This window comes from Hemibagrus wyckioides, linkage group LG27 (assembly GCF_019097595.1).
Source record: "Hemibagrus wyckioides isolate EC202008001 linkage group LG27, SWU_Hwy_1.0, whole genome shotgun sequence".
NCBI classification, from domain to species: Eukaryota; Metazoa; Chordata; class Actinopteri; order Siluriformes; family Bagridae; genus Hemibagrus; species Hemibagrus wyckioides.
This window is the reverse complement of record NC_080736.1, coordinates 3,941,011-4,013,099: the sequence shown is the minus strand read 5'-3', so window position 1 is coordinate 4,013,099 and position 72,089 is coordinate 3,941,011. Positions and strand designations below refer to the sequence as shown.

Genomic DNA, 72,089 nt, shown 5'->3' with positions numbered 1-72,089 from the left:
CACCGGAGAGTGTGATTATAAATCATTATAAACACCGGAGAGTGTGATTATAAATCATTATAAACACTGAGAGTGTGATTATAAATCATTATAAACACCAGAGAGTGTGATTATAAATCATTATAAATACCGGAGAGTGTAATTATAAATCATTATAAACACCGGAGAGTGTGATTATAAATGATTATAAACACCAGAGAGTGTGATTATAAATCATTATAAACACTGAGAGTGTGATTATAAATCATTATAAACACTGAGAGTGTAATTATAAATCATTATAAACACCGGAGAGTGTGATTATAAATCATTATAAACACCGGAGAGTGTGATTATAAATCATTATAAACACTGAGAGTGTGATTATAAATCATTATAAACACCAGAGAGTGTGATTATAAATCATTATAAACACCGGAGAGTGTGATTATAAATCATTATAAACACCGGAGAGTGTGATTATAAATCATTATAAACACCAGAGAGTGTGATTATAAATCATTATAAACACCGGAGAGTGTGATTATAAACCATTATAAACACAGAAGAGTGTGATTATAAATGATTATAAACACCGGAGAGTGTGATTATAAATCATTATAAACACCAGAGAGTGTGATTATAAATCATTATAAACACCAGAGAGTGTGATTATAAATCATTATAAACACCAGAGAGTGTGATTATAAATGATTATAAACACCAGAGAGTGTGATTATAAATCATTATAAACACCAGAGAGTGTGATTATAAATCATTATAAACACCAGAGAGTGTGATTATAAATCATTATAAACACCAGAGAATGTGATTATAAATCATTATAAAAACCAGAGAGTGTGATTATAAATCATTATAAACACCAGAGAGTGTGATTATAAACCATTATAAACACCAGAGAGTGTGATTATAAATCATTATAAATACCGGTGAGTGTGATTATAAATCATTATAAACACCAGAGAGTGTGATTATAAATCATTATAAACACCACCAGAGAGTGTGATTATAAATCATTATAAACACCGGAGAGTGTGATTATAAATCATTATAAACACCAGAGAGTGTGATTATAAATCATTATAAACACAGAAGAGTGTGATTATAAATCATTATAAACACCGGAGAGTGTGATTATAAATCATTATAAACACCAGAGAATGTGATTATAAACCATTATAAACACCAGAGAGTGTGATTATAAATCATTATAAACACCGGAGAGTGTGATTATAAATCATTATAAACACCAGAGAGTGTGATTATAAATCATTATAAACACCGGAGAGTGTGATTATAAATCATTATAAACACTGAAGAGTGTGATTATAAATCATTATAAACACCAGAGAATGTGATTATAAACCATTATAAACACCAGAGAGTGTGATTATAAATCATTATAAACACCAGAGAGTGTGATTATAAATCATTATAAACACCAGATAGTGTGATTATAAATCATTATAAACACCAGAGAATGTGATTATAAATCATTATAAAAACCAGAGAGTGTGATTATAAATCATTATAAACACCAGAGAGTGTGATTATAAACCATTATAAACACCAGAGAGTGTGATTATAAATCATTATAAATACCGGTGAGTGTGATTATAAATCATTATAAACACCAGAGAGTGTGATTATAAATCATTATAAACACCACCAGAGAGTGTGATTATAAATCATTATAAACACCGGAGAGTGTGATTATAAATCATTATAAACACCAGAGAGTGTGATTATAAATCATTATAAACACCGGAGAGTGTGATTATAAACCATTATAAACACTGAAGAGTGTGATTATAAATCATTATAAACACCAGAGAATGTGATTATAAATCATTATAAACACCGGAGAGTGTGATTATAAATCATTATAAACACCAGAGAGTGTGATTATAAATCATTATAAACACTGGAGAGTGTGATTATAAATCATTATAAACACCAGAGAGTGTGATTATAAATCATTATAAACACCACCAGAGCGTGTGATTATAAATCATTATAAACACCGGAGAGTGTGATTATAAATCATTATAAACACCAGAGAGTGTGATTATAAATCATTATAAACACCAGAGAGTGTGATTATAAACCATTATAAACACTGAAGAGTGTGATTATAAATCATTATAAACACCAGAGAATGTGATTATAAATCATTATAAACACCGGAGAGTGTGATTATAAATCATTATAAACACCAGAGAGTGTGATTATAAATCATTATAAACACTGGAGAGTGTGATTATAAATCATTATAAACACCGGAGAGTGTGATTATAAATGATTATAAACACCAGAGAGTGTGATTATAAATCATTATAAACACCGGAGAGTGTGATTATAAATCATTATAAACACCGGAGAGTGTGATTATAAATCATTATAAACACCGGAGAGTGTGATTATAAATGATTATAAACACCAGAGAGTGTGATTATAAATCATTATAAACACAGGAGAGTGTGATTATAAACCATTATAAACACTGAAGAGTGTGATTATAAATCATTATAAACACTGGAGAGTGTGATTATAAATCATTATAAACACCGGAGAGTGTGATTATAAACCATTATAAACACAGAAGAGTGTGATTATAAATGATTATAAACACCAGAGAGTGTGATTATAAATCATTATAAACACCAGAGAGTGTGATTATAAATCATTATAAACACCGGAGAGTGTGATTATAAATCATTATAAACACCAGAGAGTGTGATTATAAATGATTATAAACACCAGAGTGTGATTATAAATCATTATAAACACCAGAGAGTGTGATTATAAATCATTATAAACACCAGAGAGTGTGATTATAAATCATTATAAACACCAGAGAATGTGATTATAAATCATTATAAAAACCAGAGAGTGTGATTATAAATCATTATAAATACCGGTGAGTGTGATTATAAATCATTATAAACACCAGAGAGTGTGATTATAAATCATTATAAACACCACCAGAGAGTGTGATTATAAATCATTATAAACACCGGAGAGTGTGATTATAAATCATTATAAACACCAGAGAGTGTGATTATAAATCATTATAAACACCGGAGAGTGTGATTATAAACCATTATAAACACTGAAGAGTGTGATTATAAATCATTATAAACACCAGAGAATGTGATTATAAATCATTATAAACACCGGAGAGTGTGATTATAAATCATTATAAACACCAGAGAGTGTGATTATAAATCATTATAAACACTGGAGAGTGTGATTATAAATCATTATAAACACCAGAGAGTGTGATTATAAATCATTATAAACACCACCAGAGCGTGTGATTATAAATCATTATAAACACCGGAGAGTGTGATTATAAATCATTATAAACACCAGAGAGTGTGATTATAAATCATTATAAACACCAGAGAGTGTGATTATAAACCATTATAAACACTGAAGAGTGTGATTATAAATCATTATAAACACCAGAGAATGTGATTATAAATCATTATAAACACCGGAGAGTGTGATTATAAATCATTATAAACACCAGAGAGTGTGATTATAAATCATTATAAACACTGGAGAGTGTGATTATAAATCATTATAAACACCGGAGAGTGTGATTATAAATCATTATAAACACCAGAGAGTGTGATTATAAATCATTATAAACACTGGAGAGTGTGATTATAAATCATTATAAACACCGGAGAGTGTGATTATAAATGATTATAAACACCAGAGAGTGTGATTATAAATCATTATAAACACCGGAGAGTGTGATTATAAATCATTATAAACACCGGAGAGTGTGATTATAAATCATTATAAACACCGGAGAGTGTGATTATAAATGATTATAAACACCAGAGAGTGTGATTATAAATCATTATAAACACAGGAGAGTGTGATTATAAACCATTATAAACACTGAAGAGTGTGATTATAAATCATTATAAACACTGGAGAGTGTGATTATAAATCATTATAAACACCGGAGAGTGTGATTATAAACCATTATAAACACAGAAGAGTGTGATTATAAATGATTATAAACACCAGAGAGTGTGATTATAAATCATTATAAACACCAGAGAGTGTGATTATAAATCATTATAAACACCGGAGAGTGTGATTATAAATCATTATAAACACCAGAGAGTGTGATTATAAATGATTATAAACACCAGAGAGTGTGATTATAAATCATTATAAACACCAGAGAGTGTGATTATAAATCATTATAAACACCAGAGAGTGTGATTATAAATCATTATAAACACCAGAGAATGTGATTATAAATCATTATAAACACCGGAGAGTGTGATTATAAATCATTATAAACACCAGAGAGTGTGATTATAAATCATTATAAACACTGGAGAGTGTGATTATAAATCATTATAAACACCAGAGAGTGTGATTATAAATCATTATAAACACCACCAGAGCGTGTGATTATAAATCATTATAAACACCGGAGAGTGTGATTATAAATCATTATAAACACCAGAGAGTGTGATTATAAATCATTATAAACACCAGAGAGTGTGATTATAAACCATTATAAACACTGAAGAGTGTGATTATAAATCATTATAAACACCAGAGAATGTGATTATAAATCATTATAAACACCGGAGAGTGTGATTATAAATCATTATAAACACCAGAGAGTGTGATTATAAATCATTATAAACACTGGAGAGTGTGATTATAAATCATTATAAACACCGGAGAGTGTGATTATAAATCATTATAAACACCAGAGAGTGTGATTATAAATCATTATAAACACTGGAGAGTGTGATTATAAATCATTATAAACACCGGAGAGTGTGATTATAAATGATTATAAACACCAGAGAGTGTGATTATAAATCATTATAAACACCGGAGAGTGTGATTATAAATCATTATAAACACCGGAGAGTGTGATTATAAATCATTATAAACACCGGAGAGTGTGATTATAAATGATTATAAACACCAGAGAGTGTGATTATAAATCATTATAAACACAGGAGAGTGTGATTATAAACCATTATAAACACTGAAGAGTGTGATTATAAATCATTATAAACACTGGAGAGTGTGATTATAAATCATTATAAACACCGGAGAGTGTGATTATAAACCATTATAAACACAGAAGAGTGTGATTATAAATGATTATAAACACCAGAGAGTGTGATTATAAATCATTATAAACACCAGAGAGTGTGATTATAAATCATTATAAACACCGGAGAGTGTGATTATAAATCATTATAAACACCAGAGAGTGTGATTATAAATGATTATAAACACCAGAGAGTGTGATTATAAATCATTATAAACACCAGAGAGTGTGATTATAAATCATTATAAACACCAGAGAGTGTGATTATAAATCATTATAAACACCAGAGAATGTGATTATAAATCATTATAAAAACCAGAGAGTGTGATTATAAATCATTATAAACACCAGAGAGTGTGATTATAAATCATTATAAACACCAGAGAGTGTGATTATAAATCATTATAAACACCGGAGAGTGTGATTATAAATCATTATAAACACCAGAGAGTGTGATTATAAATGATTATAAACACCAGAGAGTGTGATTATAAATGATTATAAACACCAGAGAGTGTGATTATAAATCATTATAAACACCAGAGAGTGTGATTATAAATCATTATAAACACCAGAGAGTGTGATTATAAATCATTATAAACACTGGAGAGTGTGATTATAAATCATTATAAACACCGGAGAGTGTGATTATAAATCATTATAAACACCAGAGAGTGTGATTATAAATCATTATAAACACTGGAGAGTGTGATTATAAATCATTATAAACACCGGAGAGTGTGATTATAAATCATTATAAACACCAGAGAGTGTGATTATAAATCATTATAAACACCACCAGAGCGTGTGATTATAAATCATTATAAACACCGGAGAGTGTGATTATAAATCATTATAAACACCAGAGAGTGTGATTATAAATCATTATAAACACCAGAGAGTGTGATTATAAACCATTATAAACACTGAAGAGTGTGATTATAAATCATTATAAACACCAGAGAATGTGATTATAAATCATTATAAACACCGGAGAGTGTGATTATAAATCATTATAAACACTGGAGAGTGTGATTATAAATCATTATAAACACCGGAGAGTGTGATTATAAATCATTATAAACACCACCAGAGCGTGTGATTATAAATCATTATAAACACCGGAGAGTGTGATTATAAATCATTATAAACACCAGAGAGTGTGATTATAAATCATTATAAACACCAGAGAGTGTGATTATAAACCATTATAAACACTGAAGAGTGTGATTATAAATCATTATAAACACCAGAGAATGTGATTATAAATCATTATAAACACCGGAGAGTGTGATTATAAATCATTATAAACACTGGAGAGTGTGATTATAAATCATTATAAACACCGGAGAGTGTGATTATAAATCATTATAAACACCAGAGAGTGTGATTATAAATCATTATAAACACTGGAGAGTGTGATTATAAATCATTATAAACACCGGAGAGTGTGATTATAAATCATTATAAACACCAGAGAGTGTGATTATAAATCATTATAAACACTGGAGAGTGTGATTATAAATCATTATAAACACCGGAGAGTGTGATTATAAATCATTATAAACACCAGAGAGTGTGATTATAAATCATTATAAACACCAGAGAGTGTGATTATAAATCATTATAAGCACCAGAGAGTGTGATTATAAATCATTATAAACACCAGAGAGTGTGATTATAAATCATTATAAACACCACCAAAGAGTGTGATTATAAATCATTATAAACACCGGAGAGTGTGATTATAAATCATTATAAACACCAGAGAGTGTGATTATAAACCATTATAAACACAGAAGAGTGTGATTATAAATCATTATAAACACCAGAGATTGTGATTATAAACCTTTATAAACACTGAAGAGTGTGATTATAAACCATTATAAACACCAGAGATTGTGATTATAAACCTTTATAAACACTGAAGAGTGTGATTATAAACCATTATAAACACTGAAGAGTGTGATTATAAATCATTATAAACACCAGAGATTGTGATTATAAACCTTTATAAACACTGAAGAGTGTGATTATAAACCATTATAAACACTGAAGAGTGTGATTATAAATCATTATAAACACCAGAGAATGTGATTAAAAACCATGTCCTTTCTACAGTCATATAGAGTCAGGTAACCAGGTAACCAGGAGGGGAACTTTACACATGTGTTCCTCTACATGGGGGTTGAAGGTGGGGTTTAGAGACGATAGCCCAGGGTTAAATGCAGTCTAAAAGGCTGTATTGGGTCACTTACTATACATGGGAATACATCCTGGATGAGACGCTGGTCCATCGTAATGCACCACACACTAATTCCTACCTGGAGGCAATTTGTCTTAAACACTCAGAGGCAGGAGGAAACCTGAACACCCGGAGAAACATGACAAGAAACTCCAGTGCTATAAACAAAAATCCGAATAAAACCTAACACAGGAGTAAATGACCCCATCAGTTTGAGCTGTCTCTTAAAACATCCTTTCTCTTCTTATACAATATTTAATCCCTGTCTTCTAAACAGTCTCGGAGACTCAGACTAATCAATGCCAGACCACAACAATTCCATTTCAGTGGGATCAAACGGGAACAAGTGCCTTGTTCTGGTGTCGTTTGATCAGCCTTCAGTCACAGTAAATTAAAAGCATATCAGCAGTTCTCCATCATTGCGGGACATTGCGAGTTTCCTATCCGCGAGATGCTCCTTTGAGACGGCCGACGGAAGATCAAAGATGCCGAGCGGTCGACGCTCTCGCCGTCTGATGTCGGCACCAATAATGGACAGAGCGGCACAATGGCTTCAAACGGGATAAAAACAGGGAAGCTGATAAGCGACGCCCTAATTGACTGGAGTCGCCGTGAAATTGGTACCCAATTAGCCAAGGGACACGAGAGTTTAAAAGGAAGAGCGGATCAAATGTCTCTCGACGAGAAAAGGCTGCAGTCAAAGGAGGTCCTGTATAGATGAGCATCCGCACGCGTGTATCGGGTTTTTAATTGACGAGAAGATTAAAGCTGGCTCCTGAGACTTTTCTTTTCAGCTTTTCGGGGTGCAGCTAAAGATAGAAAAGGATAGATAGATAGAAAGAAATAGAGAAAGAGAGAGAGGGGGAGAGGAACAGGTCTAGGGGGCAAGGTTCACTGTAAGCTCTGACTCCTGCTGGGTGCGCCGCCACTCAAGATGGCTCCTACTTGTTGGACATTCATTATCAAACCCGGTTTGCTCCTTTCATCTCCAGCTCGGCGCAGCTCGCCACGCAAAATACAGAGGCACCTTGCAGCTTGACATCCTCCCATTCACGCTGTACCTTAAACAGCATGCTGCCACATCAAAGCAGCCACGCTCCCTTTGATGTTCCCGAAAAGAAAGAGGCCCCAATGATCTACGGGAAAAACCAATGGAACTTTTTTGGAGCCTCTCTCTCTCTCTCTCTCTGTCTCTCTCTCTCTCTCGTTCTCTATCGACCGCCGTACGTGACCATTTTCTCTACCTTGTTGCACCTACTAAACCTACAGCGTCCCATTAACCGGTCAGTCAATTCTTATTAAAGAATTCAGCAGGAGCTTCAATGCATGAAATCATGCATGTCTTCACCTGCTTGTCCAGTTTGGGTCATCCTGTTCCCACTGTGGCCTCACATCCCTGGTTCTTGATATCTGAGTGGAGATTTAATTTACGGTGAAATAGGCTGAGATGCTTTTCTGCTCACCACGGGTGTATAAGGTGGTTATTTGAGTTAGCGTATTCTGGGTCAGCTCGACCCGGTCTGAACCTTCTCCTCAGGTTCTCTGGAAACCCCAGCAGATCCGTGGCATTTCTTAAAATACTAAAATCACCTCTTTCTGATATCACAGTAAATCGCAGAGATCACACTCTTCCTCCTTTCTGAGGTTCGGTGTGAAAATATTCTGAAGTTCTTGAGCTCCAGTTTCAAAAATCCTTTTTTTTAATTTTATTTTCTTTGCTTTTTTGTGTGTGATTTTGCTGTATTTTGCTGCCCCCCCCTTTTTTGCTGTATTTATTTATTTTGTTTGTTTGTTTGTTTTCTGCTTTCTGCTGTTACTTTTGGGGTGTTACTTTTCTTTTCTTTTTTTATTTCTTTTTTTATTGCTTGTTTGCTATGAGTGTGATTTTTGATTTTGCTGTTCTTTTTTTCTGCTGTATTTATTTATTTATTTATTTATTTGCTTTCTGCTGTTACTTTTGGGGTGTTACTTTTCTTTTCTTTCTTTCTTTTTTTTGCTTGTTTGCTGTGAGTGTGATGTTTGATTTTACGTTTTTTTTATTTATTTCTGCTCTATTTATTAATTTATTTGTTTTCTGCTGTTACCTTTGGGGTGTTACTTTTCTTTTTCTTTTTTTGCTTTTTTGCTGTGAGTGTGATTTTTGATTTTCTGTTGTTGTTTTTTTTCTCTTTTTTCACTACTGTATTTATTTTTTTTGTTTATTTGTTTGATTTCCGCAGTTTTTTAGGGGGCGTTACTTTTCTTTTCTTTTCTTTTTTTTCTATGAGTGTGATTTTTTTTTTTTTTGCTGCTATTTGTTTTTTTCTGCTTTTGCATTTTGGTCTCATTCTTGTTTTTTTTTTATTCATATTTTTTGCGGTGTTCTCAGTTCTTGGTTCTACTTTTTGTCTGAGCTGTTTTTGTTTTGTTTGTTTGTTTGTTTTTCTTGAGTAGGTTTTTTTGTGCTCTGATTTGCTGTTGTGTTTTAGATGTACACACAGTCATGATTTTTAATTTATTTTTTCATTGTTTTGCTGTTGTGATTTTGACTTTATTCCTTGTTGTGTGTTTTTGTTTGGCTCTGGTTTTGCTCTTTTGGATTTTTGTTGCAGTTTTTGCTCTAGCTGCCTGTTCTGTCCTTTTTGTGGTTGTGATTTTGGCTTTGCTCTCTGTTCTGTGTGCTTCTTTTGTTCGGATGGTTTGGGGCTTTTTTCTATGTTTGGCTTCTTCTTGTGCTTTTGATACTGATTTTTGTTGTGTTTTGTATTGGTTTATTGTTTCTCGTTCAGATTTTTGGTTTTGCTTTTGTTTTGCTGCCAGTTCGATTGATTGATTGATTGATTGACTGATTGATTAATATTGTATGCTGTAATGTGGTAGTTCAGTTTGAATCCCAGGTCCATCAAGCTGCCATGGCTGGGCCCCTGAGCAAGTCCCTTAACCCTCAGTTGCCCATTTATATAAAGTGATTTAAATTGTAAGTTGCACTGGATAAGGGTTTCTGAAGAATAAAAGAAGTATGCTATTGGTCTTACTGTCCTGCTGTTTTGCTCTTTTGTGTTTTTATTTATTGTGTGTTTGGTGTTTGGATGATTGTCTGCTTTTGCTGTTACTTTTGTGGTGTAATAAAAAGAAGATTTCTGGCTTCTTTATTTTTTTCTTTCTTTATTTTTTTTGCTTGCTTGCTATGAGTGTGATTTTTGATTTTGCTGTTCTTTTTTTTTGCAGCTGTATTTATTTATTTATTTGTTTGTTTGTATTCTGCTGTTGCTTTTGAGGTGAAGCTTTTTCTCTTTTTTACTTATTTTTGCTTGTTTGCTATGAATGTGATTTTTGATTTTGCTGTTCTTATTTTTTTTTTTTTGCTTATGTGTTTGTTTATTTATTTATTTGTTTGTTTGTTTGTTTGTTTTTTGCTGTTACTTTTGGGGTGTTACTTTTCTTTTTCTTTTTCTTTTTTTTTGCTATGAGTGTGATCTTTAACTTTGCTGTTCTTTTTTAAATTATTTTTATTCTTTTTGCTGCTTTATTATTTATTTATTTATTTATTTATTTATTTATTTATTTATTTATTTATTTATTTATTTATTTATTTATTTATTTGTTTGTTTGTTTGTTTGTTTGTTTGCTTGTTTGCTTGCTTGTTTTCTGCTATTACTTTTGGGGTGTTGTTTTTCTTTTCTTTTCTTGCTTGTTTGCTATTAGTATGATTTTTGATTTTACTGTTTTATTTATTTATTTATTTATTTATTTATTTATTTATTTATTTATTTATTTATTTATTTATTTATTTATTTATTTATTTATTTATTTATTTATTTATTATTACATTTATATTTTTCATGCTGTATTTATTTATTTGTTTGTTTGTTTGTTTGTTTGTTTTCTGCTGTTACTTTTGGCGTGTTACTTTTCTTTCTTTCTTTTCTTTGAGTTTATTTTGTTATGATTTTTTTACTGCTATATTTATTTATTTCTTTGTTTGTTTTCTGCTGTTGTGTATTGGTTTCATTCTCCATTTTGTTTTTTATTTCTTACATTTATTAATATAGTTTTTTTCTGGGTTCTTGGTTCTACTTTTTTTGTCCTCATTTTTGTTTTTCTTGCATTGTTTTGTTGTTTTGTTCTTTGTGCTCTGATTTGCTGTTGCGTTTCAGAGGTACACCATCATACATGACGCTCATGATGTAGAACTTGTGTAAAGGATGTAAAGGATGTTGTGTGTCTGAAGAAGCAGCTTTACAATTTTGGGCCTTGTTTTATTTAAGTGAAAACCCTGAGCTGTTTACTCCGGCATTATCAACGTTTACTCCGGCATTATCAACGTTTACTCCAGCATTATCAGCATTTACTCCAGCATTATCAACGTTTACTCCGGCATTATCAACGTTTACTCCGGCATTATCAACGTTTACTCCAGCATTATCAGCGTTTACTCCGGCATTATCAGCATTTACTCCGGCATTATCAACGTTTACTCCAGCATTATCAGCGTTTACTCCGGCATTATCAGCATTTACTCCAGCATTATCAACGTTTACTCCGGCATTATCAACGTTTACTCCGGCATTATCAACGTTTACTCCGGCATTATCAGCATTTACTCCAGCATTATCAACGTTTACTCCGGCATTATCAACGTTTACTCCGGCATTATCAACGTTTACTCCGGCATTATCAGCATTTACTCCAGCATTATCAACGTTTACTCCGGCATTATCAACGTTTACTCCGGCATTATCAGCATTTACTCCAGCATTATCAGCATTTACTCCGGCATTATCAACGTTTACTCCAGCATTATCAACGTTTACTCCAGCATTATCAACGTTTACTCCAGCATTATCAGCATTTACTCCAGCATTATCAACGTTTACTCCGGCATTATCAACGTTTACTCCAGCATTATCAACGTTTACTCCGGCATTATCAACGTTTACTCCGGCATTATCAACGTTTACTCCAGCATTATCAACGTTTACTCCGGCATTATCAACGTTTACTCCGGCATTATCAGCATTTACTCCAGCATTATCAACGTTTACTCCAGCATTATCAACGTTTACTCCGGCATTATCAACGTTTACTCCGGCATTATCAACGTTTACTCCGGCATTATCAACGTTTACTCCAGCATTATCAACATTTACTCCGGCATTATCAACGTTTACTCCGGCATTATCAACGTTTACTCCGGCATTATCAACGTTTACTCCAGCATTATCAACGTTTACTCCGGCATTATCAACGTTTACTCCGGCATTATCAGCATTTACTCCAGCATTATCAACATTTACTCCAGCATTATCAACGTTTACTCCAGCATTATCAACGTTTACTCCGGCATTATCAACGTTTACTCCGGCATTATCAACGTTTACTCCAGCATTATCAACGTTTACTCCAGCATTATCAGCGTTTACTCCGGCATTATCAACGTTTACTCCAGCATTATCAACGTTTACTCCGGCATTATCAACGTTTACTCCGGCATTATCAACGTTTACTCCAGCATTATCAACGTTTACTCCAGCATTATCAGCGTTTACTCCGGCATTATCAGCATTTACTCCAGCATTATCAACGTTTACTCCGGCATTATCAACGTTTACTCCGGCATTATCAACGTTTACTCCGGCATTATCAGCATTTACTCCGGCATTATCAGCGTTTACTCCAGCATTATCAACGTTTACTCCGGCATTATCAACGTTTACTCCGGCATTATCAGCATTTACTCCAGCATTATCAACGTTTACTCCGGCATTATCAACGTTTACTCCAGCATTATCAGCGTTTACTCCGGCATTATCAACATTTACTCCAGCATTATCAACATTTACTCCAGCATTATCAACGTTTACTCCGGCATTATCAACATTTACTCCAGCATTATCAACATTTACTCCAGCATTATCAACATTTACTCCAGCATTATCAACATTTACTCCAGCATTATCAACGTTTACTCCAGCATTATCAACGTTTACTCCGGCATTATCAACATTTACTCCAGCATTATCAGCATTTACTCCGGCATTATCAGCGTTTACTCCAGCATTATCAGCGTTTACTCCAGCATTATCAACGTTTACTCCAGCATTATCAACGTTTACTCCAGCATTATCAGCATTTACTCCAGCATTATCAACGTTTACTCCGGCATTATCAGCATTTACTCCGGCATTATCAGCGTTTACTGCAGCATTATCAACGTTTACTCCGGCATTATCAACATTTACTCCGGCATTATCAACGTTTACTCCGGCATTATCAACATTTACTCCAGCATTATCAACGTTTACTCCGGCATTATCAACATTTACTCCAGCATTATCAACATTTACTCCAGCATTATCAACGTTTACTCCAGCATTATCAACGTTTACTCCGGCATTATCAACATTTACTCCAGCATTATCAACGTTTACTCCAGCATTATCAACGTTTACTCCGGCATTATCAACGTTTACTCCGGCATTATCAACATTTACTCCAGCATTATCAACGTTTACTCCAGCATTATCAACGTTTACTCCAGCATTATCAACGTTTACTCCAGCATTATCAACGTTTACTCCGGCATTATCAACATTTACTCCAGCATTATCAACATTTACTCCAGCATTATCAACATTTACTCCAGCATTATCAACATTTACTCCAGCATTATCAACGTTTACTCCAGCATTATCAACGTTTACTCCGGCATTATCAACATTTACTCCAGCATTATCAACATTTACTCCAGCATTATCAACATTTACTCCAGCATTATCAACATTTACTCCAGCATTATCAACGTTTACTCCGGCATTATCAGCATTTACTCCAGCATTATCAACATTTACTCCAGCATTATCAACGTTTACTCCAGCATTATCAACGTTTACTCCGGCATTATCAACGTTTACTCCGGCATTATCAACGTTTACTCCAGCATTATCAACGTTTACTCCAGCATTATCAACGTTTACTCCGGCATTATCAACATTTACTCCAGCATTATCAACGTTTACTCCGGCATTATCAACGTTTACTCCAGCATTATCAACGTTTACTCCAGCATTATCAGCGTTTACTCCAGCATTATCAACGTTTACTCCAGCATTATCAACGTTTACTCCGGCATTATCAACGTTTACTCCAGCATTATCAACGTTTACTCCAGCATTATCAACCTTTACTCCGGCATTATCAACGTTTACTCCGGCATTATCAACGTTTACTCCAGCATTATCAACGTTTACTCCAGCATTATCAACGTTTACTCCGGCATTATCAACGTTTACTCCAGCATTATCAACGTTTACTCCAGCATTATCAACCTTTACTCCGGCATTATCAACGTTTACTCCGGCATTATCAGCATTTACTCCAGCATTATCAACGTTTACTCCGGCATTATCAACGTTTACTCCAGCATTATCAACGTTTACTCCAGCATTATCAACCTTTACTCCGGCATTATCAACATTTACTCCAGCATTATCAACGTTTACTCCAGCATTATCAACCTTTACTCCGGCATTATCAACGTTTACTCCGGCATTATCAGCATTTACTCCAGCATTATCAACGTTTACTCCGGCATTATCAACATTTACTCCGGCATTATCAACGTTTACTCCAGCATTATCAACGTTTACTCCGGCATTATCAACGTTTACTCCGGCATTATCAGCATTTACTCCGGCATTATCAACATTTACTCCAGCATTATCAACGTTTACTCCGGCATTATCAACGTTTACTCCGGCATTATCAACGTTTACTCCGGCATTATCAACATTTACTCCAGCATTATCAACATTTACTCCGGCATTATCAACGTTTACTCCGGCATTATCAACGTTTACTCCGGCATTATCAACGTTTACTCCGGCATTATCAACATTTACTCCAGCATTATCAACATTTACTCCGGCATTATCAACGTTTACTCCGGCATTATCAACGTTTACTCCGGCATTATCAACATTTACTCCAGCATTATCAACATTTACTCCGGCATTATCAGCGTTTACTCCAGCATTATCAGCATTTACTCCAGCATTATAAACATTTACTCCGGCATTATCAACCTTTACTCCAGCATTATCAGCGTTTACTCCAGCATTATCAACGTTTACTCCAGCATTATCAGCATTTACTCCGGCATTATCAATGTTTACTCCAGCATTATCAACGTTTACTCCGGCATTATCAACATTTACTCCAGCATTATCAGCGTTTACTCCAGCATTATCAACGTTTACTCCAGCATTATCAGCATTTACTCCGGCATTATCAATGTTTACTCCAGCATTATCAGCATTTACTCCGGCATTATCAGCATTTACTCCGGCATTATCAACGTTTACTCCAGCATTATCAACATTTACTCCAGCATTATCAGCATTTACTCCGGCATTATCAACGTTTACTCCAGCATTATCAACGTTTACTCCAGCATTATCAACATTTACTCCTGCATTATCAACGTTTACTCCAGCATTATCAACGTTTACTCCAGCATTATCAACATTTACTCCTGCATTATCAACGTTTACTCCAGCATTATCAACGTTTACTCCAGCATTATCAACATTTACTCCAGCATTATCAACGTTTACTCCAGCATTATCAACGTTTACTCCAGCATTATCAACGTTTACTCCGGCATTATCAACCTTTACTCCAGCATTATCAACATTTACTCCGGCATTATCAACGTTTACTCCAGCATTATCAACATTTACTCCAGCATTATCAACGTTTACTCCAGCATTATCAACGTTTACTCCAGCATTATCAACGTTTACTCCGGCATTATCAACGTTTACTCCAGCATTATCAACATTTACTCCAGCATTATCAACGTTTACTCCAGCATTATCAACGTTTACTCCAGCATTATCAACGTTTACTCCGGCATTATCAACATTTACTCCGGCATTATCAACGTTTACTCCGGCATTATCAACGTTTACTCCGGCATTATCAACGTTTACTCCGGCATTATCAACATTTACTCCGGCATTATCAACATTTACTCCGGCATTATCAACGTTTACTCCGGCATTATCAACGTTTACTCCAGCATTATCAACATTTACTCCAGCATTATCAACATTTACTCCAGCATTATCAACGTTTACTCCGGCATTATCAACGTTTACTCCGGCATTATCAACGTTTACTCCGGCATTATCAACATTTACTCCAGCATTATCAACATTTACTCCGGCATTATCAACATTTACTCCGGCATTATCAACGTTTACTCCAGCATTATCAACGTTTACTCCGGCATTATCAACGTTTACTCCAGCATTATCAACATTTACTCCGGCATTATCAACGTTTACTCCAGCATTATCAACATTTACTCCGGCATTATCAACGTTTACTCCGGCATTATCAACGTTTACTCCAGCATTATCAACATTTACTCCAGCATTATCAACATTTACTCCAGCATTATCAACGTTTACTCCGGCATTATCAACGTTTACTCCGGCATTATCAACGTTTACTCCGGCATTATCAACATTTACTCCAGCATTATCAACATTTACTCCGGCATTATCAACATTTACTCCGGCATTATCAACGTTTACTCCAGCATTATCAACGTTTACTCCAGCATTATCAACGTTTACTCCAGCATTATCAACATTTACTCCAGCATTATCAACGTTTACTCCAGCATTATCAACGTTTACTCCGGCATTATCAACGTTTACTCCGGCATTATCAACGTTTACTCCAGCATTATCAACGTTTACTCCGGCATTATCAACGTTTACTCCGGCATTATCAACGTTTACTCCGGCACTATCAACATTTACTCCAGCATTATCAACGTTTACTCCGGCATTATCAACGTTTACTCCAGCATTATCAACATTTACTCCAGCATTATCAACGTTTACTCCAGCATTATCAACGTTTACTCCGGCATTATCAACGTTTACTCCAGCATTATCAACATTTACTCCGGCATTATCAACATTTACTCCGGCATTATCAACGTTTACTCCAGCATTATCAACGTTTACTCCAGCATTATCAACATTTACTCCAGCATTATCAACGTTTACTCCAGCATTATCAACGTTTACTCCGGCATTATCAACGTTTACTCCGGCATTATCAACGTTTACTCCGGCACTATCAACATTTACTCCAGCATTATCAACATTTACTCCGGCATTATCAACGTTTACTCCAGCATTATCAACGTTTACTCCAGCATTATCAACGTTTACTCCGGCATTATCAACGTTTACTCCGGCATTATCAACGTTTACTCCGGCACTATCAACATTTACTCCGGCATTATCAACATTTACTCCGGCATTATCAACGTTTACTCCGGCATTATCAACGTTTACTCCGGCATTATCAACATTTACTCCGGCATTATCAACGTTTACTCCGGCATTATCAACATTTACTCCAGCATTATCAACGTTTACTCCAGCATTATCAACATTTACTCCAGCATTATCAACGTTTACTCCAGCATTATCAGCATTTACTCCGGCATTATCAACGTTTACTCCAGCATTATCAACGTTTACTCCAGCATTATCAGCATTTACTCCGGCATTATCAACGTTTACTCCAGCATTATCAACGTTTACTCCAGCATTATCAACGTTTACTCCGGCATTATCAACGTTTACTCCGGCATTATCAACGTTTACTCCGGCACTATCAACATTTACTCCAGCATTATCAACATTTACTCCGGCATTATCAACGTTTACTCCAGCATTATCAGCGTTTACTCCAGCATTATCAGCATTTACTCCAGCATTATAAACATTTACTCCGGCATTATCAACATTTACTCCGGCATTATCAACATTTACTCCAGCATTATCAACCTTTACTCCAGCATTATCAGCGTTTACTCCAGCATTATCAGCGTTTACTCCGGCATTATCAACGTTTACTCCAGCATTATCAACATTTACTCCGGCATTATCAACCTTTACTCCAGCATTATCAGCGTTTACTCCAGCATTATCAACGTTTACTCCGGCATTATCAACGTTTACTCCGGCATTATCAACGTTTACTCCGGCATTATCAACGTTTACTCCGGCATTATCAACATTTACTCCGGCATTATCAACGTTTACTCCGGCATTATCAACATTTACTCCAGCATTATCAACGTTTACTCCAGCATTATCAACATTTACTCCAGCATTATCAACGTTTACTCCAGCATTATCAGCATTTACTCCGGCATTATCAACGTTTACTCCAGCATTATCAACATTTACTCCAGCATTATCAACGTTTACTCCAGCATTATCAGCATTTACTCCGGCATTATCAACGTTTACTCCAGCATTATCAACGTTTACTCCGGCATTATCAACGTTTACTCCAGCATTATCAACGTTTACTCCGGCATTATCAGCATTTACTCCAGCATTATCAGCGTTTACTCCGGCATTATCAACGTTTACTCCAGCATTATCAACATTTACTCCGGCATTATCAACGTTTACTCCAGCATTATCAACGTTTACTCCAGCATTATCAACGTTTACTCCAGCATTATCAACGTTTACTCCGGCATTATCAACGTTTACTCCAGCATTATCAACGTTTACTCCAGCATTATCAACATTTACTCCAGCATTATCAACGTTTACTCCAGCATTATCAGCATTTACTCCGGCATTATCAACGTTTACTCCAGCATTATCAACATTTACTCCAGCATTATCAGCATTTACTCCGGCATTATCAACGTTTACTCCAGCATTATCAACGTTTACTCCGGCATTATCAGCATTTACTCCAGCATTATCAGCATTTACTCCGGCATTATCAGCATTTACTCCGGCATTATCAACGTTTACTCCAGCATTATCAACGTTTACTCCAGCATTATCAGCATTTACTCCGGCATTATCAACGTTTACTCCAGCATTATCAGCATTTACTCCAGCATTATCAACGTTTACTCCAGCATTATCAACATTTACTCCAGCATTATCAGCATTTACTCCAGCATTATTAGCGTTTACTCCAGCATTATCAGCATTTACTCCAGCATTATTAGCGTTTACTCCAGCATTATCAGCGATCCTCGACCCCAGCACGTGTCCTTGGACATGTGTCATACAGAATAAAAAACAGGTTTTAAACCTCAATAACTCTTTCATCCCTGCACTTTTTTATTTTTATGTGAGCAGTAAAACCTGCCGCAGCATTTTCTTTCCTCGCTAATGGTTAGCAATTTCTCTTTTTAAAGCCACAATTAGAGATGAGGAGGTTCTTTTGCCCTGCAGCGCTGCTACTCTCTTCTTTCTCTCCTTTAAATCACCTGCTATTGTTCATTAAGCATCAGATGCTTTCAGCGCCACTCTACTAGTACACTGGAGGAACAGACAGATTTCTCTTTCTTCTTAAAAAGCTTGTGTTTAGGAATTGAAGGTTATTTCTGAAGGGAAAAAAACGGGTCGGTGTTTTATCTGCAAAACATTTACACATCATCGGGTCATGATAACTACAGGTACAGGTACGGGTATGGGTACAGGTACAGGTACAGGTACGGATACGGGTACAGGTACGGGTACAGGTATGGGTACGGCTGACTTCTTGTTGAACGTCTTATTTCCGAAATAACTTTCGGAAAAAGATTGCATTTGCTTTTCCGTTCCTTTGAGGACGTGTGGAAGAGCGACTGCTGAGTCTGACTCTGAGTCTGAGTCTGGAACACGGCGGTTAATTCGGTGTCTCTGAAGGATGAAGAGGCTTTGAACAGCCATTATTTATGTCTCGGTGCTTCCAGTAATTGGTGGATGAAAAGATTCCTGATAGGATGCAGGTGACATGTACATCCTCCGTGTCATTAATACTGTCAATGAGAAACAGGGAGATGTCTCTCTCTCTCTCTCTCTCTCTCTCTCTGTATCTTTCTCTCTCTGTCTCTCTCTCTTACTCTCTCTCTGTCTGTCTCTCTCCCTGTCTGTTTCTCTCTCTCTGTCTCTCTCTCTCTCTCTCTGTATCTTTCTCTCTCTCTGTCTGTCTCTCTCCCTGTCTGTTTCTCTCTCTCTCTCTCTCTGTCTCTCTCTCTCTCTCTCTCTCTCTCTCTGTATCTATCTCTCCATTCTCTCCATCTGTATCTCGCTCTGTTTATCACTTTAGCTCTGCCTACCTCTCTCTCTCTCTCTCTCTCTCTCACACACACACAATCTCTCTCTCTCTCTCTCCCTCTAACCATTCAACTCTAAAAGTATTGGCACCTGATCTATCTATCTATCTATCTATCTATCTATCTATCTATCTATCTATCTATCTATCTATCTATCTATCTATCTATCTATCTATCTATCTATCTATCTATCTATCTGTCTGTCTCTTTCTCTGTCTCTCCATCTCCATCTCTCTACATCTATCTCTCCATCTGTATCTCTTTCTGTTTATCACTTTAGCTCTGCTTACCTGTCTGTCCATCTCTCTCCGTCTCTCTCTCTCTCACACACACATATGCACACTATCTCTCTCTCTCTCTCTCTCTCTCTCTCTCTCTCTCTCTCTCACACACACACACACACACACAGAAGTATCACAGAACATTTAATTGAGACACATGTCAGCCTCATCACTATTTCTTGTCTTTAAATACCAGCTCTACTCGAGCGAGTCAGAGTTACATCCGCGGCTTTTCTTCCCGATTCACTGAACTTGACAATTATCATTTTTTTCCCCTCAACCTTTCTCTTGTACATAAAAGGACACATCACCAATTAGCTGCACTTCTTTACCTCTTTTTTTTTTGCTCTGGAAAGCCTGAAAGCATATTCCACTGATTTCCATTACACCGGAACACCGCTTTGAAGTTTCCAGATAAAAAAACCCTCCACTTATCCGGACTAGAAAATGTTCAAAGCTCTTAAATACAGAGCAACAGATGTACATTATGATCAGATTGCTTTTTATTTTTTTTATTATATCTTAAGGTTCTTTCTCTTTGCTGGAGTCGGCCGTGGAGTTTGAGCGTCTCTGGGTGAAATGTTGGAGATGAAGTGTGCTAAAAGTTCTCAGTGCTGAAAGAACAGGAAGTTACTGACCATTATATATCTAAATCCAATAGGACCGATCCAACCATAAGAGCTATACTCTATACAGTATATGTTGTGTGTGTGTGTTATATGTCTTGCAGTGAAACAATACTGTGCACAAAAATCAGTTTAAGTGTGTTTGTGTATTATATATGTCTTGCAATAAAACAATACTGTGCAGTGAAATCAGTTTAAGTGTGTGTGTGTGTGTGTGTGTGATAAATAACAATAATAATGATGTAACTAATCAAATTCTGGAGTGTTACCTTCACTTTCCTTAAGTATGTGACTAGAAAATATGTTGATAACACACACACACACACACACAGTCTGGAGCAGCACATGGTGTCATTAATCTTGCTCATGTACAGGGAGAAAAGGCCGACACGCCTGACTACACTACACAGAGCCAGACAGAGAGGAAGAGAGAGAACAGCTGAAAAGAACAATGACACATTAGTCCTAATGAGACCACCCTGAAGCTGTGTGTGTGTGTGTGTGTTGGGGTGTCTGCATATATGTGTATGTTTGTGTATGTATATGCATGTGTGTGTGTGTGTGTGCGTATGTGTGTATAAGCATGTGTATGTGTGTATAGTATATGTATATACACATATCAGGCATAACATTATGACCACCTGCCTAATATTGTGTCGGTCCTCCTTTTGCTACCAAAACAGCCCTGACCCATCGAGGCTTGGACTCCACTAGATCCCTGAAGGTGTGCTGTGGGATCTGGCACCAAGATGTTAGCAGCAGATCCTTTAAGTCCTCTAAGTTGTGAGGTGGGGCCTCCATGGATCGGACTTGTTTGTCCAGCACATCCCACAGATGCTGGATTGGATTGAGATCTGGGGAATTTGGAGGCCAAGTCAACACCTCAAACTCGTTGTTGTGGTCATCAAACCAATCCTGAACCATTTCTGCTTTGTGGCACGGCGCATTATCCTGCTGAACAAGGCCATAGACGTCAGGGAATACCGTTTCCATGAAAGGGTGTACATGGTCTACAACAATGCTTAGGTAGGTGGTACATGACAAATGACATCCACATGGAGGGCAGGACCTAAGGTTTCTTAAGAGAACATTGCCCAAAGCATGACACTGACTCCGCCGGTTCGCCTTCTTCCCATAGTTCATCCTGGTGCCATGTGTTTCCCAGGTAAGAGACGCTTTGTTTGTGCTTTCAGCGGTGTCAGCATGGGCACCCTGACTGGTCTGCGATGCACTGTGTATTCGGACACCTTTTTATCAGAACCAGCATTAACTTTTTCAGCAGTTTGAGCAACAGTCGCTCGTCTGTTGGATCGGATCACACGGTCCAGCCTTCACTCCCCACGTGCATCAATGAGCCTTGACCGCCCATGACCCTGTCGCCGGTTCAACACTGTTCCTTCCTTGGAGCACTTTTGATAGATACTGACACTGCAGACCGGGAACACCCCACAAGAGCTGCAGTTTTGGAGATGCTCTGATCCAGAGGTCTAGCCATCACAGTCTGGCCCTTCGTCAAACTCACTCAAATCCTTAAGTGTATATTAAATCTCTACGTCTATTAAATCCTTGTGTGTATGTGTGTGTGTGTGTGTGTGTGTGCATACAATAGTGTGTATGTGTATATATGTTTATATCCGTGTATTTGTGTTTGTGTGTATATGTGTGACTGTGTGTGAGTAAATGTAAATAAATAAATAAATACATTTATTTTATTTATTTATTTTTTCATTTATTTTTATTTAATTTTTTTTAGTTTAAGTCATTTTATTAAACTTTATAGGATTTAGAGGATTTAGACCTGGATCAATTCAAATTGATCTTAATCCAGTTGCACCAAACCTCAAAACTTGTGTTCTAAAAGAATTTGAATTGTATTTAAGTCCTGGTTTTACACTGGGTTTAGTTTTACACCAAACTGATGCTGTGGATGGATCTGTGTGGATAGCCTGTGGCCAGGAGACAGCCATGGACAGAGCCACTTGGAGACTATCACACCCTCACAGGTCTCCTGTTGCATCGGTCAGCATGCAACAGTAAGCAATTAGTGTCTATAATGACCTCAGAAATGACACTGACCTAATAGTTCCTCATGGGCCCTTGATTGCTGTTGTAGAAAGGACATTGTTTATTTACAGTTACATTATTTAGTGTCCGGTGTCACCCAGATGAGGATGAGGTTCCCTTCTGAGCCTGGTTCCTCTCAAGGTTTCTTCCTCATATCATCACAGGGAGTTTTTCCTCACCACCGTCACCTCAGACCTGCTCATTAGGGATAAAATAGTAACTTTAATCTGAACTTTATACATTTTTTCCTTCTCTGTTTCTATTCTTCTGTAAATCGCATTTGAGACAATGTCCATTGTTAAAAGTGCTATACAAATATACTGAATTGAACTGAATTAACTTAACTGGAAAAAGACATAATTTAAAACTTCCAAAATAAAAATAGGCTTTTGTTTCAGAGTCATTTTACTTGGTCGAGTGACGCAAATCATTTCACCAGAAAATGTTTAGGAAATGACGTTTGGATTATTTTTGGCCGCAGAATACAGAAATATTCCGAAAATTCTGAAAGAGTTCAGGTTATGAAACAGTCTGAGAGCCATCGTTACTGTCATCTTAATGAAAGGCATGCACAAACACACACACACACACACATTAAAAAACTGAATCTGAATTCTGAATCTCTCTCTCTCTCACACACACACACACACACACACACCTGTTACAAACTGTCTGCTAGTTTCTGAATCTCTCTTTCTCTCTCTCTCTCTCTCTCTCTCTCTCACACACACACACACACACACACCTGTTACAAACTGTCTGCTAGTTTCTGAATCTCTCTCTCTCTCTCTCTCTCTCTCTCACACACACACACACACACACCTGTTACAAACTGTCTGCTAGTTTCTGAATCTCTCTCTCTCTCTCTCTCTCTCTCTCTCTCACACACACACACACACACATAAACATCTCCAGGTCTTTTTCTCTTTTTTTCTCATTCTTTTTTCTCCCACAGTTTTCTGCATTGAAAATAAACTTTTTTGTATTTTTATTTTTAAATACTTATCTAAAATAAGTTCCAGGAATGAATCATTTGGAACTGAGTTGATACAGATATATAATACTACAGATGTTAAAAAGGAGAAGGAATCATTTGGAGAATGTGGAGTTTATGAGAATGAGGAGTGCAAACTTTTGGAAACCGGTCCCCCTTTCTCATAATGAAGAAACATCCGAAAGGTCTTGCTGGAATGAAATACAATTCTTCCTCTGAGTGTGTATTGTTTTTAAATTTTTCCCAAGAGTGTACAAACTTTCACACGTTGCATTCATTCACTGTGTCACACAGATTCAAGAGGCAACTCTTCATACACACTCTCTCTATATATATATCTTTATATCATTATATACTACACTTCACTGTGCTATAAATCTTTCATACTTAGTGGTCTTTACACAAAAAAACAATAATAATAATAATAATAATAATAATAATAATAATAATAGTGAAAAATACTGAGAGACGCTGAATTGGATTTGAATCGAGAGCTGAGAAAGATTTACAAAAAGATCACATTATTCGTAAAGCTTACGATGTCGACGGTATATTTGTGTTAAACAGGTACATACAACAAAGTCTGTAGCATATGTATGTTTAAAAAAAAATGTCATAGCTGTAGATCGATGGTGTAATAGTAAAAAAAAACAAAAAAACAATAAAAATACTATCTAAATGATCATTTTCTCAACAATTATAATAATACTAGAGGTAGCAGCAGATTAGGATTTTTCTTCTTTCACGTTCTTCATTCTCCAGGTTTATATCACTTTGTCCTCACAGTCTCTGAAGCCGAGTCGTGTATTTGGAACCCCACGGGTCCTACTCGCAGCCACTCCGAGCAGGTCTCGAACCCGGGTCTCTGGCATAGGAGGCGGGTGCACTAACAAGGAGGCTAAATACTGTAGACACTAGCATGCCTCTTTATATCAGGGGAGTGAGGTTTACCCAACCGCTGGCCTCCGTTACACACACCCCCCCTAAACCTCACTCCCATCCGGGTCACGGCACCAATATCCTACTCGCACCCGCTCTGAGCGGGTCTCGAACCTGGGTCTCTGGTATAGGAGGCAGGTGCACTAACAAGGAGGCTAAAGACAATTGGTAGTGCACCTCTTGAGATCAGGGGAGTGAGGTTTACCTGCACAGCACCTACCACTGGCCTTCATTACACTTACCCCCCTAAACCTCACTCCCTTCCGGGTCACGGCACCAATATAACCCAACGGGTGCTACTCGCACCTGCTCCAAGTGGGTCTTGAACCCGGGTATCTGGCATGGGAGGCAGGCACACTAACAAGTAGGCTAAAGACTGCAGCCACTAGTGCGCCTCTTGAGATCAGGGGAGTGAGGAGGTTTACCTACACAGCACCCACCGCTGGCCTCCGTTACATATTGCGTCAAAAGGAACCAGGTTCGATCCGTCCGTCTTTTCAATGGAGCCGCACCACAAGTGCTTTTTCAAGTGGTTATCGAGTGGCAATAACACAGGATCAGCGTCCAAAAGACACCGTAGGCAATTTAGGCGCACACACACATATACTGTACATTACATGCATACATAGTACATACATATACACACACAAACACACACACACTCATACACACACACACAGAGGAGATTATGCATCTCTCCTTTCCTTCATAGCTCACAATACTTCATTTAACAGTCGCATCCCTTTTAGGAGACTTTACATAATTTATATTCGACTCGATCTCACAAAACAAAACAAAACAAAAAATCTATGACCTCTAACCCCATGACATGACATGTCTCTATGGTGATTTACAATCGTGAGACCGTGTTCGTATTGTACATTAGAGCACGAGAAAAAGATGAAGTAATCCAAGAGGAAGAGAAAATCTATAAAGTGAGAGAGATATAGCCCTTTTCTAGCCTGGAGATCAGTCCCGTTGAACCTCTTGGCTTCTTACATACGCATGCAAAGACACACGGAGAACACGGCGCCTGCTGCGCGTCAGTCTCGGCTCGGCTTCGCTGTACAGCTTCCTTCGCTTCGTCTCAGGCTCTCCGCTTATGACTGGTAGAAATGGTGATAGTGGTAATGGTGCTCGTGATGGTGGTGGTGTTCGTGTCGCTGCACCACCTGCGCCAGGCCGCCTTCGTACAGCACCACACTTGGTAGATCCCTCACCTGCTCCTTTTCCACCACCGGACCTGAACTCACGACCGGCCCCGCCCCGCGTCCTGGAGGGCCTCGTGCCAGAGGACCCTCTCTGGGCCGCTGCTTGTGTCGTCGGTAAGGTGCAGAGCTCTGATGGGGCACGGCGTTGACGGGTGGAGCGGAAGGAGGGGCTGGGCCTCGTTTCATCACTCTGCTGCAGGAAGTTTGGGCTTTGGGTGATCGTAGGCCGTGAGCTTGGTGGGTGGAGTCCTGGGTTCGGGGGCGGAGACAGAGGCTGTCCTGCAGGGCGGGGGTCTCGGTTGAAATGGTGTGCGAGCGCCGATGGTGGTGGGGCGGGTGGCTATGTCCGTTTTCGGGCTCCTGAGAGCGGGAGCGAGTCTGATTGGATGGACGAGAGGCGTGGTCGGGTTTGGGCGGCTCGGCGGTGGGAGCAGCTGAAGGAAGAAAAAAATGATTCAAATTAGATGTGAATCAATTGTGCATTTGACTCAGCAAAGAAGAATCAGGAGAAATGATTCATTAGTGAACTGCACAAGCACTACTACAAACATCACAGATAAATGATTTTTTTTGCTTTTGCTGAACACTGCAGTATAACGCTGACTGACCGGTCCCAAAGCGAGAGGAGTAGTTCTCAATGCCGGCCAGGTCCAGATAATGATTCCTTCTCTCCAGGTTTTCATCTACGCAGTGTCTCTGGCAGCCCTGCTGTGTGTGATGGTCACTGTGATGACGCCTATAACATCAACAACATACAACATACAAGTCAGAAAAGAAGCGCTAGAAATATATGCTTCAGACTTCCAGAACTTTCACTGGTCCTTACAATATTATTCGTCTTAAATGTAAAGCTCTAATCCTAACCCTAAATATAATCCAAATTTGAACACTAATCCTAACCCTAATCCTTATCCTAACATTAACTATAATCCAAACCCTAGCCCTAACTGTAACCTTAACCCTAACCCTAATCCTAATCCTAACCAAAATCCTATCCTTAACCCTAATCGTAACCTTAACCCTAACCATAATCCTGATCCTAACCCAAATCCTTATCCTAACACCTCATCCTATACCTAGCCCTAATCCGAACCCTAACCGTAGCCACCTACTTTGTTGACTGGAAGCTGCTGACTTATGGAAAAGTTTTTGAGTGACTCAGGAAGTGTCGCACACTGATGACATCATCAGCTGGCAGTGATTAGTTAAAAAAAGACCCATGGGAACAGTGAATGTTCAGTACCTCAGCAGGGCTCTGGACTTCTTCTCCGAGCTTTTGGGCTCCTCAAAGCACTTTTCAGCCTTAAGTCTTGGGTGTGGCATGTCTGAGAGAGAGAGAGAGAGAGAGGGAGAGACAGAGAGAGAGAGAAGGAAAGAACAAGGAAGAGAGAACAAGGGAGTGGGGGGGGTGAGAGCGTTATCAAAGGAAACAGCACTGAGCTTCTCAGCATCATACACGTGCCGGCATGCTCACACACACACACACACACACACAAACAGTCAGACCTGCCAAAGAAAGAAACAATCCTTTGTTCCTTGCCTTCTACTTTGAAGATTTATAAAAGAGGGAAAAAACAATGCTTCATTTATTCTATTTTCAACTGAGGCAACCCAACACACACACACACACACACACACACTTCATTAATATAGTGGCATCTAGTGCAGTTTGAAGACTCTGTTATCAAAGACCTCTGCTCAAATGCACAGCGCATATAAATAGCTCATAAACACACACTCTCTCTTTTAATCCTCTGACTTTCATCAAGTCACAGAAGCGGAGCAGCTGCTACCTGCGTTGGCGTGAGCGCCACCATTGCCGTTCCTCCACCGCTGGCTGGCGTCGGGTGTGACGGAGAGCTTCACCCGCAGGGTTTTGCTGCTGCTGGGAGAGTGGTTCACCGAGGCGTCCACTACCTCGTAGATGGTGTGCAGCAAACTAGTGATATCCTAAAAAATAATAATAGTTTGAATAATCACATTCATACTCATTCATGAAAATAATGAGGAATGGTGTGGGGAGGGATTTGCCCTGAGGTGAAGGCGGAGTTACCACCGGGGTGTGGATTCATTTCCAATAACAGCACATCCTCTAGAAGAAGAACTGAGGGCATGAAACCTCGCCACACATACATTACATCACAGTGGAATTCTTTTTCTTCACATATCCCAGCTGAGGAAGTTGGGGTCAGAGTGCAGTGATACAGCGCTACTGGAGCAGAGAGGGTTAAGGGCCTTGCTCAGTTGCCCAACAGTGGCAGATTAGTGGTGTCGGAGCTTGAACCCCGATCCTCCGATCAACAACCCACAGCCTTAACCACTTGACCCTTAACCACCACTGCCCCTAATACCTCTACTGTTTCATTGCTCTGCTCATTTTGTTTGTTTCATTTTTATTCATTTCTAGCTACAGTTACACTTTTAAGTATTGAAGAGAAGTCTTCCCTTTCTTCTGAAATTAACAAATCTTCCCTCTGACACTGGAGACTCCTTACATATACATGTTTTTCTTAGACCTGTCCGTGGTGTACCCCTGCCTTTCGCCAAATGAGTGTTGGGATAGACTCCAGCAGATCCCTGTTACCCTAATTAGGAATAAAGTGGGTATAGAAAATGGATGGATGTTTTTCTTAGATAAACAACAGCAATCAATTTTTAGGATTTACTCATTTTCGGGGCGGTGGTAGCTCAAGTAGTTACGGCTCTGGGTCATTGATTGGAAGATCAGGGTTCAACTGCCAAGCTGCCACCATTGGGCCCTTGAGCAAGGGCCCTAACCCACCCTACTCCAGTGGCGCTGCATCATTGCAGACCCTGCACTCTGACCCCAACCTTCAAGGATAGGATATGAGAAGAAAGAATTTCACTCTGCAATAATATATATGTGACAAACAAAGACGACTTAACTTATGGAGTTCAAGACCATGTGTATGCTGTTACCATGGAAACGACAACGTTTTTTGACAAACCTGTGATTCGTTGCTGCGGTAAAATTCAGGTCCGCTGTTATAGAAAATCAGAGAAAACATCTGTGGGTTCAGTGAAGATGGAACTAAAACTAATCCCTGGATTGGCAGAAAATTGGACAGATGCAGCAGCGACACCTTGTGGGGAAGCGACAGAGCTGTAGAGAGCTTGATAGAAACGTGTGTGTGTGTGTGTGTGTGTGTGTGTGATGCGTAACCATCGCTCTTACCTCTCTCGTCACTTTGCCGTTGTTGTCGAAGTCGTACAGAGTGAAGGTCCACTCCTGCCTGTTATCCTCCTCCACAGAAACAGCACACTCCAGCTCCTGATCAAGAAATAATCATTATCCATCATCAAAACGCTACAGGACTGAGTGTTTCACCTCATCTAACACACACTATTCTGCCAAGATTGCGTTGTTAATTAGCTGATGTGTGCGAAAAGACGTTGTAGGAGCAGGAAAGACACTCAAATGTAAACCGAGGATCGGGATCGATATCACACAGTCCTAACAATTCAGCAGGCTCTAAAAGCAAGAGCAGAGAAATTTCTGAGGAATGAAGCAACTTTACTTTTGTTTGATCTTCCTTCCTCTTCCTCTTCCTTAAATACTTCAACTAGCACTTACTTTATAATAAATAAATATCTTCGTATCTGTCGCTATGACAATTCACTTAGATGTTTATTTAGATGCTAACCCCTGCCACTGAAGAGTTAACTATTGGTGCTCGTCCCAAGCCCAGATAAAATGGGAGGGTTCCAAATGATCCGCTGTGGCGACCCCAAACAGGGATCAGCCACATATACGGTTTATTTAATGAAAATTGAAGAAGGTCACGTGACTAGAGTTTAGTGGAGAGCGAGAGTGAGGCATTTTGGGTCAGCACCAACATGCTTACAGATAAAAAGGGGAATGTGGTAGCTTAGTGGTTAAGGTGTTGGACTACTGACCAGATGGTTAAATCTACCAAGTTGCCACTGCTGGGGCCCCTGAGCAAGTCCCGTAATCCTAACCAAAATTCTAAACGTTATTATAACACAAATCCTAGCCCTAAAGGACAATTCTAATTCTAACCATAATCTTAAGGGTCTTGCTCAGGGGCCCAGCAGTGGCAGTTTGGTGGACCTGAGATTTGCCCTCACAACCTTCTGATCAGTAGTCCAACACCTTAACCACTAAGCTAGGAAAAGCGCTAATGTAGAGGATTTGTGGATGAGTTGAGCTGAGCAGCAGTGTCTGGTGGCAAAGTGTTATTTGTAACGTTGACCCATGCGTGAAGGTGTCCAGCAGCTAGAACGAGGAGCTTGAGATGTTAGAGTTCCTCAGATGCCAGGAGCTGCAGGGATTCAAACTCTCCTCACTGACTAAACACATCTGTCTTCTGTTATCTAAACAACACACTGTTATACACCATATTAGGCCTGGGTACAAGACCAGGCAGCATCATGTGTGTGTGTGTGTGTGTGTTTGAATGAGCATCACCTCAAACTGTAGTTGTTTATTTGGACCCGAACTCTCCTTCTCCTGCATCTTCTCCTCTGCGCTGCAGCTGTCAATCTTCTCCGGGGGCAGGGCTACTGCAGAGACAACAAACAGGAAGCTGTCACAGCTACTTCATAAACAAGTTATAAGCTCCAGGACTGCAGAAGTGAAGAGAGCATCAGGGTGGTCATGAGCGGGGCTGTAACGAGTTCTAGGATACTGTGAAATATTCAGAAATGCGTGTGATTCCCGTATATATGAACGTGATCACGTGACTAGAACGTGTTCAGGCATGCGTGTGGCTCAAGATCAGCATTGAATGATGTAGAAGTTGGTAAACAATAACTGAACACGCTAACATCTCTAAATGAGGAAGTGATGGACATGAGGTGAGCTACAGATGTGGGTTAGGACTTAGGTAATGGTGCCCCCTGCTGGTGTGGAGTGATATCAGGTTAGTCAGTGACGTCGCTGTGAAATGGCTTCCCAAGAACTAGCTAAAGAGGATGACGAAATGTCCTGAGTTGTTATTTAGGGCACAGGTAGTGGTAGGATATTTTACTGAATAAATAGATCATGAAGTAGATAATACTTGAAGCATGATAGCATCATCCCGAAAGTAAAAAAAGGATAAACAATTTGTGCAAAAATGGATAAAAAGTTTCAAAAAGGATAAAAAAAGTCTTCAAAAATTGATAAAAATGAATAAAAAGAATACAAAAATTGTCAAAAAAGGATAAAAATAAATTTTAAAAAAATGGATAAAAAAGTAAAATAATACAAAAAAATAAATAACTGATAAAAAAAGTTTTCAAAAAATGAATAAAAAATGTCAAATAGAATACATAAAATGTCAAAAAACGATAAAAATAAATTAAAAAAATGTATAAAAAATATCAAAAAGGATAAAAGATTGTCCAAAACAATATAAAAATGTGAAAAAGGATATAAAAATGTGAAAAAGGGATAAAAAACAATTGTCCAAAAAATGGAAAAAATATCAAGAAAGAATAAAAGTTTGTCCAAAAATGCATAAAAATGGATAAAAAAATTTCAAAAATAGGATAAGAAAATTGTCCTATATTTACAGGTGACAGTAGTTCAAATGCTGAGGCGTGGGTTTGTGCACTGCTGCTTTAAAGACTTGTGTACAATTTGTTACTGAAAGAAAGAATATACACAGATATATTTTTTATAGAATAATAAAATTTTGGCACTGTGACATCACTGATGCTCACTTTAAACGAACATGAAATAATTAAACAATGTGCTAATTCCTATATTAGGGCACTGCCACTGACTGTGCGCTCCGACACGCGTGGATCTAAAAACTGGGTACGGAGACAGCCGCTGTGTCCTGCAGGCTAAATCCTCCCCCCTGCCCCCAATCCCCACGCTTTGAAGTTCCATTCTCAAACCGTTTGGCCGAGGATCAGTCCGTCTGCTAAACAGAATATCTAATTAATTAAGCAAAGTCAAATCGAAAACTGTGTTTGTTGTGCCAGCCAAAGGGATCAACACATATAATAGTCTCTCTCTCTCTTTCTTCTTCTTCTTCTTCCCTCTCTCTCTCTCTCTCTCTCTCCCTTCTGCTGATCAGCTCAGATCAAAGAGGACCTGTCCTGTCCCTCGTCAGAGAAAAGAGCGTGATAAAAAAAGAGAGAGAGAGGGAAGGGATAGCGTCGGAGAATGAAAGAAATCGTCCCAGGGAGCTTTTACAGACTTGTTTTGAGGGAAATAGCAGCGGCTCTGGGCTTTTGATCACGGCGACACACTCAAAGGCAACATTGTGAGCCGGGGCAGAAATCTGCCTGTACGCCCGCCATGTTCCATAGATTCTTATCTGGGAGGGTTATGAGCGTAATGAGCGGCCTGAAGGGGTTATGCTTGAGACACACACATACACACATAAACACACACACACACACACACATGTCCTGAACTTTCGACAAGTTCACAATTTGTTCCTATTGGCAGAGTCGGCTCTAACAGAGCTAACATCGGACCACCTACTGTGTTTATGCCGCACAGGACACTGTAAGCATGTTGTGAACACACACACACACACACACACACCCTACAGAAGGAACCAAGCAGCCATCCTCCTGCCTGCTGTGAAGTTCAGAACAGTTCTGGTTTTGCTCTTTTGCTTGTTTTAAAACCCGGAACATTCTAAGAATCCCTCCATCACACTGCAGCCTTTCTCTCTCTCTCCCTCTCTCTCTCTCTCACTCTATCTCTCTCTTTTCTCCTCTATCTTGATGCCTCCTTTATTCTCTTGCACTTCATCCTTCAATACTTTTTCACTATTTCCAGTTCTCACTTCACACACACACACACACACACACATATATATTTCTAAATTTCTATGTTTTAATATCTCTCTATCAATTCCAGATCAGCATATGATTTTTAACCCTTTTTACCAGCACAAAAATGGACATGTGGGACGTTTTCAATCAATAAAAACAAACAAACAAACAAACAAATGATGTTCAGGCTGTGAGTCTGATCTAGAACGAGTCTGTTGGCTTTCTTTCTGTTGGAGAACCTTACACAGAATTTTACTGGTTGAAGATGAAATCTGAGCTGCTTTTTAGATGAACAAGCACTCGGAGCATCTCAGAGAACAGGAATGGGTGTGATTTCAACATTTACTTCGAAGATAGAAACATTTGTGTGGAAAAAATAACCGTTTTGGTTGTTTTTGGAACTTTTCTATGAATATATCGCTCTCAGTAGGCTAGGGGAAAAACAGAAATCCTTCTGAAACACTCTTAAAAATTCTTAAAGTCCTGAGTGTCTCCTTTACATATGAGCTTCATATTAACCTCCACTGTGGAGTGGAACATGATGAAGACACTCAATCATCAACATGGACACAATAACAACAGGAGGGAAATTGCTGGTTGTAATACCTTGAGCTTGTTTAGCAACAAACTCCACTAGCTAAAGGCTATAAGTCTGTCTCAGGAGGCTGTGTGTGTGCTGAATGTGTATAAAAACAACATGAGCGTTGAAACCAGTCGCGATGATTCTTATCAGCACTCAGACGGAGTGAACACCTCCTCCGCTTATCACCTCTCACATCTTACTGATGCACTTACAGCTGTGTGGCTGCGCTGGTCAGTCACAAAGACTTGCGAGCTATGATTCTGTGGCTCTCGCACTCGACCTTAAATGACCTCTAACCGTACAAACAAACCACGCCCAGGCAATCATGCGTGGGAAATCCTGTAGAGGGATTAATGGAGGGATCAACCTTTATTCACAGAGTGACCTGAGTGACCTCTGAGCTCTTTTTCAGCCAAGAGAGAGAGAGAGACAGAGAGAGAGAGAGAGAGAGAGAGAGAGACAGAGAGAGAGAGAGAGAGAGAAAGAGAGAGAGAGAGAGAGAGAGAGAGAGAGAGAGAAAGAGAGAGAGTTGGAGAGAGAGAGAGACAGACCGATAGAGAGAAAGTGATAGACAGAGAGTTACAGATGGAGAGAGAGAGAGAGAGAGAGAGAGAGATGGACAGACAAGCAGACAGAGCAAAAGTAATAAACAGAGAGATACAGATAGAGAGACAGACAGACATACAGAGAGATACAGAGGAAAGAAAGATGAAGAGAGACAGACAGATTAAAAGAGAGACAGAGACAGGCAGAGAGATGGAGAGAAAGATACAACAGAGACAGACAGAGAGAGTGATAAACAAAGAAAGATACAGAGAGATACAGATAAAGAGCAAGAGAGAGACAGGCAGACTAACAGAGAGAAAGACAGACAGACAGCCAGACAGACAGACAGACAGACAGACAGAGAGGGAGATACAGAGACAGACAGACAGATTGAAAGAGAGACAGGGACAGGCAGACAGATGGAGAGAGAGACCTAGAGAGACAGACAGACAGAGAGAGTGTGATAGAGAAAGATACAGAAAGAAACAGTTTACGAGAGTGAGAGTCAGACTGACAGAGTGATATTGAGACACAGATGGAGAGAGAGAGAGAGAGAGAGAGAGAGAGAGAGGGGAGAGTAGATAGGATATTTACCTTCTAAGCGATAGTGCTCATCACTGATTCCCTCAGCACAAGCTTCCTTCAAAGTGTCCTACAAAAAGAAGAGATAAGAAGAGAGAGACATTACTTACACTTTCACTGTATTTCTATTCACCACTTTATAATCTATAGTCTTCTTTTCTAATAACGAGTGTTTTGTGTCCATCATCAGTTCAATTTCTGCTGCTGTTTAAGATCTGAATGTTTTCGGCCACTTGTACCATGAGAGTGAGAGTAACACGGGTTGGCCGTGTTGAGTGGACCGCACTGGACATTCAGATGAAAGGATTCAAAAAGAGGAGTGTAAGCTGATAGCAGGAGCGTGTGAAGCACCAGCCACATCCTCTAACGATGGAACAGGATAGTGTGTAGCGACGCTTTAAACGGATCCGGTATCGATCTATTTCGATTTGACTAACACACACACACACACACACACAGCTCAGACACTAATTATGGTTTTAATTTAAATTGTAGGTTTATATGAGCGTGTTTCTGCTAATACGCTTATATTAACAACTCATACACAAGGGACTTACAGAATGTGGGAGACAAGGTACATGATCTAGCATAATAATAAACAAATAAAAATAATAAGAATAATAAAAAAGAAGCTTATGAACGATGATTGATTTCTGTAAACAAGGATGATTAACATTTAAAGAATTTAACAAAGGAATGTTATTCATTAATAAATAAAAATTTGTCATTTTTACCAATGTCTGTGGTGAAAAATAAACAAACAATCAAATAAATAAATATTTATATTAAATGAATAAATAAAAAATATTTATTTATTTATTTATTTTTTACTTATTAATCCTTTTGCCACAGATCCAATAAAAAATATGTTTTTATTTTTTTTTTTTTTTGCCACAGACCCAACAATATATATATATATATTATTTTTTTGTATTTTTGCCACAAAATCAAATATTTTTTTTGTCTGTTTTCTTTGCCACAGACCCCAAAAAATTATTTTTTTTGTGCCACAAAAAACTATTTTTTTTTTAAAAAAAACAATGAAATAAATAAGTATTTGTAAAAAACAATGAAATAAATAAGTATTTGTAGAGCTTTAGAAATTGCTTGTCCCCATATCCATGCTCAAAAAATAAGGCTCTAAAATTTGTAGCTAAATACACACACGTTGCAATATTAACTACAAAATAAAAGTTTACATTTAGATTTTAAAAAAATTATTTAAGTCATTAAAAATAAACTCGTCTCAATTCACTAAAGTGTAAAAACAAAATATTCCTCGCTTTGATTTTCTCCTTTCATAGCATTTCGAATGAAATGAAAGGATGAAATAAAAAAAACAACAACTATCATCTGTGTAAAAACTGTATTTTTAATCACATGTGTATTTCAGATTATCTTTGTATTTATATTCCATGCCTCTGCTCTGGTGATATTGGATATCTGACAGTAGAGCCTGCTGGCTGTAAATTTTTCTCCAGCGCCGGCTCTGATTTACGACGGACTGATATGGATCTATTAAACTAAAAGGATATACGGTAGGTGGAAGGATACTTTTGGAACAGGAGCCGCGCAGAGACGGAGGCGAACTTCTGTTCAGATGCTACCGTATAAATATATTAAAAAACGCTAGGTGATTTTTAGTCAACGTCACATGATGAGAAGAGATCATTTGCACTTTCCTTGGGTTAATTCTCAAACACTCCAGTTTTTCCCTCACACACACACACCCACACATACACACACACCAAACACATACACACACACACCAAACACACACACACACAAACACACATACACACAAACACACACACACACACACACACAAACACACACACAAACACACACACACACCAAACACACACAAACACAAACACACACACACAGGCTGTAGTGGGACATGCGAGTGGGTCAGGGTGGAATGCGTTAATTACTTGTTGTCCTGGATGATGGATGGAGGTGTATTATTAGTATGAGTCCTTCTCTCTCTCTTCTCTTTCTCTCTCTCTCTCTCTCTCTCCTCTTTCTCTCTCTCTCTCCCTCCATGCCTGATATAGCCTTCACACTCTTGGGACATTCTTATGCAGTATTTTTACTTACATCCACCTCTCGCTGATGGACATGTCACTCGCTTGTCAGGGTAATCAGGGTGTTTTGATCCTGACTGCACACACGTAGTCACTAAAGCAAGTTAAAGCCATCAGACACTAATAATAATAATAATAATAATAATAATAATAATAATAATGATAATAATCTGATTTGCATGAAACTGTATTTACTCCTGTAGGTCTGTGTTTTATGGAGCAACACAAACTGTGTACTATACCAACTGGTTGAAATGATGATCCATCCATCCATCCATCCATCCGTCTGTCTGTCTGTCTGTCTGTCTATCTATCTATCTATCTATCTATCTATCTATCTATCTATCTATCTATCTATCTATCTATCTATCTTCAAGCGAACTAGCTTAGATATTGTACTTAGATATTAACTAATTCTCACCAAGTACACTTTCCTGGATTTGGATTTCATGTTTATCTTAATTATCTAAATTTACTTATAAACATTGCTCGTGGCTTAAGAAACAGTTTGCTACGCTAAAATACGGTGGCCGAAAAGCACTAAACAAAACAACAATTCCAAAAAAACGAAAAAGCTAGGTATAGTTTTTGTGAATGGAATTCTTCCCTCTGATTGGAGGAGACATGGGTCACTCAGGATCTACAGGAAGTCCAGCAGTAGCTGCAGCAGTAGAAAGTGGATTGGTGTGTGTATGAACACAGCTCTGCTCTTATAGCGCTCCTTACATCCTTTAATCTGGAATAGTTTGGTCTTCCGAACATTCCTGCGTTCTTCAGGTGTGTTTTTAGAGATCGCAAACTAATCTTTACTCCATGATACACTATATATCCAACATCACACCATATGAACCTCCTTCCTCAAAGCAGCGCTCAATGAACTCCATTTTCTTATCAATATATATTAATTGTTTTCTTTAAAAGATTTAAAGTTGCACTTAAGAGAAAAATGGTTTGAAGTGAAGGCAGAACTCCACACATGTACAAGAAATAAAGTTAGATGCACAATTTCCTACTTCTTCTACTTCCTGAGTGACAGATGTCTCGTCCAATCAGAGGTAAGAATTCCGTTTTCAAACTATACCTACCTTCGTGTTTTTCTGATTTGTTATTTTGTTAAAATCTTAATCCATGGATAAGCTCATGACTGCAGACTTGTGAAGTTTGGTGTCTAATAAAGAGGTGTATAAAAGTACACACGGCTCCACAACTTGTTCCCGAGGCACGGGTTAGCTTTCTATTGCCTAGCAGTGTGTAGCTAAGTTTAGCATCGACCACCCAGTCTCTCTCTCTCTCTCTCTCTCTCTCTCTCATATACACACACACATGCAGAATGCTGACAGTTTATAACCTCCAAACATTTCCATGTGGTCCAGATCTGTAGGTTTCAGAACGTATTTTTAGTACATCGCATCCCGTCTGAAAAGGTACAGTCGTGTTTTATGTTTTTGACGAGCCTAATAATAAAACCTCTCCGAGACGACCGTCTAGACAAAAACACGATTCGATGACAGAGCGTTTGAGAGAGAGTTTGTGAACGCTGACTCCGAATCCTTCCCATGTCCCTTTGTCTGGCACCGAAGCACCCTTCGGGGGGCGAACACAACAATAACTGCCCCTTTCTAGTGCACTCGAGGGCTTTACCGAAACACAATCCCGCCGAGCGAAACCCTTAAGGGCGCCGAGTGTGTACTCATTAACCGGCGTCAGCATATTCATCGGCGCTGACAGTCTATCCACCTTTTAACCCTTTCAGGTCAAAGGTCCCGATATTAAGGCACATCAAAAGAGGCGGCATGAGGCAGGGGAGGAGCAAAAACAAGGTGGGGGGGGGGGTTAAGAGATTGAATCACGAGCTTTGATACAGACTTAAAGGTTCGTATTGAGTGCAAAAATTTGCGGACAAATAAAATAGAGATTTGAATGTGTAGGATGTTGGATTGTCACACTAGAAAAATTGTGATGATTAAATAATTAAGATATTGCGATAAGATGTTCAAATATCGGTGCAAAAAGTTTGCGCGCCCTTAACGAGAAAATAATAAAAGCTATAAATTACAGATGTATAAGATGTTGGATTTCATATCACGCTATCAGAACGCGGCGATGAAATAGATTATGTTAGGATACCGCCAGTAACGGTAACAAACCTCAGTGCAAAAGTTTGCGCACCCCTTCTTTAATCTAAAATATATTCTCTAATATCTTCTAGTATCCTCTAATAGGTTTCATTTGCCTTTAAAACGTATGGAAGTGCTTGAACATTGATTTTCTGCTCATATGATACCATTTTTACAAGACATGAGGCTAATTTATAGCTCTTCTGACTTCAGACTACGCCTTTGCAGCTCCGAGTGAAGTGAGCCGAGTTCCACGAGGATCTTGTTGATGAATATTCCAGACGAGGACGACTTGGACGCACGAACACTCGGCGTCCGTGTCAAGAAAAACGTCTTTCAAGTCCCGTCGATTCGAAGTACAGGAACGTTCTTTGTTTTTTCCATTTGTTGATGGTTTGAGTTATGAAGTGTTTATGAAGGTACGAACCAGATGCCGCAGAGGTGTTGGAGTGCCAAATCTCCGCCAAGGACTCAGGCACATAAACAAGGCTTTTTCTCCTTTTTCCCCTTTACCTCACACCAAGAAGGCCAAAGTGCTTTTCCAGACGTGATGTTTTCACACAGCGCGGGATGAGAAAACTGAACAACAAGACATTTTTCTTTAGACAGGTGCCAGAAGAGAGGAGAAGACAGGAGTTACTAAGTCACTGTAAGCATCAAAGCTGCTAAAGAGCCTTCACACAAGATTTATGCCTGTGGAACTCAGTGTACTGCATTACAGAAACATTCAAACACACACACACACACACACATGCACACACACACACACACACTGTGCTGCTGCCTTCAAACTTGTTTTGATTGGCCGTGAGCAAAGTCGAGGAAAGACTAACATGCCTAAAAGCAGAATAAAAATAACAACAGAATTAAAATATCAAAGTTTCAATACTTTCGCTAGATTTCCTGACTCACACGACATTGTCTTCTGGTTGAAAAGCATGAAAAATCATTTCCATTTACATAACAGAGACGATGTTCTGTTCAATCTGACCGAATGGACTAGAGAAAGGCTTTCTGAAGTGTGCAAATTTGTCGTTCAGACACTAATGCTATATAGGGAGTAGCCCTAGGGGTGCCAATACTTTTTTCCCGGCGACAGTAGAGCGTAAAAACTTTGTATGCAGCATTAAAATAGGACAAAAGGTAGGCACGTGCCCGGTGATTTGTGTTCAGAGTATTATACAGATACTAAAACACTATTATGATCCATGTAGTGGTGAATAATACTGTATATAATAATGTTCATAAATGTTCCATAAATTATAAATAAATAAATAATAAATGCTGGTTTAGAGCTAAAGCTTTTCAAAAGTTTTAGATTTAGTCTAACACACCGAACCCATAAACAATACCAAAACACACACCCACACAAACAAAACCTATGTTCATCATCCACCTATGTTCACCAGGCTCCGCCCTCAGAATTTTACACACCTAAAAGAGCATGTATTCTGGACAGGAAGTTCATCACACTGGTTTCTTAAGCCGCTTAAAACACTTGTGCTGAGGCATAGATAGATAGATAGATAGATAGATAGATAGATAGATAGATAGATAGATAGATAGATAGATAGATAGATAGATAGATAGATAGATAGACAGACAGACAGACAGACAGACAGACAGACAGACAGACAGACAGATAGATAGATAGATAGATAGATAGATAGATAGATAGATAGATAGATAGAGCTTATACTGGGAACACTGGGAACATGAGTTATACACACTGGATAGGGCAGCAGGGGTGCTGTGTGTGTGTGTGTGTGTGTGTGAGAGAGAGAGAGAGAGAGAGATGATGAGGATGATGATGATGATGGTGATGAGTACATCTTTTGCTTTGACTTGGATTTGGCACTGTGTGAAATGTCTGAGGTCCTGCCAGCTCAAGACAGTGCCAAGTATGTATGCACGTGTGTGTGTGTGTGTGTGTGTATGTGTGTATGTGTGTGTGTGTGTGTGTGTGTATGTGTGTATGTGTGTGTGTGTGTGTGTGTGTATGTGTGTGTGTCTGTGTGTGCATGATACATCCCCTGGTGTTTGAAACATTAAGATGTTAGCGCCATGGAAAAAGTTCAAGGAAAAAAATTCCAAAGCCGACATAAGGGAGACGGGCACACGCACACACACACACGCATGCACACACACACACACACACACACACACACAACAAAGCACTCTGTAAGGCCAAACACACTCAAAAGCTCATTTAGAGCCTCTCACATTCTTTTTTCCTTCTCTTTCTCTCCAGGCCACTGAGCTAAAAGGATCATTAAGGGAACGACAAAAGGAGGATAAAAGACAAAGAAAAAAAAGAAAAGAAAGAAAGCAAGTGTAACACAAACATGAAACAGAGGGAGGAATTCAGGGGATGGTTTGAAATGAAAAACAGAGAGAGAGAAGGAAAAAAACAAAAAAACAAAGCTATTCAGAAATGAATCCCTGCAGTGAGAAGACAATGCTGTGGCCATTTTGTTCTTCGGTCCTAAAAGTTTGCAGAGCTGCAAAGATTCGTTGAAATAATTATATGAGAATGTCAATTATCTAGGTTTCATAGCAGCGCATGAAAAGAAAGAAAAAATAAAAACTAAACATCAGGAAACTGCTTGGCGAGGGGAATATGGAAGAAGCTGTAGTAGTTTTCCAAGCAAATCCTGTTCAATTTTGGCCCTTTAAATCCAAAAAAAACCCCGCAATTAAATCCAAATTTCTGTTTCTGGTTAAAGCAAATCCCATATTTGTGAATCTAAACCTCATTAGATTATCGCTAGAAGAGCAAACTAACAAGACGCTCATTGTTAAGTCGGTCCTCAGTTGTGTTTTGTATTACATTATTACACATAGCTGTGAGCAGCGATTTTAGGGGTCCAAGCACTATAAGAGCATGCGTAAAAGGATAAGAAGACTTTATTATCGCCACACATACATTACAGCATAGTGGAATTCTTTTCGGGCAGCATGGTGGCTTAGTGGTTAGCACTGTTGCCTCACAGCAAGAAGGTCCTGGGTTCGAACAGGCAGGGGTCTTTCTGTGTGGAGTTTGCATGTTCTGCAACCAGGTACTCCAATTTCCTCACACAGTACATTAAGTTGATTGGTAATTCTAAATTGCCCATAGGTGTGTGTGTGTTGCCCATATATGTGTGGCCCTGTGATGGACTGGTGACCTGTCCAGGGTGTACCCCTGCCTTTTGCCCAATGTGTGCTGGGATCCAGCAGATCCCTGTGAAGGAATAAAGCGGGTATAGAAGATGGATGGATGGATGGATTACTTTTCTGTGCATATCCCAACTAAGGAAGTTGGGGTCAGAGCACAGGGGCAGATATGATACAGCACCCCTGGAGCAGGAAACTTTTAAAAAAACTTCAGCCATCACTAGCACCATTAAATTTAGGGAAAAAATAAATAAATAAAATAATAATAATAATAATAATAATAATAATAACTTTTTAAAACTTTTTTTGCTTTACATTTGAACTCCTAAAAAATGCTGCAATATTTATTACCGTTATTATTAGTATGAGTTATTACTTTTAACTGTTAGTATTATTACTATTAACAGTTTTTATTTACACATATTATTCTGTATATTTGCATAAATAATTGACCATTAATTGTATTAATTAATTAATTTATTTATATTTATTTATATTTATTTATTTATTTATTTATTTATTTATTTATTTATTTATTTATTTATTTATTTATTTATTTATTTATTTTTTAATGGAAAAGCAGGACATGTCCTGAATCACTGATGAAGCCCACCTTCCTCGAACCACCTCTCCATTTAACCTTATCTTCCTACCAGGTAGTGTTACTCCACCTTTCCAGAGACGGAAGCGCGCACTCCCTAGCGACGGAATCTGAGGCGTCCTGGTGACACCCTGGGTCTAGCCTTGAACAAAAATCACATCCTACACACTTCCTCAATAACCTACTTACCCCTTAATCGCGGCCTTCCACTAGGGAGATGAAGGGCCTAGTTCCATATCCAGTGTACAGACAGGAACTTCAGACGGAATTGGTCCGCCTTTATGGCGAGTGAGCGTTTTTACAGCGGTTGCTCATATGAGATTACTGTTGCAAACATTTCACTCCACATTACTTCATCCACATCAAAGCGTCAGGCTGCTGAAGCTGCTGCAGATTTACTACAGCCTACAGCACGAGTGAGGCTTCACACACACACACACACACACACATGCCACTGTCGTATCATCTCTCACTCTTTCTCACACACCCTTCAAGTTCACTTTATTGCCCCGATCATCAGGTACAATAGATAAGGGATAAATAAAGCAGAATTTCACGCTCTTTTTCCCTTCGCGTCACGTTCTTGAGCAACCGGAGCACAAGTCTAGCCTGAGTGCGAGATCAAAGACTCTGAACCGGTGACCTACAAAATCTTAGATGAAACAGAACACTATCTAGATATCACTGTCCCTGTTTACACCTTTCCTCCCCGCTTCAGTTCTATCTTGATACGGTTTTAAACAAATGTATCTCCAGTCGAATTTTTTCAGACAAAAATCACACGTCGTAAAATAATTCTGCAATCCTCTTACCCGCTCAGAGCCGTACGGAGAAATGCTTCACAGCGCTCCTCGCTCCTGCCGATGTCGTGCGAGGAAAAACGGGCGCAAGTTCAAGGTCAGAATCGTGAATACACGAGACGAGACGAGACGAGCTTCTGTTTTCCCTAAACTGTGCTCCAAAATCTGTTCCTCAGCTCAGAGTGTGAAAGTTCTAAATATTAATACAATAAATGTGAAAAAGAGGAAAGATACAGAAAGACAATGCATACAAAAAAGACAAATCATGAGAGACAGAAAGAGAGAGAGAGAGAGAGAGAGAGAGAGAGAGAGAGAGAGAGATGGACTATGTATGGAATAACCTGATAGATAGATAGATAGATAGATAGATAGATAGATAGATAGATAGATAGATAGATAGATAGATAGATAGAGATGTTAAGAGAGAGAGAGAGAGAGAGAGAGAGAGAGATTAGTAAGTATAGATTTAACTGATAGATAGATCAATCAGTAGATGATAGATAGATAGAGAGAGAGATTAGTAAGTATAGATTTAACTGATAGATAGAGCGATCAGTAGATGATAGATAGATAGATAGAGAGAGAGAGAGAGAGAGAGAGAGAGAGAGAGATATGTTAAGAGAGACACAGAGAGAGAGAGAGAGAGAGAGAGAGAGAGATGGACTATGTATGGAATAACCTGGTAGATAGATAGATAGATAGATAGATAGATAGATAGATAGATAGATAGATAGATAGATAGATAGATAGATAGATAGAGAAGTAAACTTTTTTTATTTAATCAGTGACAATAAACAGTGATTCTGATGAACATCATGAATCATCAGGAAAAACCAAATCGATTGAAACAGGAAGTGGTCCGAATGACACATTAGCAAACGAATTCGGGGAACGCTAACATTGATCCGAGTCCAGATCAGAACCGAGGAGCTCGTCTTCAAAGCGCGTAGCTGTGTGGAGCTAAAAGCAGAGCCGGATATTCATATCTAAACCTGGCACTTTTCCACAGGCGCGCTGTTCATGCCACCAATTACTGAACAACACGCTGCTAAATCCAGACGCACTCGCGAACAGCTCCGCCTGCGTGTAACGTAACACTGACTCCAGCTTGTGAGATCCAGTTACTCTGATCCCGTATGCTCAACTGATGCTACCTTCAAGTGCTATCGGAGTACTTCCTACTTCCTACTTCCTACTGCTGAAGTGGAAATTACACATCGTGTTTGCGTGTTTTTGTTTATATAGAAAAAATCGATGGTCCAATACATGCTAGTTTCGTGCAGTGTGAAACACAATAACAAATCAGATAACACAACAAAAATTCAGACAAAGCGGAAAAGGTAGGTATCGTTTGAGAATGGAATTCTTACCTCTGATTGGACGAGACATCTATCACTCAAGATATACAAGCAGTAGGAAATTGTGTAGCTAACTTCATTTCTTGTACATGTGTGGAGTTCTGCAGCTCTTTTTCAACAGTGCAACTTTAAATCTAAGAAAATAACAAGCATATGTATATTTATATTCATAAGAAAATAGAATTCATTGAGCGCTGCTTTGAGGCAGGACATTCATATGGTGTGATGTTGGATATACTGATAGCGTATCATGGAGTAAAGATTAGTTTGCGTTCTCTAAAAACACACCTGAAGAACGCAGGAATGTTCGGAAGACCAAACTATTCCAGATTAAAGGATGTAAGGAGCGCTATAAGAGCAGAGCTGTGTTCATACACACACCAATCCACTTTCTACTGCTGCAGCTACTGCTGGACTTCCTGCAGATCCTGAGTGACCCATGTCTCGTCCAATCAGAAAGAAGAATTCCATTCACAAACTATACCTACCTTTTCCCGCTTTGTCCGAATTGTCTTTTGTGTTTTCGGATTTGTTTATTTTGTTTTGTGGAGAATAGTAGCTGATGTACATACATGAATATAAACAACACAGAGAGCACTAACAATTCCCTGCATTTAGAAAAATAAACAAAACCAGTTCTGATAATGTCTCTCATCTGCCATGTTAGACGTTTAGGACTCCTCCTGTCTCTGAAGCTCGGGTATCAAGATGATTCTCACTCGTAATTATGAGCTGAGGATCGTTCGTGTGCAACTTCCTAGTGGTAAACTTGTAATTACGATAATTCCGGTAGCATGTGAATGCAGCATTAGTCCACTGACGTAATAGTTAAGGAATAAAACGCTTAGATGAGTGACTTTATTGGATTCTTTTCCAATGACGTCTCCGAAAGTAACCTGTTTTGTTGCTTTTAGACCACAGAATAAGAGCAAAGGATTAAAATATGTACTTATCTGGAGATTTCTGGAGATTTTGGGATTTTGTAGACGTCCCTCAATGGTGCAATAAACACAGCATGATTTTATCAATCAGACCATACACAGTCCATTCCCTGGCTAATTAATGATCTAATTAGCAGCCAGGTTTTGAGTTGTGACTCACTACACACACACCCACACGCACACACACACACACACACACACACATACACACACACGTGAACCGTCATGCCGTTTATGTGCTAGTCTGAGTGTCTTATATTTGACCATCATTGCAAGCATTTCAATCGCCATTACCTCATACACATCAAAGTGTCCAAAGTGTCTCTCTCTCTCTCAAACACACACCTACACACACACTCCAACACTTTCCCCTGTCCTTGTTTGTAATCTTGTGAACTTTTATCCCGGCAGTGTAATGATTTTATGGTCCCCTGAGATGTTATTGCCTCTTTCACAACACACATCCATTTACTCCCTTTAATATCTAACCGCAAATAGTTATCTTTATCAAACGCAGTTTATCGTGTGTGTGTGTGTGTGTGTGTGTGTGTGTGTGTGTGTAGGGGTAAAGGACACAAGCTAGAAAGAAATCCTCAGGCTATCTTTGACCCGGTTAGACTTCTTAGAAATAATTCAGAACAAAAACACCATGCATTGTGAACACTGCACTGTAGTCCATTGTGTGTAAATCGTCCAATGAGGGACAAGGAATACACATGCAAACACGCACACACACATACACACCTGCATCAAGTCACACAAGCACACAATTCCATGTATACAAGCTAGCTGAGAAGCAACTCAAACACACACACACACACACACAGCCTTTAAAAATAATCAAGTCTGTGCACATACAAACATAAACACATATATACTTTGACGCACACACACACACACACAGATATAGACACGGCAGGCCCACACCTTTAGAGGAACAGAGGGAGGTCTTGTACATCTGTAGAGCAGTGGAACAAAATAACGGAACATCTAACACTCCCCAAACACACTCTCCAAACCCTGGCCTTAAATAACACATCACACCTTCAGCCTCTCCAGCAGCAGAAGTTTTGGAGTGTGTTTAGAATTAGGGCTAAAATTAGAGCCTGTGTTCCGACATTCAGAAAAAGCTAGACTCACACTTATTAAACACTGATCCAGAGCTGGTACACGTGACAGACTATCTGCCTCTTTTACTGGAGGAGAGGAGACGAGAGAGAGAGATGAACAGGAGGAAGATGAATGGGAGGAGATGAGAGGAAAAAGAGAAGAGTAGAGAGGAGAGGAGAAAGGTGGAAAGAAGGAGAGAGGAGAAAAGAGGGGGAAAGAGAGGAGAAAGGCAGAAAGAAAAAAAGGAGAGGAGAGGAGAAAGGTGGAAAGAAGGAGAGAGGAGAAAAGAGGGGGAAAGAGAGGAGAAAGGCAGAAAGAAAAAAAGGAGAGGAGAGGAGAAAGGTGGAAAGAAGGAGAGAGGAGAAAAGAGGGGGAAAGAGAGGAGAAAGGCAGAAAGAAAAAAAGGAGAGGAGAGGAGAGGAGAAAGGAGGAGAGGAGAAAGGTGGAAAGAAGGAGAGAGGAGAAAAGAGGGGGAAAGAGGAGAAAGGGGGAAAGAAAAAAAGGAGTAGAGAGGAGAGGAGAGGAGAGGAGAGGAGAAAGGAGGACAACAAAAGAGAGGAGAGGAGAGGAGAGGAGAGGAGAGGAGAGGAGAGGAGAGGAGAGGAGAGGAGAGGAGAGGAGAGGAGATGAAACGAGATGAGAGGAAAAGAGGAGTGGAAGAGAAAATAAGAGGAGAGGAGAGAAGATAAGGGGAGAAAGTATGAAAGAAGAGAGAAGAGGAGAGGAGAAAGGAGTAGAGGGGAGAACGGAGGGGAGCAAAGAAGAAAAGAGAGGAGAGGAGAAAGGAGGAGAGGAGGAGAAAGGAAAAAGGAGAGGAGAGGAAAAGGATAAAAGAAAGAAGGACGGGAGCAGAGAGGAGAATAGAGAAGAAAGAAGATTAAAAAAAGAAAAGAAAACATGAGAGAACAGGAGATAAGACAAGAGGAAAATAAGGAACAGAGAAGACATGAAAAAGGAGAGGAGATTGGATGAGAACAAGACAAAATAAGACAAATGAAAGGACAAGAGATGAAGAGGTGAGATGAGATGTTTAAGTGCTGCTGTGTTTTTTAGGAGAACACAACACCAAGGAAAATAAGGAGCTATATCAGTTAGAGAAAAGGTTGTTCCTTCATGTGTGTGTGTGTGTGTGTGTGTGTGTGTGTGTGTGTGTCTGTGTGTGCGTGTGCGTGTGTGTGCATTTCAGCTGTTGATCATGTCTCGCTCTACACATTCCCACCACACACTTTGATCTCCAGAGCACATCCTCACTGCATGACACACATATATACTCTCACACACACACACACACACACACACACACACACACACACACACCCTTCTGCCTAGGCCTCTCTTATGCCAGGCACCACTCTAGTCCACCCCCCCCCAATACCGCACATTCCGGATCACTATTTTTACACACACACACACAAAAATACACACACACACACACACACACAGACACACACACACACACACACACAAAGTCATGGTCAAATCAACCTACAGTCCAAATCTGACTCGAGCCAAAAAACGATTGTCGGCTCATTAGAGCTTGATGTACGACAAAAATCACTCATCCTGACAGTCAGTTCTACAGCAGCGTACTCTTCGTGTAAACGGAATAAATCATTAGTCCTGTTGTTGGAAAACAATCAAAAATAATCGGCGTAATGCGAGCCGAAGCCAAGAGGAGATACTGTTATCACCCCAAAGGTGATTCTTTTCTAATATCAACAAGTCGTGACGTATTGCACTCCTCTTATACCTCACCTATTTGTCGACAAGCTAGAACTAGCACACTATCAGCTTCCTAGTAATTTCCATGCTAGCTAGCTGTTCTTCTTCATCCAAGCGCTTGTCTCGCGCAATGGTAGGGTCCACTTCTCGGCATCTTCTAGGGCAATGTTCACGTGTCTTCGATAATCCTGTCCATCCATCGTTTCTTTGCTCATCCTCCGGCCGTCAGTCTCAAGAAGCATGGTGGTTCGCGCTACCGAATTTCTGTCACTGGGCATGACATGGCCGTACCATCGGAGCCATCCTTCCGTCATCTTGGCTGGGATTGGAGCGACACCCACCCGCCGCCGTACGTCTTCGTTCATGGCGTGGTTCGTTCCAGTTGCGTTAGCTGAAGACTCCGACGAAGCATTCGCATTTCCATTACGTGGAGAGCTTGCTCGTGCTTTGCTGTCGCCGGCCAGCATTCTGATCCATACAAGGCGACTGGGCGAACTACGGTCTTGTAAATCACGCTAGCTAGCTAATATGACAAAAATGCTCATCTTCATTACAAATGCCACACTCAAAAATAAATTCCTCAGGTCTCTTGTGGAAAATAGCTACATGAGCTAACACTTACCCGTTTTATCTACTCACCTCAGCGCTTCCTGTTTATTTGGACTTGTGGAACTTTTGGTCAGTTTTTGCTCCTAAAGAGCTCCTAAAGATGAAGATAAACGGTGTTCGATGGAAAACTTGCAAGGAACATTCTAGTAATCAGGAAAAAGGTTTGAAAGTGTAGAGCTCTTCATAAATACGGAACTACGCTAACGGTAGTTGCTGAAGTGGTGTCTTCATTTGAAAGTATAGCGCTCATGAGATTAGCTTCAAATCAAGTATGTTAGATTTATTATTCATTTCTTTGTAAAGTTATGATATATTTTTATATCATAACACTGTTAGCACGTCAGCCATTTTGTCTGTTTCGGTTCAGCTAGCTGATCTTGTGTGAAATATTTTCAATTTGCTTATGTCATCTCTTGCGCTAGGAAGCTAAGCTAAGATTAAATTAGCTTCGCTTAGATATAAGCTTATAAAGATACTATAGAGACACACACAGCAGTGCTAATTATACAGGATTCCTTTATTTGTCTTTGATTAGCTCATTTATTACCTCAGAAGTCAACATTTTCTGATAGCTCATAGATGGCTAGCTCTGACTCAACATTAACGGTAACATGTTAGCGGTCACTTTGTGATTTTAAGGTAATTTTATGGGTCATGGGTGGTTTCACTGAAATGATACGAACATTTCTGAGGAAAATGTTAATGTTTCCGGTATTTTTGTCACGTTTTTGTTGTCGTTCTGCCTTCACATTGCTTGTAAAAACGAGATTCGATGGCTATGCGCTAGGTTGATTGTTAGTCTCAGTCTTTCCCAGTTGCCTAGCAACAGAGTTCTGACAACTTTAGACCCCTTGAACATTACATGTAGTGTGAGTTTGTCTTCCTAACACACAAGACAAATTAATCTCACATAACATTGAACATCCAGTTACCATGTAATGCTATGGGAGATTTGCTGAGAGCATGAATGTGCAAACACACACACACACACACACACTCTCTATCTCTCTCCCTATCTCTCTTTCATACACACACACACACTCTCTCTCTCTCTCTCTCTCTCTCTCTCTTTCATACACACACACACACACACACACACATACACACTCTATCTCTCTCTCTATCTCTCTCCCTATCTCTCTTTCATACACACACACACACACACACACACACACACACTCTCTCTCCCTCTCTCTCTCTCTCTCTCTCTCTCTCTCTCTCACACACACACACACAAACACTCTATCACTCTCGCTCACACACACACAAACACAAAGACACACACATGCTCTCTCTCTCTCCATCCCTCTCTCTCTCTCTCTCTCTTACACACACACACACACAAACACTCTATCTCTCTCGCTCACACACACACAAACACAAAGACACACACATGCTCTCTCTCTCTCTGTCCCTCTCTCTCTCTCTCTCTCTCTCTCTCTATCTCTCTCTCGCTCTCCATGTGTTTCCTTCTTTGTGTTTCTGTCCATTTGTGTGACTCTCTCTTATGTTTGTGTTCTTTACTTCTCTCTCACTCTCTCTCTCTCACTCACTCTCTCTTACAGACACATACACACACACGTTTGTTGTTCTATCCATCTCAGGACCTTCAATTTCATCCCCACCAAGATATAAAAACATCCTCTCTCTCACACACACACACTCTCACACACACAAACTACACAGATCTCTTCTCTCGTCTCTCATTCACTTTCCCCTCTCTCCCCTCTCTCCTTTCCCCTCTCTCCTCTCCCCTCTCGTACCCTCGTAACCCTCACCTCTCCTCCCCTCTCCTGCCCTCTCATGAGAAACTTTTCAGAGGCCCCCAACTCCAGCCGGGTGCTGTGGTCTCCTCCCTGGGGGCGTTCTCTTTCTCTTCTTTCACAAAAGGAAAACAACAGCCGTGTTCTCTCCATCTTTCTCTCTCCCTCTCCCTCCATCTCTCTCTCACACAACAGTCAGGTCCCTAGGGAGCACCAGGGAACAATCACACACTCAAACACACACACACACACACACACACTCCAAGCTGATGAGTAGTAAGTTAGTGAGCGGTGCTGAGTGAGGAGTGTGAAAGTAAATATGGAAGAAGTTGTGTGAAAACTGAAAAAATGAGGAAACACAAAACGCTGTAGAGGACAAAGTGGACTCTGAACTCAAAGAAATAAGAGATAAAAATATGAAAGAGAGAAAACAACACAATTTGAGACCGCTGCGAAGCAAAGAATGACCAAGATGCTGAAAGAAAATTTTTTAAAAATAACACCTCTAATTAATTCTGACAAATCTCCCTCCAAAATTTCTATAAAAACTCCAAACTTCTGGCTCGACATGAGACACAATCCTGAAAAATCTCCCAAGTCTGAGACTTTGCCAGAGATTTAGCTTTTTTCTTTGCTAATACAGTGAGTTGTTGTAATATTTGTAGAACAGACGCCTTTGACATCTCCAAAACTGGGAGGTTTCTGTCACATCAAAGGGACAAGAGCAGTGAGAGTGTCCTCAGGGGGGACCTCAGGGTCCTGTCTCTCTCTCTCTCACACACACACACACACACACACATGCAAACATGCCGTGAAGACCAGAGGGAGCAGCTGGAGACCTCACACACCAACACCCACTAAAAATACTGATCTTCCACCTGCCTGCCAAGCGCACACTAATCAATCACTCTCTCACACACACACACATGTGCCAATAGGCGTGCAGACGGCTGCACGCTGACTAGCTGGCCTCGCTGACTGGAAAGATTAAGCACGATATAAAACGCTCTGCATTTTATTGACTCCCTGGATGATTTACACTGATACAAAGCAGTCACTGAAAGTAGATAAAGTTTTACTTCCCAAATGGCGTCACCAGTCCCGGGTGCCAAAAGTTTTGCACAGGGTGGAAAAAATCATCGCAGTCCTAAGAGAATCGCCCTGGCGTTTTCTCCCAGACAGTACGACATCTTTAATACTATATGACTATGACATATGTCCTTTTTTTAAGAAAATACAAAATTGCAATTCTATCATAAAATCTAATGATTCCCATCTGTTTTTATTACGTCCGACATGTCCGATATTGACATTATGACCACAGACAGGTGAATAAGACTGATGATCTCCTCATCATGGCACCTGTTAGTGGGTGGGATATATTAGACAGCAAGTCAACATTTTGTCCTCAAAGTTGATGTGGTAGAAGCAGGAAAAATGGACAAGCGTAAGGATTTGAGCGAGTTTGACGAAGGGCCAAATTGTGATGGCTAGACCACTGGATCAGAGCATCTCCAAAACTGCAGCTCTTGTGGGGTGTTCCCGGTCTGCAGTGGTCAGTATCTATCAAAAGTGGTCCAAGGAAGGAACAGTGGTGAACCGGAGACAGGGTCATGGGCGGTCAAGGCTCGTGGGGAGCGAAGGCTGGCCCGTGTGATCCGATCCAACAGATGAGCTAATGTTGCTCAAACTGCTGAAGAAGTTAATGCTGGTTCTGATAGAAAGGTGTCAGAATACACAGTGCAGGACGGGTCAAGGCTGTTTTGGCGGAAAAAGTGGGGAGCAACACAATATTAAGTAGATGGTCATAAGATTATGCCTGATCGGTGTATATATAAATAAATAAATCTCACATTCTCGAGTCTTGGTTGTGAGTGGAGGTTGGCACGGCTCAGTAACGTGACGGCCAATTTAACGCAAGATAGCCAATGACTGAAAGCCAAGTTTTCTGATATAATGGTTATCTAAAAGTTATTTCACAAGAGGATGACATCAGTCATTACTCAATAGCTACAAATACAGTAGCGGCAATCAGGATCCGTAACTGAAACATGCTAACAAAGTCCTTATTACCTCAACTTTGAAGAACTTGAGCCCTGATCATTCTGAATGATGACAGAAAGTACTAATTATCTTACCAGTACATCTATTGTTCCTACATCCTGATCACTCTTTATCAGGGTTATTATCTCCTACAGCGTCCCGATGATTAATCACCTTAAAAGAAATTGACGCAGGTTTAATTAAGTACTATTATTTTGTTGTATAACGCTGCTGTAGTGTGAAGGCGGTGCTTTATGAGCAGGGTCAGCGTATGAGAGGACACTTTCAGCACTCAGCCACAGCCAGTCTCAACATCAAACAGATTCCTGACCCTGACTCCCCACTGTCCTTCTCATATAGTCTGCATTTTACAACACCCCTAACACCCCCCCCACACACACACACATTTTCAGACCCTCACACACACACACACACACACACATATATTATAGTCAGTCCAGCAACCAGGAACGGTGAAAACCATATTTCTTAAAAGTACACAAGTGAAATGATCCCTGATATGGACTCTCAAAACAAACATCCTCACGAAACCAAGAAAGAAAAACAAACATCTTTACAATGGAGAATTAACACGCGACTCCAATCATCTTCATCTTCGTGCAATAAAAATCACGCTCCTTCGGATCTGGCACTTGTTTCCAAATTAAAATAAGAGAACGATGCCGACAAACAAAGCAGCCCCAGAAACCAGACAGCATGAAAAAGAAAGAGGTGGGGGGGGGGGTGCGCCGTCAGCGAATGCTGCCTCCAACTTTAACGCGCAATTAAATATTAAGCTATCTTAGAAACGCTTTGTTGAACTGAAAACAAAGCAAATGCTTCCAAATAAATATTTATGGTCAGACGCATGTCTTGCTCCGTTTTGTTCTTTCTCCCTCAACACTGTGAAAACCATTAAGCTCACAGGACTTAATAATTTATGTGAAAACACACACACACACATGCACACACACACACGCACGCACACACACGCACACACACACACGCACGCACACACACGCACACACACACACGCACACACACACACACAAAACTCTGCTGAGTCCAAAATTGTTCAAACAGTCCAAGTTTTTCAGCAGGGATCCGTACACTGCTTTGCCAAATCACTTCAAACCATCTGGCAAATGCACACGTGTTCCTCACGGCCGTTCTAATGTTCTCCTAATGTTCTAGACTCCTCATTAGAACCAGTCACTTAACTCTACCTACTGGGTTTGGACTTTTTCGTTCTATTTCCTTTGGATATATATATATATATATATATATATTATATATATATATATATATATATATTATATTTATATATATTTATGAGATTGTATTTCTCCATGTGTGTGTTTTTCTGTCTCTTTTTGTGTGTGTCTCTTTTCTTTGTGACACTCTTTTTAAGGGTGTGTGTCTCTCTCATGTGGGTTCCCTTTCCATGCATGTCTGTGTGTCTCTGTTTAGGTCTCTCTCTCTCTCTCTCTCTCCCCATGTGTGTTTCCCTCTCTGTGTATTTGTCCATGTGTGTCTCTCTCTGTATATGTACTTCTCTTTTTAAGGGTATGTGTCTCTCTCATGTGGGTTCCCTTTCCATGCATGTCTGTGTGTCTCTGTGAGGTCTCTCTCTGTGTATTTGTCCATGTGTGTCTTTCTCGGTATGTGTACCTCTCTTTTTAAGGGCGTGTGTCTCTTTCCCATGTGTGTCCCTCTCCTGCATGTCTGTGTTTTTAGATGTGTCTCTATCTTTCCATGTGCATATCTCTCTTTGTGTATCTGTCCATGTGCATGACTTTTCTTATGTCTACTTCTCTCTTAATATTTATGTCTTTTTGCTCTCTCTCTCTCTCTCTCTCTCTCTCTCTCTCTCTCTCTCTCTCTCTCTCTCACTATGTGTGTTCCCCCTCTATGTATCTACCCGTGTGTCACTCTCTGTATGTGTACCTCTTTTTTTAAGTGTGTGCGTCTCTCTCATGTGTGTCTCTCTCCGTGCGTGTCTGTGTTTTTAGGTGTGTCTCTCTCTTTCCATGTGCATATCTTTCTTATCTCTCTCTCTCTCTCTCTCTCTCCCTCTCTCTCCAGGTATGCATTCCTCTCTGTGACACTTTCTATATGTGTACCTCTCTTCTTATGTGTGTGTGTCTCTTATATGTGTCTCTCTCCATGCATATCTTTGTGTTTTTATGTCTCTCTCGATTGTGCATCTGTGTCTTTCTGTGTGTCTCTTTTCCTATGCATGTCTGTCTATATACAGTATATTTCTCTCTCTCTTTCTCCCTCTCTCTCTCTCCCCTGTGTCTCCTCGCTCTCTATCCATTTACTGAATCTCTCTGTTTCTCTCTCATGCTGTCTCTCAGTCTCTCATAAGTGTCTCCATGTGTCTCTTTTCACTCGTGTCTCTCTCTGGACAGGTCTCACAATGTACGTATCTCTTGTATGTGTCTCTCGATCTCTTTCTGTGTCTCTATCTATCTCTGTGTATCTCTCTCCATGTGTCTCTCTCCATGTGTCTCTCTCCATGTGTCATCTTTTTTTATCAAATATATACCTCAGAGGTTAAGGAAAAATTGGAAATTATTAAAACTGCAAATAAAACCCATGTAAGTAATTGAATGTTTAGACATTTTACTATTAATATCTTCACAGACACTTCATGATATTAATCTTACAAATGTAGGAACACTTCCTGAGTTTCTTTCTCTTCATCTTGTCTTAAGGGAGTACAAACTTTTGCACTCGACTGTAAACAACCGTAGACGAAAGCAACCCTGATTAATCTTTAACCTTAATCTTAATATGGCAGTAATAATTCTCCACGTCTCTTCAATTTATTACATTGCCCTTCAAAATCACCGTATAGCCGTAATAAAAGCCTGACCTCCGAGTGCTCACGGGACGTTCCTTCGCTCCTGTCTATCTAATCACTCAGAGGACAATAAAGCTTCCGTGGCCAAAAAAGACCACCTTTGTTTTATAACAGTGGGCCTCATCCTGTCGTTTACATCAATATACTTCCAAAAGCCACGGCAATAACAAGGGACTTTTATCTGTCTACTTCAGATATGGCTGAACCATCATGTCAACATACACTACAATGTTTTTTTGCTTCCTGTTTCCTGTATATCCAAGAAGTTGACGTTTCCGCCTGTTTGTTTGTTTTTTCTTCTCAAACCAGACAAGCCTACTCTAGATAAACTCAGTTGACCCCAAATGACCTTCTGTACCTTCAGTCTTAAGTCTCGGGTGGATACAGTCAGCTATCATATGACTTTTTGCTGAAGGGTAATAAAGCAATGGAGATTTTATTTATATTTACAGCATTTGGTTGACTCCCTTCTCCAGGGCTTTGTGTCTCTTTTTATGTATGTGTCTCTCTTTTCATGTGTCTCTCTCCATGTGTGTTTTTGTGTCTCTTTTTATGTATGTGTGTCTCCTTTCCTTCTGACTCTCACTATTTTTAAGGATGTGTCTCTCTCATGTGTGTCTCTCTTTTCATGTGTCTCTCTCCATGTGTGTTTTTGTGTCTCTTTTTATGTATGTGTGTCTCCTTTCCTTCAGACTCTCACTATTTTTAAGGGTGTGGGTCTCTCTCATGTGTGTCTCTCTTTTCATGTGTCTCTTTTTATGTATGTGTGTCTCCTTTCCTTCTGACTCTCACTATTTTTAAGGGTGTGTGTCTCTCTCATGTGTGTCTCTCTTTTCATGTGTCTCTCTCCATGTGTTTTTGTGTCTCTTTTTATGTATGTGTGTCTCCTTTCCTTCAGACTCTAACTATTTTTAAGGGTGTGTGTCTCTCTCATGTGTGTCTCTCTTTTCTTGTGTCTCTCTCCATGTGTGTTTTTGTGTCTCTTTTTATGTGTGTGTCTCTTTTTATGTGTGTGTCTCTTTTCCTTGTGACTCTCACTATTTTTAAGGGTGTGTCTCTCTCATGTGTGTTCCTTTCCATGCATGTCCATGTGTTTCTGTGTAGGTCTCTCTCTCTCTCTCTCTCTCTCTCCATGTGTGTTTCCCTCTCTGCTTGTGTATCTGTCCATGTGTGTCTCTCTCATGTGTATCTCTCTCCATGCATGTCTATGTGTCTCTTTTTAGGGGTGTCTCTCTCTCTTCCCATGTGTGTATCTCTCTTTGTGTATCTGTCCATGTGTCTGACCGATACTTTATGTCTACCTCTCTCTTAATATTTGTGTCCTTTAGTGCTCTCTCTCTCTCTCTCTCTCTCTCTCTCTCTCTCTCTCTCTCCATGTATGTATCCCTCTCTCAACATGTGTACCTCTCTTTTTATGTATGTGTGTCTCTCTCATGCGTATCTCTTTCCATGTATGTCTGTGTCTCTTTTTATGTGTCTCCATGTGTACTTATCTATGTTTGAGTGTCTCCCTCCATTTGTGTCTCTCTCCATGTATATCTAATACTTCTTATAGGTCCTTCTCTCTCTCTCTCTCTTACATTTATCTTGTTTTTTAAGAAAACTCAGGGTTTAGGATCCAAAAACAGCAGCTTGGTGGACCTGAGAGTCAGACTCACAACCTTCTGAGCATTAGTCCAACACTTTATCCACAACGCTAACCCTTCTATTTTGTTTTGATTGAGAAGCTATCACTTCTATTTTGATTTAAAGTAACTTACATAAAATCCCAATATCAGATCTTCAAAACAAGACAATGCAAGAATAAGCACCACCAATCGGACATCACCTGCATCACCATAGAAACCATAACAAGATGGTAGAACGTGAGAAACATCATAGATGATGTTCTTTTTCTCATTCACTGGATATTCATCTCCTTTTTTTATTAATCTGCTTCCTTTGGGGTGTAGTCGGTTGAAAAAAGGGTTCCTCAAGGAACCTTTTGAAGGAGTTCATTTTAAAGGTCTTCCATTCTCTTGGAACATGGTGTGAGAGGAAGATCTCTCCTTTCTAGATTTATATGTGGAACCTTAAATAGTTCCCCCAGTATTAAGATATCTTTATTTATCTCATATATATACGATACTGCACAGTGAAATTCTTTCCTCACATATCCCATCCTTGAAGGTTGGGGTCAGAGCACAGGGTCAGCCATGATGCAGCACCCCTGAAGCGTGGGGGGGGGGGGTGCTTGCTGAAAGGGCCTAACGGTGGCAGTGCTGGGGCTTGAACACTGATCTTCCAGTCAACAACCCAGTGCCTTAGCCACTTAAGCTACCACATGAATAGCTATCTCCCTTTCCGTTCAGTAATCTGGGTTCTCTTGGCAGAAGTCCACTGTTAGAAACAATAAAAGGTTCCTCAAGGGTTTTGATAACGGTTAGAGTTTTATCTTCTTGTTGGTGTCAATGAAAGACCCTCCATTGTAATGTTCTACATAAAATCTCTAAAGCAGAGATGCCTCAACTGGACTTATTCCATTCTTCAATGTCCATTTTCATCAATTTGCCTTCTCTTGGGAGTGGTCCACTGTTAGAAATAGGATTCCTCAAGGTTTCCTTTAACAGGTAATGGTTAAGAGAGCACCTACCATCCAGGCAGGAAGAATCACAGCCTTTAGAGACAGTCATTTCAGACAAATGTTTAAAAGGCATGTCTTTTAAACACCGAACAAAATTACACAAAAGTCCTGGCCAAGCACAAGCAGGACGCTGCCTTCAAATCTGCTGGAAATAAGAGCGCTTAGAAGAAATGCTGCTTTCTTAAAGAAGAAAATCCTGACTACATGTCCGTATGAAAGAATAATGAGTGCCATGCTAGGAATATCCTGTCCTGTTATCAGGGGTCTGATGTATTCACTCACTCTGGATGCCGTGGAGCCGGTCTATAAACATTCAGTGGGAAAATATTTGCATGCGACTTAAAAAAGCCTGCAAAGTGGCCTCAAGTGGACTTTTTTTTTAAAGAGTGGTACCCCCAAAATCCTCCCTCCCTCCACCCACCCCATCAAAACCATCAACCCCCGCCACCCCACCCCCCTCCGCTTTCTCAAAAACTCTTTTGAGACACGGCGGACCCGCGACCCGAAAAGAGGCTTATGCTTCCTCAGAAGTGCTTCCAGAGCATTACGGCTCTTCTCAAACAGCGACGTTCTTGTGTGTTTACTACGATGCCAAAATCACAGACAGGCTCGCGCTCCCTCCCTTCCCTTCCCTTCCCTTCCCCTCCTCCTTTACTCAATTGCACAATGCACCCCTGTCACCAGCCCGTCAAGCTTTCAAGCCCACCGTGATCCATGGCTTTCCATAGAGCGCCGCGTCTGTTCTGAACCTTGACACATTCTTTCCTCTGTTGCTTAAATAAACCGCTTCACCCTCGTGCATTTTGACGGGGGAGAAAAAAAGAAGTAAACTTCACCTTTCGTCTAAACACAGAGGCGTTTTACCCCGACGCCGTGGGTATGTCCGACTATTTTCATGCGCTGTTTTATTTTCTTTTTAGCACAAAAACGACAGCCTGACAGGTAAACAGACCGGACCTTTGTAGATTTCTTAAACAGATGTCTCACGTCCCATCATTCTCATGAATATGGTATGACTGCTTTCATGGCAACAATAAAAAAAAAAAAAAAAATTTGGTGTGAAGTTTCACCCCTTCCCCCCCAGATGCTTCCTTTTAGCCAAAAAAAAAAAAAAAGATTTCCTGTCAGGTGCAAATAGACTCCGGTCCTTTGTAAAACTCCAAACTCAGTGCTTCCCATCGTTCTCAGGAATGCATCAGACTGCTTTCATGGCAGCAGTGAAACACACACACACACACACACACCTAACTTTGGTGTGAAGTTCTTCTTTTTTCCTTCCCATCATCTCTTCCTTTTTGGCAAAAAAAACAAACAAACAATCATTTCACCTCATCTTTTTTGTCTAAACACAGACGTTTTCCTCAAGCAGCGAGCGCCTCGGGTACGTCCGACTTCTTTCACGCCGTTTTTCCCCGTCGTCTCTTCTCGCAAAAATATGACTGCCTGTCAACATCCTGGACTTTTGTACAAACTCGTACAGACGTCTCGCATCTCCTCGTTCATTCTCACGAAGGCGTACAGTACATTGCGGCCGTAAACTATATTTTTTTTTGCTGTGAAGTTTTCTTCTCTCCTGTCAACTAAAAGAATAAATAACAACAACAACAGGCTTCCAGCAGCGTCGGTGCTTGGACCCCTTTTGAAATGATTTCCTGTCAAGGTTTGCAGAAATCCTCTGGTTCCTTTGCAATATTCCGAACCCGACGGAACGTTCCTATCAGTTTTGGGAACGTTTCAGACCACTTTTTTCGTTTTAAGGAATGTGTCAGAACAGTCATTTTTTTTCAGAAATATCACGTCAGATGCAAACACAACTTTTGAAAAAGAAAAAAATCCTTTAACCAGACACCCCCCCCCTTCCATCATTCCCAGGAATAAACATTTATAATAAAAAATAAAAAAGTTCCCGGCTCTACCTCAGGCTTCAAAGGGAGCATTTGCAATTGTAGAGAGCCCGTTGGCAGGCGTTTTAAAAGCCATTCATTAGCGGGTGTGTGGATTCAAAAAAACAAAAACTTCTCCCATCGAAGCTCAACATAACGGTTCTGGCTTTTTGTAGTCGGGCTCGGGCCGCAATACAAAGCGGCTTCTTTTTTCCCTTCCCGTGTGTGTTCCCAGCTTGCTGCGCGATACACGCTCAGTATTGTTCTTGATTATCGAAAGCACAATGCCAAGATCATTTTCCAAGCGCAGGAACCCATTAAGGGGGGGAGGGGGTGAATGGGGTGGTCTTTAAGTCGGCCAAGTCGCAAAAAGCCGGGAAACAATTAAGAATTACGACAGGAATATTTACACCAGATTGCGTAGACCGGCTAATAGAACAGCAGCATAAAAGTTTTTTTATTTATTTATTTATTTTGTTACGGATGGAACCGTGGAGGAACCTGTTTCTTGGTTTCGTGAAGAACTTTTTCCTCAAAGATGCATCATGTAAACCTTTGTGGTGTGAAAGGATGCTTGGGGGTTTTTGTGGCCTCAGAAAGGGTTCAGAGATCTGAATAGGAGATTCAATCCTGAATTTGTGACCAATCATTGATCATTAGATCAATCAAATACATCCTAGTAGATTGCAAAAACCTATTTAAAAAGATAGAAACTAGAAAATACAAAGCTTTTTCTTAATTTTTTTGTTAAATAAACGGATAAATGACTTCAAGAACAGAAACCCTGTACAAAATCGGAAGTTCTGTGCCATAGTTTGAACTTTAATACCTCGTCATTTCGACTTAATACGTCAATATTCCAGGCTGTTTTCTCATTATTCCAACATGATATCTTGTTACTTAAACATATTACTCACGGCTATGTGTTGAATAAATTCCATTAAAACACAACACCTGCAAAACAGCTTACGGGATTATGAGCTAAACTTCCTCTTACTGACAGATTATAAGGTGTTAATTATGACAAGCTGAGGTGATTATGTACATAATACGCAGTGATTCAACATAATATCTTGGAATAACTCGTGATTAATGGGGGGGGAGTTACTGAGTAGGAATAATGAAATATTAAGTGGATATAGTGAGTCACTACGTCAAACTAAGACGAGGTTATACGGACGTAATAAGTCGAAATAACGAGTTATGAACGTGTTACGTCATAAGAGCGGATTTTTTTAAGTCGGGAAATGAGTTATGAAGTGGGAAATAGTGATAACGACTTATTAAGTTAGGAAAACAAGCTATAATGTTGAACATTATGATATATTAAGTCAAAATAACTTTTCATGTTAACGAGTGAGAAAGTTAAGGAAACGATTTAACGTGGTTAATCCGAATTAATGATACATAAAATTCGGAATAACGATGCATTTAGTAGTCGGAAATAACTAAGTGATTAACTAACTGAAATAACGCAATAACACGCAGTTTGCGGTTCACGGAAAGCGCCGCAATGTGAGGTGCGGTGTGGTCACGCAACGCACGCGCCAGGAAAGCGGACGCGCAAAATGCGCAAACTGCGCAAACGCAGCATGATGGAAAGTGTATAAAATGTTTTTTTCATAGCATGTATAGAACCCGATACGAGCCACGGAGACAGGTTTCTTACCCTCGCTGATGTCCCGCAGGTACTTTTCTGTGGACAGTCCTGCTGATCCAGCCGAGCGCCGGTGCAGTAATACTTCTGTTTAACCAGCCAGTCGTCCAGCCCTTTTCTAGCCAAGCAGGCATTCACTACAAAACTATCACCTGTCACGAACAGCAAGGAAACTGCATTTTACACGGGGTTGCACAGGAATCAGCAAAATAATAAGGGTTCTCCAAACTTGTGGTCTGGTGCCTGCGCCGAAGGAAGCGCGTGGGGCACTTTATTAAAACCCCAGCAGCTCTACTGAGGGCTCGTAATGAATTAATCCTAAATCTCTTTCATTTTCATTCAACTCAATGGAACTCACTCACCTTCCGGGCTTTCCCTCGGTTTACAGATTGCAGCTTTTAACGGGGAAAAGGGCACGGGACGGGAGAATAGGGGGAAAAAACAGGGAGGGGGGAAACGGGATAATGGTGTTAGTGGATAGAAGTCCAAAAAGAAAAGCGCTTTAGAAGAATAAATAGAATGCATTGAAAATCAAAGCCCTTACCATGTTTGGAATGGAGTTTACCCATTTCTCCGCATCAGACTGCAGTAATAAAACATCAGATCGGCTGTAATCCAACAAAACCAAAGCGTGATTTCGATCCCCGATGAGAAGCGAAACGCGCGCGCGGTTACATCCAACACAGAGCCCGAGCGCGAGTGGAGCTTTGATCCCCCTCACGCGCGCATTCTCCCTTCCAACCCCGCCCCCCTACGTCCCCGAGGGTTGCCAGATCCACTCTATTGTTGTTGAGTCTGTCATCTTGTAACGTCACATTGTGCAGTGAGCCTTAGGATGGAGGGAAATGCCAGAGTCTTCGTAAAACTATTGGGTGATGATATAAATTCCCATGGTTGGTTAGCAGAGGCATGGAGGTGCAGCCTGTCGAGTTCACCTCACAGCTTTAGGGTCTCTGGTTTGTTCAGTGTTCACATTCAAGGAAAGATCATTCAGATTCCTCCCACTTCCCAATAACATGCAGGTAGAGAATTAGCTACGCTAAATTGCTCTGAGATGTACGTAATTGAGTGACACCCCATTTGTGTTCCTGAGGAAAGCCACTACAATCCCAGGTTCTTAAACATGTCCATGTTATTACAAAACTGAGTAAAACCTTTTACAATTTTGTTGGGACCCACAGGATCCTGGTTCCTGATGAACAATTTTACTTCGAACAACCGAACTGTGCTCTTTAGATAGATCCACGTGGCTATGTTATATTGGGATTAATGTTGCATTTGAGAAGAGCTTGCTACTTCTCACCTACAACTGAAGGAAACCACAGAAAACAAGCCCTTGACTTAAAATTTCAACCTGAGGCTTTTCAACTAGCAGTTCCTTTCGTGCGCATTTTCTTTACTTTTAAATGAATTTATAGCAGTATTGGTGTCAGATTAGTTAATATACAGACACCATACTTGGTTAAATATATAAGATTGACCACACAATTTACTGTTTTGAGAAGGTAATCATCAACATTAGAGTTATCGGTATTGAGGCAGTTGTTAAGGCTCTGGGTTGGTGATCAGAAGGCTGCACTAGCAAGCTGGGCCCCTGAGCAAGGCCCTTCACCCTCTCTGCTCCAGTGCATCATAGCTGAACCTGTGGGATGGGATATGGGATATGTGAAGAAAGAATTTCCCTGTCCTGTAATGTATTTGTGGCAAAAATGAAGGCTTCTTCTTCTTATCGCTAACGTTAGCTGGCTAACTCAACTCTTTTTGCTGTTGTCTGCTGCTCCAAAATGTTACAGTATAGGAATGTGTGAAGTTCACTATAGTTGAACAAAAAGAGTGGCCACTCAAGCCTGGACACTGTGCAAGTGTGGGTAAGTTGCCTTTATATTAGCACAGACAGAGCAAGCACTTTTTTCCAATTTGCGTTTCTAAGGTTGAAAATGGTGTCATTACAACTTGAAAATTACCACTTACAAGCCACCACTATCCTGGGATGAAGCCATGATAAAAGCGGTGATGTTACTTCAGCATAAGTGATGTGCTAAAAACTGTCCGTCACTGAATAAACATCTGGTCAGGGTTAGTCCCAGGGTGGTCCACTGTCGAATAGATGGTGTAAAAATCAGGGTGACAGATGTGCTATAGCTAATAACTGTAAAGATACATTGCATCGACGTGGAAGCTAAACTTTAAGTGATTTCTCAATGTACCAATGAGCCACAACCAGTCCAGCATACAGTATTAATATAAAGAAACTAGGGGTTTCTCATCAACATGGCAACCCCCATGTCTCAGTTCTGAGTGCAGAGGAGGTGCTTACCCCAAGTGTTTTATTGGACTAAGGCGGTGCATGAAAGCGATCCGGGAGTCTTTTGGAGTCTCTGGATCTAAAAAAGACCAGCGCCATGTTCAATCCAAACCAAATAGAAAATTAATACTCAATTGTGAAGACACACAGTGGAGCAAGGATGAGATTTGTGGGTCAGTTCAGAGATCGGTTCAACCCAAAAAGTGTTGAAAAGTGTAAAAAAAAAAAAAAATGAAATAATTCAAGGAAAACTCCACCCTGGAAGACTGTAAATCTGTTTTGTTTGGAATATTTGTGTTGTTTTTTAGATCTTGGTTCTGTATTTTAATTTTTTATTTTTCATGGGTGAAGTGGTTTTGTGCTGCTTGATGTCACAGAAGGACAGATTTTTATTGCTAGCTCGGTAATAATAGTTTAATAATAAAAAAAATATTCTTATCATATTAATAAGAAATCCAACCTAGAAGTTAATGAAGCTACAGTGCATTGAGCTCAAATTCCCAGAATGCAATGCAGCTATATGGTGCCGTGACCCGGATGGGAGTGAGGTTTAGGGGGGTGAGTGTAACGGAGGCCAGCGGTTGGTGCTGTGCAGGTAAAACCTCACTCCCCTGATCTCAAGAGGCGCACTAGCGACTGACGCTAATGGCTGCAGTTGCAATGCAGCTATATGGTGCCGTGACCCGGATTGGAGTGAGGTTTAGGGGGGTGAGTGTAACAGAGGCCAGTGGTAGGTGGTGTGCAGGTAAAACCTCACTCCCCTGATCTCAAGAGGTGCACTAGCGACTGACGCTGGCAGCTGCAGTCTTTAGCCTCCTTGTTAGAGCGCCCGCCTCCCATGCTAGAGACCTGCTTGGAGCGGTAGCGAGTAGGACCCAGGGGGGTTACATTAGCATGACATTTGAAGCTGTTTGAGGGGACTGTAGGTGAAGAGGTGAGAGACAGTCTGAAGGACTAAAGCTCTGCTGCATCACTCTTCTGACAGTAGAGCTAAAGATGAAGCAAAACCATCTATTTTTTCTGTCCATAAACATCTTTCATTCACATTACGCCATGGCCTCTGGCATATATGTAGCTATAGCTGTCTCATGACTTTCACGTCATCTTATGCAGTCCTCCTATTGGTGGGTTTAGACAAGCTTCAGAAGATTCAGTGAAGCAGCGGTCACAAAATTGTCGTGAGCCGTTTTTTGTATGAAATGAGACTTGATCGTCTGTCACATTATGGGTTTTGAAAAAAACAAAGAATTCTTTCGATAGTTGTTTTTTTTTTTGTCCACGGAAGCAAAATGGGGCCTAAAATTATACAGAGAAAACCCAGCTGATTAGCATAAATAGATGACAGCACACAAGACACACACACACACACACACATGCACACACACCCTGAAAGACTGCGAGAATGACACACACACACATACACACACACACACAAACACACACCCTGAGAGACTGGGAGCAAGACAAGAATCAGCCAAGCGTGTCTCATACTGTCATGCTTCAACAGACCTAAGACCTCCTGTCACTCCAAACGGCAGTCCTGACTTGATAAAAAGGATGCTGGTGACATGTGAGCGTAGATTACACAGCGTACCTGTCTCTCTGATCTGCTGTGTATCATCAGCTCGGCTTAGATAGCGTGACGTGTGTATTAGCAGCGTAAGCAGTCTACAGTATATATCATAGAGAAGCTCCCCATTACTGGAGAAAACAGCAAAAAAAACCCGTTTACTCAAAATTTGAGCGTGTATGTAAATCAGTTGATCCGAGATCTTTCTATCAGGGCTCCTGTCTTCTGTTTCATGTTTTCGTTACACACTTCAGTATCCTGTTATTATAATAGGTTTAGTTACAGAAACATACAATCATGGTGAAATACTTGAATAGAAAACGTGAGGCTTTATAGTGCTATCATTATGTCATTATGATGACCTGCACTTTAGTTTTGCTTTATTTTTTGTTGTCATGTCAACACAGGAAACTGTCTTGCTTCCTACACAGGGTAAAACGAAGTGGCTTACAAACATGGTGGTTGAAAACAACAGCATCAAAAAGTAATCACAAACTCTCTGATGTTCATGTTCACCTTCATTCTGACTGAACACACTGAGACTTAATTTACAGTTAAACAACATCACTCCCATCCTGCAGCAGCTCCACTGGCTTCCTATGAAATTTCGGATAGATTATAAAATTCTGCTCCAAGCTTTCAAGTGTAATGGAGGCCAGCGGTAGGTACTGTGCAGGTAAACCTCGCTCCCCTGATCTCAAGAGGCACACTGACGCTAGAGGCTGCAGTCTTTAGCCTCCTTGTTAATGCGCCTGCCTCCCATGCCAGAGACCTTGGTTCGAGACCCGCTCAGAATGGGTGTAAGTAGGACCCCGGGATGTTACATTGGTGCCGTGACCCAGATGAGAGTGAGGTTTAGGGGGTGAGTGTAATGGAGGCCAGTGGTAGATGCTGTGCAAGTAAACCTCACTCCCCTGATCTCAGAAAGCACACTACTGACTGATGCTACTGCAGTCTTTAGCCTCCTTGTTAGTACACCCGCCTCCCATGCCAGAGACCCAGGTTCGAGACCTGCTTGGAGTGGGTACGAGTAGGACCAGGGGGTTTACACTAGCACCGTCGTATCTTTCAGACCTTAGGTCCTCTTCTGCTATTCAGCTCATCACACACACTGCACATCTAACTACCATGATGTCCAGAACCTTCAGCCGCTCTTCTTCCCGCCTCCAGAACTCTCTCCCTCACGAAATATGAATTACTGACTCTTTCCCCACCTTTAAATCTCAAAATACACTTTTTTAAACTTTCATGTTCAGTTTAATGGTAATCTAATTCATTACACTTAATGTATTCAAATTATGTATTCATGGATTTTATTGTTTGCTTGATTTTATGGTACTTTGATACTTTGCTGATTTAATTACCTTGTAAGGTGTCCTTGAGTGCTTTGAAAGTGCTCATGAATTAAATGTATTATTATTATTATTATTATTATTACTACTACAGTCACTGCCACTAGTATATAAGCGCTCGCTCTGGTGTTTACGGTTTATGGTCGTGTTTATGGTCATGTAGATTTCATATATATTTACATTTGCATTTGATAGATGTTCTTATCCAGAGCGAAATACAAAAGTCTCTATTAATAAATAATCAACATACACACATGGACAAAATTTTTGGTACCCTTCCATTAAAGAAAGAAAGACCCAGAATGGTCACTTAAATATCTTGAAACTGACAAAAGTAATACTAAATAAAACATTTACTGAAAATTGACTAATGAAAATCAGACATTGCTTTTGAGAGCTGTGTCTTTTTTTAGAGCTGATGTGACTTGCCAAAAAGCTCCAGTTTTGTCTCATCTGTTGAAAGGACATTCTACCACAAGCTTTGTGGCTTGTCCTTTGGACAGATGAGACAAAACTGGAGCTTTTTTGGCAAGTCACATCAGCTCTATGTTTACAGACTCAAAAATGAAGCATACAAAGATACTGACACTATACCTACTGTGAAACACGGAGGAGGCTCGGTTATGTTCTGGGGATTCTTTAGAAACATCTGGCCCAGGGTGTCTTGAATCTGTGCAGGGAAATGTGCTGCGAGTCTCAGTCGCAGGTCATGGGTCCTACAACAAGATAATGACCCAAAACACACAGCTATAAAACAGCCAAGAATAAGAACAAATCATTGGACTGAAGGGGCCTTTTATGAGCCATAATCGAAATCCTATTGAACATCTGTGGAAAGAGCTGTAACATCTGGAGAAGGCAACCTTCAAACCTGAGAGAGCTGGAGCAGTTTGCTTACGAGGAGTGGGCCAAAATACCTGTGGACAGGTGCACAAGTCTCATTGAGAGTTACAGAAATTTCTTGATTGCAGTGATTGCCTCAAAAGGTTGTGCAACAAACATTAAGTTAAGGGTGCCATCATTTTTCTCCAGTGTTTGAAGACAGTCACTGACTCAGTATTCCATCACCTCGGAGCCAGAACAGAGAAGAGTCTATATGTATACCTACCTCTTGGAGATGGTGGGACCAGTCGAGCAGTGCCAATGGATCTGTTTTTTTGGTTTATATCTTTGTCTTTCTGTCTTTTTATCTTCTCATATCGGCTCTCAATAAAGACACATGATGATTTAAACCAAAGTTCAATTTCAACATCTTTAAACCATCCATTATTTGTGTTTTTGTCTTTTTTTTTTCGAATTGATACACAATCCTGATGGTTTTATTATCGTGTTTACTTTGACATTGTTCTCTGTAATTGTTTTTTTATTTTTCCCTTTTTTATTTTCTTAGCACTGGTTTTCACATGTGCATTTGATTAGATTGTATTCTTGCATCTTTACAAAACTTTAACAGCGAGAAAGCAAAAAACTCTGGATTTAAACTCTAGTTAAACCGAAACGCTTCAGTGTGGTTTGTTAGTACTTAATAAAGATGAGTGAAAACACTCTCCTTTTTTTTTGCTTCATCATCATCATTCTTGTCCTCAGCGCTTCTGAAAACAAAGCAGTAAGATATTCAAACTCGGAACTAGGAATTATGTCGTTATGTTAGATTACAATGTCATTATCTGGTACAATTTAAACTTATACACAAAATAAACAAAAAGTATTCCAAATCACACATTAAAAAATTATTCTTCCTTAAATATTTCATTTCTGCTTCAATTTCAATCCAATCTCCTTCATCCAGTTTTATAGAAGAGGACTGAGATTTGGCTATACAGTACACAAATACACTCATGGTATATGAGCATGTGATTACATCTCCTTTCGGTCACACAACCAACACATTTTAGCACCCCTGAGCAACACGTGTATAGACGAGTGTGTTATTACGACCTCTTCTTGCTCATACGTCAATACTTCATCGCACAGCTTTAAGACAGATTTGTTATTGTACCCCTGCATACACACAGAGGCCGGGAACAGCCAGTCTGTCTCACACACACTTCCTGTGCTTTGATGCGGGCAGCAGAGAGATGGCTTGGCTTTTCCCATCAGCTGCTTTCATGCCTGGGTAAAGGGAAAGCGAGGGAAGCGTACACGTGTTTTAAGTGAGAAAGAGAAATCAGTAAAGATCTAATTCTGTCTGATGGATTAACAATGAGCAAACGTATGTAGATCTCGTGCTCTGGTGCTCCTTTCAGTCGCTGTATGAATCACAGCATGTAGGACATGACATGTTCAAATATGAAGAAAATATCTGTCTCATCTTTTTGGTGGGTTTTTATTAAATTAAACCTTTGTTTTATTTGCCCTATTCACCACCACACTATAAACTACCCCGGTAATACCTATGCTCCTATATACCAATAACATTTCAGAAAGTCACAATATCCTTCCCCAGAAATGGCTTCAGGACTACACCAATATACTAACTCAGTCACACCAATATACTGTATCCCAATCCTACCAGTACACTGCCCTGATCATACAAATGTACCGTCAGTCATACCAACATACTGCCCCAATACTACCAATATATTTTCCCACTCAGACCAATCTACTGCCTAATTGTCCCAACATACTGTCCCACTTGGGTCCCAAGGCTCACTGATGCACATGGGGAGTGAAGGCTGGCCTGATCCATCAGACAAGCTACTGTTGCTCATATTGCTGAAGAAGTTAATGCTGGTTCTGATAGAATGGTGTCAGAATACATAGTTTGTGTATGGGGCTACATAGCCGCAGACCAGTCAGGATGCCCATGCTGACCCCTGTGCACTGCAGAAAGCGCCAATAATTGGCACGTGAGCATCAGAACTGGACAACGGAGCAATGGAAGAAGGTGGCCTGCTCTGATGAATCATGTTTCTTGGCTGGGTGTGTGTGCGTCTTTTACCTGGGGAACACATGGCACCAGGATGCACTATGGGAAGAAGACAGGCAGTGGCAGTGTCATGCTTTGTTCTGTTGAGAAACCTCGGGTCCTGCCATCCACCTAACTAAGCATTGTTGTAGACCATGTACACCCTTTCATGGAAACGGTATTCCCTGATGGCTGTGCCCTCTTTCAGCAGGATAGTGGTTCAGGAATGGTTTGATGAGCACAACAACCAGTTTGAGGTGTTACCTCCAAATTCCCCAGAACTCAATCCAATCAAGCATCTGTGGGAGGTGCTGGACAAACAAGTCCGATCTATGGAGGCCTCACCTCACAACTTAGAGGACTTCAAGGATCTGCTGCTAACATCTTGGTGCCAGATCCCACAGCACACCTTCAGGGATCTAGTGGAGTTCATGCCTCAATGGGTCAGGGCTGTTTTGGCAGCTAAAGGAGGAACAACACAATATTAGGCAGGTGGATGTTTTGCCTAATCAGTGTATTCCACTCATACCAATATACTGCCCCAATCCCACCATTATAATGCCCAAATCTCACTATTATACTGCCCCAATCATTACAATATACTGCTCTGCTCATACCAATATGATACCCCACTCCTACCTACTGCCTCACTCATACCAATATATTGCCCCAATCATACCACTATACCTCTCGGATCATCCCAATAAACTACCCTGACCAGGCCAATATATTGCCCCACTCATACCAATATACTTCCCATAATCCCACCAATATGCTGCCGTACACATACCTCTGTTGGTACACTCTGTACCAATATACTGCCCCAATCCCTCCATTATACTGCCACAATTATTACAATACACTGCTCTGATCATACCAATATGATGCCCCACTCATACCTACTGCCCCACTCATACCACTATATCTCCCTTATCATCCCAATAAACTACCCTGATCATACCAATATATTGCCCCACTCATACCATTATACTGCCCCAATCCTACTAATATGCTGCCCTACTCATACCTCTATACTACACCCTGTACCAAAATACTGCCCCACAGTTCTGGTGCTTGGTAGGAAGTATATTGAGCTAAGAATTGTTCTTGAGCACTGCTTCAATAGAACCAATATATGCCCTGAAGGTTGTAATGTAATGGCCCACTGGTACAATGGTCCCAGTATAATGCCCTAGTGGTAACAATACACTGCCCCAATGGTAGCCATAGTTTAAACACACTGCCTCAATGGTATCTATAGTATCGATGTGCTGGTCTAATGGTACCAAAATACTTTGCCAGTGGTATTATTAGCATCATCTGTTGCCTCCTTAGCTCTAGTGGCCCTAAAATAGCTACACTCATACTAGTGGTACAGTCGTAATGCTACCAGTAATATCAAGCTGTTGCCCAGTTAGTACCATATGCTCCCAATAATATCCCACAAACATTTAGCACACAGTGTCCAATCTTATCCAGGGAAAGTGAGTGTGGCTGCAGGCTTTTTCACTCACACCTGATACAACTC

General features: G+C 39.8%; 1 protein-coding gene across 1 annotated transcript; it reads right to left on the bottom strand.

The window, feature by feature from the left end:
- Positions 1–24,314: 24,314 nt before the first annotated feature.
- Positions 24,315–63,116, bottom strand: nkd1 (NKD inhibitor of WNT signaling pathway 1). The gene is made up of 10 exons (XM_058382294.1): positions 62,971–63,116; positions 62,789–62,821; positions 62,439–62,578; positions 35,100–35,157; positions 31,065–31,159; positions 29,811–29,906; positions 28,408–28,564; positions 27,858–27,939; positions 27,223–27,350; positions 24,315–27,048 (listed from the first exon to the last, which is right to left on the bottom strand). Exons 1-10 carry the CDS (start codon positions 62,993–62,995, stop codon positions 26,504–26,506), a joined length of 1,359 nt encoding a protein of 452 aa, XP_058238277.1. The 5' UTR covers positions 62,996–63,116; the 3' UTR covers positions 24,315–26,503.
- Between the last annotated feature and the right edge of the window lie 8,973 nt (positions 63,117–72,089).

Coding starts and splice junctions, on each gene's coding strand:
- nkd1 (XM_058382294.1), bottom strand. CDS start 62,995: ATGGGTAAACTCCATTCCAAACATG. Junction 62,579..62,788: donor ACCGAGGGAAAGCCCGGAAG/GTGAGTGAGTTC, acceptor TGTTCGTGACAG/GTGATAGTTTTGTAGTGAAT. Junction 28,565..29,810: donor ACGGCAAAGTGACGAGAGAG/GTAAGAGCGATG, acceptor ATTATTTTTTAG/GATATCACTAGTTTGCTGCA.